Source organism: Pollicipes pollicipes, unplaced genomic scaffold (assembly GCF_011947565.3).
Source record: "Pollicipes pollicipes isolate AB1234 unplaced genomic scaffold, Ppol_2.1 Scaffold_4881;HRSCAF=5763_pilon_pilon_pilon, whole genome shotgun sequence".
Classification (NCBI taxonomy): domain Eukaryota; kingdom Metazoa; phylum Arthropoda; class Thecostraca; order Pollicipedomorpha; family Pollicipedidae; genus Pollicipes; species Pollicipes pollicipes.
The window spans coordinates 687,504-758,907 of record NW_023596576.1 but is presented as its reverse complement, the minus strand read 5'-3'; the positions used below and the strand labels follow the sequence as shown (position 1 = coordinate 758,907).

The following is a 71,404-nucleotide window of genomic DNA, read 5'->3' as shown; positions in this document are numbered from 1 at the left end:
TTGGTTTGGGTGCGGGCCTGGGCCCGATGTATGAGGGTGTCGGTGTCGTTATTGGACGGTAGGTGGGTTAAACATGTGTTAGTGAGCAGCAGCGGGCCTGGACACTGAATGCATTGCAAGAAAAGGTTATGTGTGATATGGTAGAGAGATTCGGCTGTAACCCGCAAGCAGTATACGTCATTCAGTCGTGAGGGTGGCGCATAGTGCTGTTGAAATTGCAGGAACAGCTTGCCTCCATCGCTCACACAGAACAATTTTTACATTCTTTCTAGTATATATTTGTGGAGAACAAAATGTCGTGGGGCTAAAAACAACAAGAAACACCCAAGTTTCAGACACTGCAGGTACTCATTAGCCTCTGACAAACCAGCACAGTTTATGGAAAAAAAATACTTAAACAGGAGTTGGGCGAAGCGATGCATACCAACTGCATCAACTTCTCTCCAGAGCCTATCAAGACCCGAAAGCCTAACGCACTCGCGCTCCAAGGACCAAAATGTTACTTACCCCAAAAGCGATCCTCTGTTTTCGACTTTCATCCTTGCAGGGCTTGAAATAAAAGCTAACAAAAAAAAAACTACTACTACCATATGAAGTAACGGGATCTACTGTGTTCTAAAGGATCAGAGAACATTGTCAGTTTTTGTTTTGTTTTATGTAGTGACTGCTTGTCTCGAGACCGTGGGACCTGAATGCCAGTCCCAGGGCCATGGTTCCCTAGCTACTGGTCCGGCGGACCGTCATCCAGGAATGTAAGCAGGGGGCTAGAATCGCTCTTGAACTAGGGTGGAAGTGAAAAATTCCACCACAAAAGGCCGTGCGGGAGTGAAAAAGCAATTCACCAAAGATGGAACTTATGAGCTCGTGACTGATGCTTCAGCAAGCAAAGACATCTAATTCAAGTTGGCATGGACGTAATATCAGAAACCTGACGAAACTGTTCTGCTTTTTAACATCTTGGGCCATTCAAGCGAAACGGAATACAATACAGCATAGTAATTTCATGACTGTGTAATGGGCATACAAAATTATTTACACCAATAATTTGATGCTGCACTTAAGACTGATACTTCTCTGGCAAAATTGTGTAATCAGCTGATTTGGCTTAAGATCTGTTAACATGAGTGCTTAAATGGTGATATTCATCTTGTAAAGGTAATTTAGAAGACATTTCTTCAATTTTTCTCTCCTGCATTTCGGGAGTGATACAATTTAGTGGCCAAGTTTCTTTGGGAAAAATATGTGGAGTAAAATTCTCTACCAGGCCTTGCTGGTGTTTGCAGCAGACTCTGCTTTCGTGGTGTGGTGGTGAGACCAAAAAAATAGGGGATGCGTGGAAAACCTTGTATTTGGCACACAGCTGCCGATTGTGATGCATTTTGTAAACAACCTAGACTTAAGGCGTGCAAGCGGCTGGAGTCGCTGGGGTTCTTGGGCTTAGAGGTACCTGGCGCACTTGCTCTGTGCATACATAAACATGATTCAAATGTAGGTGAAGCAGGACATAGCCATAGGTGTCCAGGTTCTGTAGAGCCTCGTTTATGCTTGGTGGTTTTAAGTGAGCTCGGTTTTGGATGACATCTGAAAACCTCAGAAAGGGAAATAGGGGTGTGGCATGTGCGATTAGACAATGTCAGGCAGGAGTGAAAAAATGAACATAAAATATGGGGAAAAGGAGTGAAAAATTCCTCCTTATAGGGTGTTACTTTATACCCAAAGTCGGCAATTCTAGGACGCTGAATGTAAGTGCACGGAGAGAATGACGGCTACCGTCCGTCCGTTCTACCGTCTACCGTCCTGGCCCGGCGTGTTAGCATGAAGACACTAGGCACACCATTTCGGCCAGTGTACTATCCGGCCATCGTCAGGTGTTCTGGGGTCCTTCCCACCCACGACTCGGAACTTCGTCCGCGATGCTAATACCTGGTATCAATCCTGTCATAAGCCTATCATGTAAAACTAAGCACAGTTTTGCAAAAGCAAGTGGAAATCGTACAGGACCGTGTCCTCAGCCAAACGACCTTGAGCATCCCCGAAACGGTTTTTGTTCGAGCACGAGTCAGTCTTTTCCGCCAATTAGCAAAATATCAGGATCACGTCATAATTATTAATGTTGCCGACGGTTCAGGGCCGTGGTCTCCCGACTGTCGGTTCCAAAAGGTCGTGGTCTCCTTACCGCCGGTCCCAGGGCCGTGGTCCCTCGGCTGTCGGTTCCAAAAGGTCGTGGTCTCCTTACCGCCGTTCCCAGGGCCGTGGTCCCCCTGTCGCCGGTCCCAGGACCGTGGTCTCTTCACCGCCGGTTCCAGGCCCGTGGTCCCCTCACCGCCGGTCCCAGGGCCGTGGTCCCCTCACCGCCAGTTCCAGGGCCGTGGTCCCCTCACCGCCAGTCCCAGGGCCGTGGTCCCCTCACCGCCGGTCCCAGGGCTGCGGTCCCCTCACCTCCGGTCCCAGGGCCGCGGTCCCCTCACCGCCGGTCCCAGGGCCGTGATCCCCTCACCTCCGGTCCCAGGACCGTTGACCCCTCACCTCCGGTTCCAGGGCCGTGGTCCCCTCACCTCCGGTCCCAGGGCCGTGGTCCCCTCACTGCCGGTCCCAGGGCCGTGGTCCTCTCACCGCCAGTTCCGAGGCCGTGGTCCCCTCACCGCCGGTCCCAGGGCCGTGGTCCCCTTACCGCCGGTCCCAGGGCCGTGGTCCCCTCACCGCCGGTCCCAGGGCCGTGGTCCCCTCACCGCCGGTCCCAGGGCTGTGGTCCCCTCACCGCCAGTTCCGGGACCGAGCTCTCCGACTCCCGGCGCCTGACCTCCTCGGCGCGCGCGGCGACGCCACTGACTCACCGGGCGAGGGGGCCGGCCGAGGCCGACGGCGGCGCCGGCTCCAGTCGTGGTCCGCACGCGAGCGACGCGGGAGACGCGCCGCAGCGCCGACCGGGCGCCAGTGGCCGGCCCGCCCACACTGCAGATCACATGGTGGTCAGACGGGCCGACAGCATGGAGGCCCCGGCGGGCGTCACCATGAGCACGGAGAACGCGTGGGACCTGGACATCCAGGCAGCTCAGCAGTCAGGTGAGGTCGTCTGTTGTGGCTGATCGCGCCGCCCGGAGCTGCCTGCCGACCTTCGTCTGAGCAGACCGATAGACGTGGAGGAATGCTTGCCAAGACCACAGCGCTGTGTAACGTAAATGCGACTTTCCGATGACCATGTCGCTGTTTCTTTATACATTGCAGGGACGGGTCATAGTGATCTTCAGCGGCAAAAAATGGGGAGGGGATATCATGGCCGGTATCTTCCGTAAACAAAGGCTCTTGAAGCTAATGAAGCGTTCCAGTGTTTTTCTTTGACGATTTTTCCTGGTTGTTGCTACACGGTGATGCAAAACTTGACTATCCATACACGTATTTATTGGAAACATCAGCGATGGTAAAGTGAGTATTTTTTATATAAACGTCCATCTGTTAACTCTCTCAGGTACAGGTGAAGTTGGTATGGAGACTAAAACTGAAACGCAATCACGTATCAGACTTACCATCCTAGCATATTGTCATCTATTATATGTTCCATGACAACATACAACACGCCCGTATTCCTGCTTCCTGCATTACTGGGGACTGCAATTAGTCAGAACATGGGCCTCCTCTTAGTTCCGGCAGGGGCATGTTCCCAGCCTGGAACGGGGTCTCCTCTTGATTTGAAGAGGGTTTTTGTGATGAACCCTGTCTTGCGACATGCGACATCGTGACGATGTCCGTCATAATGGGGCCTTCCGCCCCACCACGGCCCCCAACCATCTGATACACACACACGCATATATATATATATATATATATATATATATATATATATATATATATGTGTGTGTGTGTGTGTGTGTGTGTGTGTGTATATTGCCCATAGCAGGGAAAGGTCTTTCTTTCGGTCATGGCAGGTATTTTTGACGCACCTTTACCTCCTTTACACATAATTCCCGTATTATGGGTATCTCTTCTCGTTCAGCAGTGGATCCCCCTTTGACAATCACTGGTTTCCTTAAAGTAGGAGCAATGTCATCTTATCACACAGCGGCTTTAAACCATTGAACTTGCAAGCCGTTGGCTGTCTCCTCGTAGCCTCCTCTTCTCGGTTACGGCTCCTGCCCCCGCCAGATATTGGCTCTTAACCCCCTCGGGTCCTTACATTATTGAAGTGGCCCTCATTCACGGCAGTGTCTCCCGCAGCGTCACCACTCCCAGCCATGCCAGACCCCTTCCCCGACTGGTGCCCCTTCTCGATCGCAATGACACCATGCTGCTGGTCATGACCGTCCCTCCTGACCCCATAGCGCTGCCGGCCATGCCCGTTTGACCTATCGCGGCTGTCGAGGCACCGTCTTAAATGTTGTGGCGGTCAAAAAGAAATGTTCCGATCACCTTGCCCGCTGATAAGGTGGTCTGCTGCCTGCACCTTCGACCCGGCGGGCCCCTCCTGATGTGTGGCTTGCAATGACACCGAAGCTTCCGAAAATGCGCAGTACCAATATGTGTGCGTGCAGCTCCACGACGTCGCTTCGGTGTGGTCATTACAGGTCGCTGTTAGTCCAAAAAAGACTTTTGAAAGAGTGCCATTCTTGAGCACGATAACGACGATTACTCAACACAATGGCAACGCCGAAAAAGAACGTGGGAGATGTAGCACCGTTATGGTCCGTAAGGCACACAAGTGATTCTACAATTCGATGCTTAGCGAGCCAAAATACAAAGCATCCCTGCGACAGTAAATAATCCAGGGTACGGCGTCTTGATGGTGCCAGTATGCCACCTGGGCGCGGAGGAAAAGGCAGGGGTAGGCAAGATCTCAGGCCTCAGAGTTGTCATGAGGTATAGCATTACCAGAGCGCATAGGAGGAGGTGACTCAGAAACAGAGTCCCCTTCGGTATGCTATCTTGACGAGCCAGGACCGATGCAGTTTCACATGCCTCACGTTATGTGGACGTCGTGTGGCCCGATTGTATGATACAATTGTGATGTCTTTTCTAAGCATTGTCGGTAATTAGCGAAACACCATTAGTGCCGTTCAATGCGGCGTTAAAATGACATTACTGAGACCAGCTTTAGCAATGCCATTGTAAAGGTCCAGCATGCTATCTTTGATCTAACAGAACATGGTCCAACTGAATGCTCTACCAGACCGTCTTATAGGTCAAATGTCCGTTTTAATGTTCAGCCCTCCCTTACCGAACATGAAAAGGGAAGCCGTTCGCTGGGCGTCACCGACACGACATGCCAGCGCTTCCCGTCTAACACGGCGGCGGCTCAGAAACGTGGTAAAGCGTCCAAATATGACAGAACGCCGATATGTCTGTCGGAATTCGTCACGAAGTAGTTCTGTACCTATTAAACAGCACCTTGACGAATGCTAAATGTTTCACCGCGTTGTAAGATGCTGTCGCTCAGTGGTCGCCTGTAGGATGAACGCTACGTCAGCCAATCTGAGGGACGGACACTCAACGTCAACCAACACAAATGCCGTCTTTGAACTCTCACATACATGTCGAGGCATGCCAAGGCAAAAACTAGCAGCAACGAACAAATCCCTTCAAGGCGTTCCGTGCTTCCCTTACCCTCATCGGGCATTCAAACATCGCCACATTTGTTTGGATCATCCGCCTGGCTGAGAGCTCTGGGTTCTGAGCACAGCGCGTTGGTCACGTCCGCGCGTGTCCGGCATTGAAGCGCCCATTCTCCGGAGTTTGGGAGTCGCATGGAGGCTGGCTCCCATCGGTGCTGGCCTGCTGAATGCGTGCAGGTAATCAGAGCTATGCCATAGCTCGAAAGTTGGGGAGGCCGCAAAGGTTTTGCGGAGTTTTTCCTTCTCGTGTCAACCCATTGGCGTAGCGGTGGAGTTCTCGAATTGGAAGGGGAGGAAGCATGAGCTGTCCCGTGCCGGTAGCGGAGGCCACACTTTTGCTGTTTTGAGGAAATCCCGCCGATGTCGCTGATATTAGACTCTGCTGTAATTTTGACTGTGTTCCTGCACGATTCAGGCTGCGCTGGGACTAAAACCACTCGGCATACCTTCAGGCTGTCATGGGCGCAAAATGACCAAGTAGTCGGCGCGCCCTAAAATTTCAATAAACAGCAACAGCATACCTGCAGCTTGGCGAATGATGGATCTTGTTCGTGAGCAGACTTTTAGCTGGCGTTTCTTACCTCAATCGGTAAACATTATTTTGCGGCCGACTCTGTGCTTTTTCACCATAGGCGATGTACGATGTTGTCTGTCAAACGAAAACCACCTTGAGATGATCTGCAGTCCCCGAAGACTGGCCACCGGATGGAATGACGTGCACCCCCGCATCGACGGCGTGATCTTGGGGTTAACGATCAGGGACTGTCACGGAATACTCATATAAACCCTTCAGACGCCTGTCATTCGTGCCATATCAAATGTCACTGCACACTACCACACCATGTCGATCACGCGCCGCTCCACTTTCGCTGCGCACGAACCACGTGCCGTCCCACCATTGCTGTGCGCGGCTCACGTGCCGTTCCGCGGTGACGCGACGCACGAGTGACGCGGCGCTGGTGGGTTTCAGCGGATGGGCCGGCGCGCCTCGGCATGGCGCGGGCCCCCGAGCAGCACCACCAGTCGGGCAGCTTCCAGAGGTCAGCTACCATGACTATCTCCCTGGAGGGGGAGCAGGTGAGACTGCGGGCTGATCGTGGGCGGCGCCCTGGCGATGGGACCGCAGTGGGCCCCGGATTCAGCCTCCATGTCTTGTCACGTCGGGTTGTACGGGGATCGCTGTCCTGTCCGTGCCTGCTACTTACGTGCTGCATTACGGAGTTAACGATGTGCCGCACATTGCGAGGAAGGCGTCTACGGGCATTGACCACATCAGAATGTGACGGGATGTAGTCATAGGCTGCTGCAGGATCCAGAATAGAAGGCTCCCCGCACCTCTACACCCAACACGAAGGGTGTTATCTGGCGTTATCCCGCGGGGAGGCGCAGCAGGTCATCACGGGCCTATATAGCGGCTGTTGTTAGTGGCGCGGGGATACGCGGTCACATAGTGACTGACTAGAGCCCGGCATATCTCAGCTGTCACACGGAAGCCGTGATTTCAGCCCATCGCTCGAATGGACAAAGCCCACCGAAACACCGAAGAAATCACGATCCTACATGGCGTTTGTTGTTAGTGCCCCAGAGATACACGATTACGTGGTGGCTGGTTGACGCCCAGCATATTTTAGTTATCATAAGGCAGCGGTAATTTCAGCCGATCGTTCAAGTGGACAGAGCCCGCCGAAACATTACTCTCGCTTGCTTACGTCGAAGGCTGCGGCGTCTTACACCGATCACGTTGACTTTCAGCCGCTTGCGTTTTCGAGCAGCAATGCCTTTACAAAGCCTTGAATTAAATATGAGCCGTAACTGTGTGAGCGAATTACGCTTTAGTGGCAACAGGATTCCAACAGCTCGTGAGAAATCGCACACACATTCGTCATACATCAACGAATACGCAGCCAGACAACGGTTAGAAACAACGCCCCGTGAGCAACCATTCAGCATCTGTGGCGACGGAGTGAGACGCACCCGCAAGATCACGGAGTGAGAGGGTGATAGGGGGACAGACTGGCCTTGTTGTCAGTTCGTCACTCAGTCAGCTGGCCGTTTCCGAAGGCCGCCAGCAGCCATCGCGCAGTGACGTCATTAATAATCGTTTGCAGCACCAGCGCCAGTCGCAAATGGGCTGAGATCCGCGTCAGTGTCAAGCTGCGTTCGCGAGGTGTTTCCCTACGGCGGGGAATAATACTCGTGATGACCCGCTCAGCACGCTGTGATGATCGAAAGACTGACGAACATTCTGATGAGGCGCCCAACTATTTCACGATTAAGGTGGTGGCTCCATCATCCTGGCGTCAGCATGGACACGTCTGCAAGGAGACTACACACATCATCCATCACACCAGCCCACCGAATTTCAAACAATGTCATGAACGTTACACAATTAAGTGGATGTGAGGAATTAATCTCAGTCCTTTCCGGCCAGATGCCGAGTCATTTTGTAGCACTCACCACCCTTGGTTCCACTGCAGCTACGGCGATCGCGTGGGCGAGATGGCAACGAAACTACCCCGGTGATGTTGGACTGCGACGATATTGGCGTGCTGATCTTATGGCGCAATGCTCGATGGGCTGTTGTCGCATTCAAGTTGTACTCCAGTGGTCGTTGAGCTATGTCCCCCGCTGCTGTATTGCGGTGATGGGCAGGCCCTTTCACAGGCTTCGTCACATTGGGGTCACTGATTGTCGAACGCTGGCAGCCGTGGGACCTCTCTGACCACGGCTGCCCCGGTCCCGCGCGCTCCGCGGCAGCATCGGTGCCAGCCTCCACCACGCGCCAACGCCATTGGAGTCAATAGATATGGGATTGGATCCCGAATTGGGGTCGGTCGGCCGGCCCTCATTTGGCGTAATTTGCGGCAGTGCCCTTTGTTGCGGCTGACTGAGGAGCGCTGCGGCCGGCGCACAAGCCCTGGGCCACGATGCGGCAACGCGGCCAGCCAGCCGGTCACGTGACATGATCCAGAACCAACTGGTCATTTCTGCATTGTATGCCATTTTCTGAGTCATTCTGGCCGTGTACGACCGGTTTCGAATTCCTATGGTTGGGTCGGGGGAGGATTCCCTCGCTGTAAAACCATACCATTCACCTTGCATGGGTGCCTCACTGAATGCCAGCACACCCTGTGACAAGGGGAGGCATTTTACAAACTGGCGGAAGCCGGATTGGAGAAAGCATGGGAAAAATCATTGCTATCAAAAGTGCAACAAAGCCGTTCCAGAAATCGTCCTCCGGATAATGCAATAGAAGACAAGCTGGATAAAGGACATAAAACATGTTGGGTGATGGTTTCGGGCTGGCATAGCATATTCCTTATATCTATGTCACCATACATCTGTAGCACATTCTATAACTATATCACCGATCCTTTCATCCCAGCTAGCTGTCGCGGAAGTACTGACGACTCAGCCTGTTTGGTCAAATAATTTGAGCATTCCGCACACTTCACACCAATACATGCGGTCGACGCAAATATGATGTGTGCCATTAACGCTATAATGCAACTAATATCAGCATCACCTAACTGAAAATCTTCACTGGCGTTTAGGTGCCGGTTCAAAGCAACGTTGGATGTTGACGTTCAATGGCCGTTTCACAGCAGCATCGGATATTAAGACTCCGATCAAAGGCGATATCAGAAACACGCACGCACACGCAATAAAAACAGCGAACGTCGCTCGTAGGGGGGCCGTGCATTACGCGTGACCAATGGTATTGGGGCGCGAGGTCATCATCCAGTGTTCAAATGAGGTATGGAGATGTCGGTGCTTCTGCCGGGTAAGCCGGTTGGTACCCAGTTGCAGGACGCCGCCGCTCCCGAGCTACTGTACCTCTTACCAGCCTCAGCTTTGGATGGCGGGACGCGCATCAGACCGTTCTGTCTGGTATTACGTTCGCGCATGACGTTTTATTACGTTTATCCTGTTTAAACGAAAGACAGTCGCTAACAATTTGGGCTCCCAGCTCTCGAGGATCTTATGAGTCAGGCTCACTGTGCAAAAACTAGTGAGGTGCTGGGCTGGCAATCAGTTTCTCTTGCAGATTAGAGATGCGGTCGAGTTTTATGCTGCCGAGAACAGCCCTGGCTCCGAAATTTTAATCGAAATTTTCATTCGAGAGTTCTCATCGAAACTGATGTTCAGGTTTTCGACCTCGTTGCAGGTTTCGAGAGCCATTTTGGATGGAAGCGAAATATGACTAAGTTTTGGAAGGCTGAGCGAACTCGGACGATTGCCAAAATGCACGGAACTTAGTTTTACTAACGGTAATTTTGAGGGCGTTCGCACTGACCATTCGTCCGGAGAGGGAAGTAAATTTTTCATTCTTACAATCGAACTGTGGGACTTGATAACTTTTTTCTCCCAAAGAAACCACTTGGGTGTCCACTTGGGCGCCTGCGAATTAAAGCGCCGGATCATCAGCAAATACGCCAAACAGCAAAGGTCCCAAGTGCGAGCCTTGAAGCACCACCGTGCCGTTCGGGAGTAGTCGCGGGAGCCGCACCACGCCCAAATGCTCAGAGACACGCCCTGTCGTGGCTATGGAGATAGGCAGCAAACCAGCGAGTATCAGCCCCGTGCAGGTACCATTTTCATTACGAATACCATGGTGAATGATAACAAAGCATTTGCGGATGCCTATTTAAGATAAAAGCGGAATTTCCACTCTCGCTTTTTGCCTTCGCTTTTTCTCCTCGCTTATCGCTGGCCGCGAGGACGCGCTTGGCGATGGTCACCAGAGCGAGTTTCGTTGTGCAATGCGAACGGAAACCGCGCTGGCTGGACGAAATGATACTTTTAAAACAGAGCTGGTGACAGAGGTACTGCTGGACGATCATCTTTGCCACTTTGGAAATTATGGGCATGATAGTTATATTGGACGGAAGTTAGATGGGTCAAATGGACCGCCGGATTTCGGTACCGGATGAATAAAGGAAGATTTCCAAGGAGCGCTAGAATCTAAGTGGTTCAGGCAGGTGTTGATTCGGTGCAGGATGACTTCACCAAGAGCAGTGAAACTGGCATGCAAGGCTCGGAAAGAGATGTCATCGGACCGACAGGCAGATGAGTCAAGCATACTGAGGAACATGCATACTGATGTATCGATGTGGACTGGTGAAATCGAAAAGCCGCAAGCGTCGATCCCTGTGAGGCGGCGGTCAACATCGGAAACCGCGTCATGGCAAATGACTTCACCTGCCACCTTTGAGCCAACGAACACAAAGCAATCGTTGAGCTGCTCACCTGACAGCTTGGGCATAACTCTCTCACCCTGCCGTTCGCCACCGAAAAGCTCTGCCTGTTCGGCCCGACTGTGTCCCGCCCGCCGCTCAGCAATCCGAGCCCGGGCACCGACACATGTGTAACGGCGGATGACAGACCGGACATATCGGCGGATGACAGACCGGACATAACGGCGGATGACAGACCGGACATGTCGGTGACGCTGGCGGTGCTCGGGTGAACCCCCCCCCCCCTCCCCCTCCAGGTCTCGCAAGGCACCGCAACAGCGGCCCATGAGCTACCTGGAAAGATCTCGTCATTTTCCTAGTGTGGCCTGAGAGTGAAAGACGTCGCCCCAATCCGTACCGTGCAGATCAAATGGCAGTCGTCCGGTTGGATCTGTTTCCGGCAGCGGTGCTGTGCCGCAGGTGTGCAGCAGGCACAGGCAACGCACACGCGAGCATATAGGGTAATGATGACTAAAATGACAGGGGTGCCTACGGCAGGCCAAGGCAACTTTACGGAATTTAACAATGCAAACATTGAGAAGAATACCAGCGGTGAAGTTTGGCGTGGGTTACAAGCTGACACGACGAGTGAGCAAATTACCCCTTTGCCCCGGCGTTCCACTGTTGCAATGTGTTGGCCGTCGGCCTGTGAAGACATACGACGTGTTGACCATAGGCCTGTGCAGACAATGTGTTGGCCATTGGCCTGTGACGACATACGATGTGTTGGCCACGGGCCTGTGCAGACAATGTGTTGGCCATCGGCCTGTGACGACATACGATGTGTTGACCATTGGCCCGTGCAGACAATGTGTTGGCCATCGGCCTGTGAAGACATACGATGTGTTGACCGTTGGCCCATGCAGACAATGTGTCGGCCATCGGCCATCATTGGCCCGTGCAGACAATGTGTTGGCCGTCGGCCTGTGAAGACATACGGTGTGTTGACCATTGGCTCGTGCAGACAATGTGTTGGCCATCGGCCTGTGAAGACATACGATGTGTTGACCATTGGCCCGTGCAGACGATGTGTTGGCCGTCGGCCCGTGAAGACATACGATGTGTTGACCATTGGCCCGTGCAGACAATGTGTTGGCCATCGGCCTGTGAAGACATACGATGTGTTGGCCACGGGCCTGTGCAGACAATGTGTTGGCCATCGGCCTGTGAAGACATATGATGTGTTGACCATGGGCCTGTGCAAACAATGTGATGGCCATCGGCCTGTGTAGACAGACAATGACATCGTCCCGAAGCAGTCTTGCTGCCGACAACTGAAAAGGGAACAAAGCCAATCAACGGGTAAAACTTGCACAGGAAACTCCTGCACGAAAAGCTTAATGTATAAAGACGGCGACCATCTTCAGCTATGTGGGCTCCAAAGCACCTTACCGATATACGCTCCAATTTATGGCAAACCAGTGCCTCGAGGAAAAACTTTTTCCAGGCGTTGAATTAGAAAAGGACGGTCAGACAATCGTCGCGTGGATGACAGAAACCCTTCTTCCAAGCGCAGTTCGGCACGATTGGCCGAACAAAGGCGTGAGTAGGGAAAGGGAGGTCGAGGAATGAGAGCCGCCTCACGCCAGGCGAAAGGCGGAGCCGTTAACATACACGATTAAAGCGCGGACTTTCGTGCATCCCATCATGCTTCGCGCACTGCCTGAGAGATATCGCTGATCATCCCTACTCGCTGATATGTCAACGACGGAGCAGCGCTTGATGGATGTCCGATCAAAGGTGCTGACGGCTGGCAACAGAGTGCAGCTCCCACCACCGGACCCGCCGTCCAGTCCCCCCACCTAAATGGCGTGTGACCGCGACAGCAAGGCGGAAGGCTGCCGGTTGCAGCGGCGCCACGCCGCTATATATACGCGCTGGCAGCGCGCGGCCGGGCCGCCCGCCCCGGGCCGACTATTGATTCGGCGCCGCCGCCGCCGCCGGCATCACCACTGTCTGCGTGTCCATCTGCCGGACCGCGGCGGCCGTCCCGCCGGCCAGGTCAGCCCCACCGCTGTGCTGGTCCGGCTGCTGGTGTGAGCCTGTGCGTGCGAGGTGCAGCGGCGGTGGGCGGGGCACCGGCGGCGGCCGCGGCGCAGGTCAGGCGGCGGTCCCGGCCTGCAGCGGCGCGCGCACGCCGCCCACCCGGCCAGCTAACAGCTGACGCGGCGTGCGGTGCCCCGGCCGGACGACGCGTGACCTGTGCAGACTGTGGACCGTGTTATCCTGGTGCGTGACCTGCAAGTGGGCTGTGAGCCGTGCCACATTGGTTTTGTATTGTCCGTGAGCGATATCATACTGGAATGCGCATGGGAGTAGGAACGGAGGTCCGTGGGTACCATGGCAGCCCCGCTGCCCGAGGATAATGAAAAGTATACCTATGGCAACGCATGGGAAAAATCGACTTTGACTTGGTCTCTAGCAACCCCACTTTTTTGCGACATTCCTTCACGCGTATGTGGTTTTTGTGGGACTTGCTGACCCATTCACACTGATGTGTTATTCTTGTGTGACCTGTGGACTTTGTCAACAGATTTTTGTCCACAGACCGTGTCACATTGATGTATAACCCGTGTGACCTGTGTTCGACCTGTCCGACCTGTGAACCGCGTCGCCCTGAGTAATGGAATCACGGTCATGGGGCCAGTAATGGGGTATGGCCTTTGGGCTGCGTTACATTTGCCAACAGCCTGCGTATCATCTGTGATCCGCAGGATCCTGCTGTGTGACCTTTGTGCCACCTGCAGACCGTGTGTCACACTGATATGTAACCTGGACCTGTGACTTTTACGTCGACCACGGACCGTTTGGCACTGGCGTTTCCTCTGCGTGCTGACCGTGCACCGTGTCAGATTCCGGTATGCGATGTCGATGACCTGTGAACCATGCACCAACTGATTGTGACCTGTGTGTGGACTGTGGGATCTGTCACACTGGCACTTGATGATTGATATTTGTGGGCAATTGATGCACGAACGGCGTATTCTGCGCCGTGTGGCTCGGCGGCCGGTCGCACCATAGACCTTCCCCATCCCCACCCACCCGCTGGCAGGCGTCTGGTGACCGGTCACACCATATCTCCCCCGCCGGCAGGCGTCTGGTGATCGGTCACACCATAGCTCCCCCGCTGGCAGGCGTCTGGTGATCGGTCACACCATAGCTCCCCCGCTGGCAGGCGTCTGGTGATCGGTCACACCATAGCTCCCCCGCTGGCAGGCGTCTGGTGATCGGTCACACCATATCTCCCCCGCCGGCAGGCGTCTGGTGACCGGTCACACCATATCTCCCCCGCTGGCAGGCGTCTGGTGACCGGTCACACCATATCTCCCCCGCTGGCAGGCGTCTGGCGACCGGTCACACCATATCTTCTCCTGCCGGCAGGCGTCTCTCAGCTGGCGGCCGGGGTCGGCCGAAGGTGCTGTGGCTCTGATAGTGGGCGGCGCGGCGGCCGGTCTCCTGCTCCTGGTCTCGGCCCTGGCCCTGGTCGCCTGGCGGTGCCGTGCCATGAAGCGGCGCAGCGAGAAGATCTACAGTGAGTAGCCCACAGCCGGCCACGGGCGGGCCGCGAAGGGGGCGGCGGTGGACCGGAGGTCGGTGGCCAAGGGCGGGCCTGGCGGGAGGCGGCGGTGGGACCGGAGGTCGGTGGCCACGGGAGGCCCTGGCAGGAGGCGGCGGTGGGACCGGAGGTCGGTGGCCAAGGGCTGGGCAGGCAAGGGACGGCGGGCGGTGGGACCGGAGGTCAGTGGCCGAGGGGCGGGCCTGGCAGGAGGCGGCGGTGGGACCGGAGGTCGGTGGCCACGGGAGGGCCTGGCAGGAGGCGGCGGTGGACCGGAGGTCGGTGGTCCAAGGGCGGGCCTGGCAAAGGACGGCGGGCGGTGAACCGGAGGTCGGTGGCCACGGGTGGGCCTGGCAGGAGGCGGCGGTGGGACCGGAGGTCGGTGGCCACGGGCTGGCCAGGCAAAGGACGGCGGGCGGTGGGACCGAAGGCCGGATCCGGACTGGCGGAGGACCGGGCTCTGTCGGCGAACGTTGGGTACTAATGAGGGATGGGGCTAACTGCCTGACTATTCAGACTATTTGTCGGGAGGCGGCTCTGCTCCTCACGTCCATCACCACGCAAGTGCCAATGCCTGTCTGTGAAGGTGTGGATACATTGGGTGTGTTACAAGAATGTTACATTGAAATCCCGGCGTGTTACGACGAGCATGTGATGGGCTAGGTGATTGAAAAAATATTACGGAAATGATAAAGCACACCCCTTCTACTTTTCCTATGTGAATTTTTCAAGACAAAGCCAACATCGTGTCGGAGTCATCTTGACATTCATAACAACTCCTATCTGTCCGTTCTGTGCGGCCTTGGGATGAAGTTATTCGCCTTATTTCCAGTCAGTGCTTCTCTCGCTCAGAAATACTATGTACTCATTACTCATTTTAACGATTATCACTCCACCATGATCGGTAACCTGCAACCAGTCCTTCTAGCAATCGAAACAAATTGCATCTGACAGCATGTAAACGGTCAGCCTTTTTAGTCGTACAGCCTGAAGGCGTTTTACTCTCTACGCCGCGGGAGGCCTTTGCGGATGTGGCGTTCAACATGTGGGCAGCACGTGCAGGTTTATTTGACGCTGTCACTGATTTCTATACCAACTGATAGGTCGTTCGTTTGCCATCTCGAGCAAAAGGCAATGGTCCGTGCCTCCTTCATGGTCCCGTTTCGACAACGGTGAAGAATCGCTATCGCGGAGCCGTTTGCCAACGCCCAAAGTGCCCGTCGTTATTATGCCGTTGGCGACACGAATTGCGTTGAAGGGAATGCCCCATATTTTAAGGTACTGAGGCCCGCATCAGATATCATGAAAGAAGCTTACACGGCTAGATGCTGCATGTCAATGATCAGACGGAACAGGAGGCCTCGGACATGAGGACCGTCAGTGACCTCGGCAATGGGCGCGACTGAGCTTGTTGTTGTAAGTCACGCTCAATAAGCCCTATCTGCTGCACCATCATGCCCTGGTTCTGAATATTACCAAAGAGTGAAACTTCCTTTAAAATGATTTTTCCACCCATTTTTGATTTATGCTTTTAATTAATGACATCTTATTGTACGATCTACGATACTGGCACCTCGGGATTGAAAATGTGGAGATTCCTACCGTTGAAGAAAATGCTCTACGTTTGAGGATATCAAAGTAAGCATCAGTTATGGTGAAATCAGCTCTCTTCAAGCTATTGGTATACTTGAAGTGGAAAACGCTGCTCACTGTAATACAGTTTTTCTCTTACGTCAATGTTCTCTTCAATACGTTATAGTTTGATTGCGTCATCGTACCTTGAACAACATTGATTAAGAACTTATTGACGTCCGTTATATCTGAGAACTGTGCTCACGAACGCCGGATATGAACGACTCGACAATTATGTTTTTCTTGGCCTTGATTGTCGCATGGCCAGTGAAACGGTAAGATTTGAATGGCGTTAGTATGGCGTCATGGATGCCTGGGTAACCTTGAAATAGTCTCCTCGAAAAAGTCTGCACTTCTTCGTGGGTGTGTAGCCCGTAAACTAGAGGGGTTTAGGTTTTAAGAAAGGAGGGACTGTAAACTGTACCGGATGATTTTCAAGACAGATACGTCATTTCAAGACACAATACAAATGTGAAACACGCCCTGGAAGCAAAAGTGCAATGCTTGACAGTCACCGCTCATATTTCGTGCAAGAATGTCTGTTTTCAACGTTGGGGTGCAAGAAATTGGGTGCTGATGTCTATGACATCCCCATAGTTCACGAAGACAGCATTGCCATTATGGAGCAACAAAAACGGTTCGTCTTCGTGGTCATCACAGTTTCCCATTTTTCGAAGGAAAATGTTGAAGCAATATATATATATATATATATATATATATATATATATATATATATATATATATATATATTATCCTGTTGATCGTAAACAAAGCACCGTAGAGCGACCACATTACCGCAGAACGTTAAAGGTAACGATAACTTCCAACGGCACCAACATTTCGCAGATTCGGTCAACCGTTGACTTTCTAAGTAAAGTCAGAGATCATATTTCTTACTAGCTCTTGGCAACTTCATTATGTTTTCATTCCAGTAGCCCGAACATGTTTTTACATCAATCCACAAGATATTGAAATAGACCTTTCAGTCAATTACAGAGCAACTGTCATCAAACCCAATGCACATTGGTGCTGACGTCACGGGTCAGGCCAAGTTCAGCTGTTATCCATACTTTTGCTCTTGATCGAAACTTTTAACTTCGAAATTTGGGGCTGCACGGGGTAAAAGTGAGCACTCGATTCGGATTATTTTCAGCCATTACTTCTGAAGGACTTGAACATCCAAGAACACCTGATTCACCGGTCACGAGCCAGGTCGGGTCAGGTCAGCATTTTATCTCTATCTTGCACAGCCTGTTAAAAGAGTTCCAAATTTGGGTGGTCCGGAATAGCCCATGAAATCGAATTTATCTACCAAAATTACTTCATAGTAACATTGAAATAGGACGTCTTAAGAAGTCACCTGCGGTCAACTGAGGTCAAGGACCACGCAAGGTCGATTTCACGTCAAAATATGTGCCCTTTTTAGTGCGCTTTACGTTCGTCATTCCATGTGTTATCATCACACAGACTTCGACGAGTTGCCAGGGGAGCATTTGTTGGAGCATGATTTATGGGGATCATGAATAACGTGCAAGGCGGCATCGAGGTGCAAGACAAGAATGCCGAGGTAGGAGCCATGATACCAGACATGTGCCTGGTTCCCAGCATTGGTTCCTGGTTCCCACTGGTTCTTTCGACAAAACAAGATGCTGGATCCTGGTTCTCATAGGTTCTTTCGACAACACAAGACCCTGGATCCTGGTTCCCACTGGTTCTTTCGACAAAACAAGATGCTGGATCTTGGTTCCCACCGGTTCCTTTGATTAATCAAGACCCTGGATCCTGGTTCCCGCTGGATCTTTCAGTAAAGTAAAACCCTCGTCCTTGGTTCCCGCTGGTTCTTTCAACAAAACAAGACCCTGGATCTTGGTTCTCACTAGTACTTTCAATGAAACAAGACCCTGAATCCTGGTTCTTACTGGTTCTTTCGACAAAACAATACCCTGGACCCTGGATCCCAATGGATCTTTTGATAAAGCATTATGCTGCATCCTGGTTCCTATTGGTTCTTATATAAAACGAAACCCCGGATCTTGGTTCCCACTGTTTCTTTCAACAACACAAGACCTGCATCTTGGTTCCCATTAATTATTTTGTAAGCACTGGCTTCAGCTCCTGGTCTCCCTTGTTCTTCCGTCAATCCCAGCCTTAGGTTCCCATAAGTTCTCTGGCAAGCGACAGAAATCACAACATGCCATTAATACATAACACCGTATCTCACAGTTCACACTAGTCGTTTTACCAACACTAGACTCCTGAGGTCAAAATATGGAGTACTATGAGTCTTGAGACCTTGGAAAAATTGACCTAAAAAGGTCACCCTACACATCCCAAATACTTTACCCTAAAAAGCAGATCAGTACATCACAGGCAAGTCAAAATAAACAGCATGCCCTGACTCTGTAACAACAATGCAGCTTTTCCAGAAGCCTGAGCACAAAGCTCAGGCATGTATAGATTCATTATGTGCATGATGAAACAGTATCAATGTGGGACTAGCTTTGGTCCGCAGGTGGGCTGGACATGTGTAAAAAATTATTGCTGAGCTTTGATGGTAACCTGTGGTATTGGGATGGTTTTCTGGTGTATGGTCACCTATCAGCCAAGCAACTTGCTTGCTTCTTGGTAATCCATGTTATAAGTACCTATGGCTGAGCCAGAGCTGACTTACATTCTTTAGCTCCTTTGCCTGCTAATGCCGGGCCCTGGTTCCAAGAACTTTTGACACAACCACAGGCCCCGGTAACATCCAGCCCGGTTCCTGGTTCTCGCAGTTTTTCAGGAAGAACAGTTACGACTCAATAGTTACCTCCCTTTACCGCAGATTTCCCATTTCACACCGACCGCACACTGGCAGTGCGTCGCCGTTCCACGTCAACACATTCTCGAGAATATTTAGTACGTATTCTTGCTAAGAGGAAAAACGGTGTTTAGTACCGATCCGTACTAAAAGTGGCGGGGTTTAGTACGTATGGATACTAAACAGAGCTGCCCAGTAACCCAAGGCTGACCAGAGGAAATGAGGCTGTGTAGAGGTGGACGGCATGAATTTCTTTTCTTTCGATGGGAGTAGAAAACCTTCACCATTTTGGGATCTCAATTCCCATTTGAATGCGAGCTGCTCCTAGTGCGCGGCGAGGTCGGTCGCCTGGTAGTGAGTGGGGGGAGGGGGGGGGGGGTGATGGAAGTGATTGGGAAGCGTGCCTGGAGAAACTCTCGCGTATAATTTACAGAAGAGTGTTATCTACCGGCTGAGTATGATAATGATATATCCTGGACTGCAGGGCATTGGAAAATATATGTCACCCGGGTACTGCAAGTAATGGGATACTAGTCTCGAGATGCGGTTAGCATCAGACTTGGGCTTGACTCGAATGTCTTGAACCAGCTCCGGACTGGCTCACAGATTGTGGAATCTGACTCAGCTCGTGACTCAGCTGTTCCATTTTTCATTTGACTAAGTTCAGACCATATTTACAGTGGAGCACTTGACGCATGACTCATGCAGATTGCAAAATCAAATATCAAGCTCTGGTATGTATATGTATATGCATGTATGTATATGTATATGCATATATATATATATATATATATATATATATATATATATATATAGATAGATAGAGAGAGAGAGATAGAGAGAGAGGAGAGAGATAGAAAGAGAGATAGAGAGAGAGAGGAGAGAGAGAGAGAGAGAGAGAGAGAGAGAGAAGAGAGAGAGCGAGAGAGAGAGAGAGAGAGAGAGAGAGAGAGAGAGAGAGAAGAGAGAGAGAGAGAGAGGAGAGAAGAGAGAGAGAGAGAGAGAGAGAAGAGAGAGAGAGAGAGAGAGAGAGAGAGGAGAGAGAGAGAGGAGAGAGAGAGAGAGAGAGAGAGAGAGAGAGAGAGAGAGAGAGAGAGAGAGAGAGAGAGAGAGAGAGAGGAGAGAGAGAGAGAGAGAGAGAGAGAGAGAGAGAGAGAGAGAGAGAGAGAGAGAGAGAGAGAGAGAGGAGAAGAGAGAGAGAGAGAGAGAGAGAGAGAGAGAGAGAGAGAGAGAGAGAGAGAGGAGAGAGAGAGAGAGAGAGAGAGAGAGAGAGAGAGAGAGAGAGAGAGAGAGAGAGAGAGAGAGAGAGAGAGAGAGAGAGAGAGAGATATATATATATATATTATATATATATATATATATATATTATCTATCTAGCATATACATATACATACATGCATATACATATACATATATCTATCCTCCTCAGGGTCACAGCACAGGAAAATCTTGGGAACCAGGCGCAAGTCTGCATGATACACATGGAAGCATAATTTGTTTCACAAGGAAGCTGACGATTGGAGAGCTATCTGCCATGTGACAAAGTTACGAACCACCGAGAAACCAGCTTCCTCCAGATTGAGAATGCCACGGCTTTTCACGTCGATGGAGAAACAAGCGTATAGGACCGCATAGGGCCCCAAATGCGCGCTTTCACCCTCCCGTCGATTTGAACGCAGCTTGGCTGAGCGAGGAACTCAGAAAATGGAAATGCCACACTATCATATGTGCTACGCGTGGCTCGTGCGTCGACGTTTATTGGTTGTATGTCGACGCAGTCTCGCAATGTCGTTTATGTCCCCAATGACTCACATTAGAATGAAGGATGGCCTTACCGTTCATCAAGGCCTGTATGATGAGAACTCATGAATTGATGAATCTAAGTTCCTGAAAAGGCATGAATGCCGACAGGAAATCGAACTTGTTTGCGTCATGGACCTCAGCTGAACGCGCATGACCCTCGGAGATTTTTTCGGTTGCCACTTTTAGTACTGGAGTAATTTTGCAACTGTCTTCGATTCCAAGGTCCAGTCCGGACTACCTAAGTTTAGCAATTTGAGGCCTATTTGAGAGTTTACAAAATAGGGGCAACACGCTGACTTGACCTGGTGCGCGACCTGTGCATCGTGGGGTTTGAATGTTTGAGTTCAGCAAGGAATTATGCCCATTGCTGGCAGTGGATCCGAAATCGGCGCTCATTTTACCCCATGCTGCCCCAGAATTACGAACTTCTTGATTTCAGCTGTGCAAGTAAAAAAGTAGATATGGCCGTTTATCATAACCTGGGCTGTGAACTTAGCATCGATTTGCATCGTATTGGATGTCAACTGATTGCGATTGAGTGAGGAGTCCATTTTAGTACCTTGTGGATTGATAGATAGGATGCCTAGGACACTGAAAGGAACACATACATGAAGTTACGAAATGGGCAAATATCTGACCTTTGACCTAATCCTGGCAATTCAACAGTTGACCCAAAATGAGAAATGTTGGTGCTGTTGAAAAACATTCAAACGACAAACAAACCTGTAATGTTCTACACTGGCACCATCTCTATGTGGTGTTTTGTTCACGATCAGCAGGTCAACACGTACCATTCTCATCGTGTTTCGAAAGATTTAAAGTTTGATCAACTTGCAAAATTTTTATTTTCTCAAAAATTGCGTACTTCACGTTTTTGGAAAGGTTTAGGAAAATCGGAAAACAGCTTTGCCGAATGTTTTTCATATGAGTGTTTTGGCCGCCCTCACGGCCAAGAGCGAAATTATCGGTGCTCCTCTCCCAGGTCACCACGGTGCCGTACCACGCCGTTTCACTGAAACCTAGCACGAGCAGCATTACACCATGTTAACTCAGTCTGCATTTGATAGTCACAGAAATGCTGCCGTAAAAATTGGGTGTTTCCTCCACCGATCTAACCTGGTATTGCTCCTCTCGGTCCCCATATGCATACTTCTCTCAGACTTAACTTATTGCAAGCAATCCACTACGTTCTTGTATGTTGGCGGCACCCTTAGCTTCAGATCACATGGCGGACCAAGAGCGAAATGTTCCGTGCTTCTCCTTCCGGATCTTTGCAGTGCCATACCGTGTTGTTAGACGAAAACGCGATCTAAGTTACAGTGTACCATGTCATCTCATCACGCTAGAGACTGTTATCTCGTAACCCTGCTTTTAAGGCGGTGGTTTCGTGATCCGGCCTTTTACTTGTAAGGCCAGTGGTTCCCCCTCTTGTCTTCCCGAGTCCCTATGCCCGCCATCAGGTCATCAGTACTGCCGGAAGGTATTGTGCTTTACCGCCGGTTGTGTCTGATATTCTCCCTCCTCGTCTGTATCTTCGTGCGACCCCCGGACGTGACACGAATTGGCCGAGTGTCGCGCCTCTTGTCTCTCTTACTATTAAAACTGGCTTGGTGAAACACAGCTGCCGCATTATCCTTAAGCACCTGATCACCGGGCGACAAAGAGCTATGTAGCCGGTCATGGTGACCATCGTGGCCAGGCCTGTGTCTTGCACCATGACGATGAACTAGACGTTTAACCGGACTTTCCTGCAATCCGTCTTGGGTGGCAGGGAATCGCCACGTCGGAGAGAAAGCACCGATCACAGAGCTTCACGGCTAGGTTTCATACAGCTATTACCTACTGTGCTAAATGGCCGGATTTATCTGAAACACAGACAGATCGGTTTTAATTTTGATCCGTTACCGTTGTCGAAACAAGTCTGCCGTGTTTGACAGTGCCCCCCCCCCCCCCCCCTATACACACACCCGTTACAATCCCCGCGCTCGTTGGGTGCAGTAGTAGGGCATCATGGACTGCGCAGTATGAGCTGCCACAGTAACAGTACATGCCTCACCGTCCTATGAGGTCCAGTGTCTGCGCTAATGAGGCTCTGACGCCAGCACATGCTATTTTGTACGTCAGATTACCCCGAGGCACGCAGTGGTGCAGTCCCACGTTCTGTACTAGATGGTGCTCAGTTAGTGTTGGTGGACAGATATTTGCTCCTCGGCACGAAGTAAACGTGTTTCTGTCGATGTTTTCCTGCATGGCTCAGGGTTGTCCGTCGCCTGTCCTGCGAGTTTCTGTCCCCCATCCCTGCCTCGTGCCGCCTGTTCCACCCAGTCCCGTGTCACGATCTCCTCGGCCGTCTCGGTCGCGCTGCTTCAGTTATAGCAGCCGCGTGCTCTCGACACTAACTGCCGGCATCAGACGCGGCAGCAGCAGCCTGGTGGTGCCTGCCGTCGGCGTCGGCCATCAGTTACGCCGGCGGCCCCGGCACGGCTCCGAGTGGAAGACAAACTCGGGCGGGGCCGCGGGGCTTGCGCTGCAGAGCGCGCGGCTCGCGAGTGAGCTCGAGGCGGATGTTGCCAACCGAGACATGTTTGTCCTTCCAGAACTGAGACAGGAAGAAAAGGATCCGTGGACGGAGAGCTCCCCTGGCAAAAGGTGAGATGGCTTCACGACAAGGCTGGACTTTCACTGAGACTGCCTTTTTCGTCGCAAATGCCATAGCGCGCGGATTTGCAGAATTTTGAGCACTACTGCACTTTTTTAAATTTTGAGCACTATTGCACAACTACCAGCACGTCTTAGCAAGCAACGTGGTAGGATTCTGTCGTCCGCGGTCAAGGATTCGCTTTGTGTGGTTTCGTGCTGAGGTGCACTGGAGAAGTGACGAGGGGACTGGCTCCCTCCCTGCCATACCGAATATGTCTTACTAGTTTACCGGCGGTTTGCGATCGTCTAAGCGATAGTCATAATTTCTCCGAATATCGCCGCCCTCCGACGCCTGCGGCGACCGACGATGCACACACGCACACACACACAACAGCAGCTCTGGTTCTCTTTCAGTTGCTCTAAGCACCAACAGCAGCTCTGGTAGCTGCCAAGTGCCCATCTGGGATGGATCGATGCCAAGTCATTTTGAGTTGTGTAATGTGGTGTCTCGTGTCATCCCGATGAAGCACCGAGTTTGCAGCCACAGATCAGTCCCATGGTCTCGCTTCTCAATGAACACCCTTGTTGGCGCTGATATTAGTGAATGACGGGACTGAATTGTCCCATTTGATCTCACCCCCATATACATGCGGGAAAAGAATGCCTTACTTTCTCGAGGCGTCCCGAGCAAGCCCAAGATTCAGTACCCAGGACAAGCAGCATGCTGGGACGGCCGGCGCTGACAAACTGCAGTGGCACCAGATGATCGAGGCCCAGAAATAGTCGGACGGGTTCTACGCCGATCAGTGAATATCGGAGGCGCGTATAAGAACAGTACGACTCGAGGGCCCTAACGTGCTTGAAGAAAAAAGAAAATAAGGACCCGGAGGTCGCCTAGTCTCACATTGCTCTCTCATAGCGTACCAAAGGAAAACGCAATGTCAGGAGGACCCCGGCCGCATTCAGTACAAGCATGACGAGAGTAGCTACTGCTGCTTAGACAGGCCCGATGAGATCTCGGTCTCTCGATCTGCGGGGCCTGCCTGAAGTCCGGCATCCCGCTCACGAAAATGGTGCTGCTCGCCAGTGCAGACGTGACTTTGATAGGGCCTGTCACTTGGAAAGCCGCGCGACCGTGCCAAAGTCACCTTGTTCTGCGCGTCCCTGAGGGCCTGGCTGACCGCCCCTGCCCAGCCAAGCACGTCCTCCGGCACGCGACGGCCACCGGCGGCACGTCTGGGCGTAGCGGCCCCCGTCCTCCGGCTCCTCGGCGACCTGCTCGAGCCGGCTGTGCTCGCGCCACACGCGAGGGCTGGCGGAGGAGTCTGTGCCGTGTCGTGACACCCGTGCCGTGCGGCCTGCCGAGCAGCACGACCGCCGGCGGTGCTGAATCAGACGGGCGGCCTGCCGCTGGCACGGCTCCGCGGGGGGGGGGGGGGCTGCAGCTCCCCCGCCTGCCGGCCGGCCGGTCGGCGGAGGGGCGTCGATGCAGCTGTTAAGCAGCGCCGTGCACGCCAAGGGACGGGTCGGCGCCGTAGGAGTGCCGCCAGACTGGCGCCGGGCCGATGGCGAGGGGAGTCACACAGTGGCATCGACCATGCGACCGACCCACCCCCACACCTCGTCCTCCCCTTCCTCACACTGCAGCACCCAGCGACCCGACGGCGTTGCACGCATGCTGAATATGCTGAAGTTAATGATAAAATTGTAGGCTGAACGCGAGTGAAAGAACTATAGGGAATGGATTCGTATTGGTTTGATTGCAGTCTCGGTTTTCTTGACAGCATCAGGAGCCTGTCGAATCGCTTGAGTAGTCCAGCCACGTCGAGGTTTCACACTTGTATAAGGTTATCGAATGAAATAATTTGTCACAAGCTGTTGGTAGAAAATAGCCCGGAAGCCACGTCGCCCCACAATCCCTAGAAACTTTGAACATCTCCCGCAGTTGCCGGACCCCTTTTGCCTGGTGCCTTGGCTCTTTGTCAGGGTGTGGTTCGGCCTCAGCTCATCGCGGCGGTCCGTAAGCTGACCTTGCCGGGCAGTCATTCCCCTCTCACCGCTCCGGCCCGGGCAAGCCACGGCGCTGTGTGGGGCCCTGACCATTGGCCGCCAAAAGACCGGCCTTTGTTAAATGCCAGGCAGCTCTCATAAATTGGGAAGTGGGACTCTATTATGGGCGCGCAGAAGGGAGGGAGGGCTTTGCGGGCCGGCTGGGTCGATGCCGCTAGTTCGTTGGAGTTTAGCTTCCAATTCGGCCGCTGCGTGCGACGCCGGTCGAAGTCGGGGCCGTTTGACCTGCCTGCAGCCTGAATCGACGGCATTAACGATTCACGAGTGGGCCTGCCAGGAAACCGTTGCGCCTGAAAGTTAATACCACGCGGCTATTTGTGACGGGTGTATTGATTAATGTTTCGGCTGCGGGGTACCACATGGCTTTCATCATGTTACCAGCCCGGGTACCCTTCCTGCCGAGCCGTCTTGGCGCTGACAGCAGCTGGCAGACACCGCCAGCAGCTGGACACACACAAACACACCCTCCCACCCTCTCACGCACACGCTCAGACGCATGGCTGTAATCAGCCAGCCCGACTGCGCGCGCGATACGGGCCAGACAGCGGCGCCGGCGCCAGCTGCCCACGTGCTGCAGACATGGACGCGGTCTGTGAGCCGTAACGCCAGCGTGACAACGGGACATATGGCTGGCGCACGGGACTGGTGCCTGGGACGCATGCTGTCACGGATACCATGCTGCATTCCAAGCCACACGTGAGTGTCTCATAACGGGCACATATACCTGGTGGTTAGTGTTCAGTGCTGAGGAAGAAGCATTGGATGGGATCGCGACTGCAACACAAACACACACACACACACACACACACACACACACACACACACACACACACACACACACACACACACACACACACACACACACACACACACACACACACACACACACACACACACACGCACACACGCACGCACGCACGCACGCACGCACGCACGCACGCACCACGCACACGCACACGCACTACGCACACGCACACGCGCGCACACACACACACACACACACACACACACACACACACACACACCCACACACACACACACACACACACACACACACACACACACACACACACACACACACACACGCAAGGCAACGAAACAATGTAAGCAACGGGGGATCCGTCGGCATTAATGAACATGCCTGCACGTCAGAGGAAGAACCTACACATTCCATAGTGTCCACGAACAGCACGAGCATCAAACTGAATACCTTGCTATTTCCAGCCCGCCTAGTTGGGCTTCATTTTCAGTTTAACCACCGGCTGTTTCCGGCCACGTTGACATTCATGCGGCGGGTTCTTCCTCCGCGCGACGCCTCGAGCAGCTATTAGCCTTACAGCGACGTGCATTGGGGGCGTGCGTTCCGGACACATTACTCAACATTACCCGCACTGAGATGGGAAACCGTTGTCTTGCCTCCTGTGCACATGAGATTTACAAAGCAATGCCGTGTCAAGCAACCACCGGTTGTGCCCTTTACTCGACGGTTGAAACGCCATCCAATCAACAAAAATATCGCGGCATGATAGCAACGCCCGCGCAAGTATGATGAAATGTTTTAATATATATATATATATATATATATATATATATAATATACATATATATATATATATACGGGTCAACTTTACGGAATTTTTTTCGGCTTGTTTGATCCCTGTGACGATCGCCAGCAATAGCCTCGGGTTTATCTTGGATCGCAAAAATACCTGGCCATGCCTAATGACTAATAAACAGGTGGCCCTGTGAGATCAGCCAAAGAATTCAAAGACGCAGTTGAAACTTGTGTAACAGAGTTTATTTTTGCCATCGATGTTGCTTCAAACAAGTCAACAGAATGTCCTACGGCTATGAACAATCTACAGAAAGTCTTGATCGGCCATTCGAATGAAGTGAAAGAAGGGAATGGTTTCTGGGGTTTGAAGTTTAAAACTACTTACCTCTGAGCTTAGCGTAACATCTGAGCTTATTATTAGCTACCCAGCTGTTTGCCACGTAGCGACTAATCCGGCCAGAAAATATCCAGACGAATCTCCGCTTTTTCCGGCGAAGCGCCCTCATTCTGTTCTCCATTTGTGTTGCGACGGTCATTGCGCATTTCCCACCAATAGAAAAGTTGCCATGCTGCCCACTGGCAGCGTATGGTGCAGACGGCGGGCCCGCGGTGACGTGTTGTGTCCCAGTGCTGTCACACTGTTGTCACGGCCCGCGGTGACGTGTTGTGTCCCAGTACTGTCACACTGTTGTCACGGCCCGCGGTGACGTGTTGTGTCCCGGTACTGTCACACTGTTGTCACGGCCCGCGGTGACGTGTTGTGTCCCAGTACTGTCACACTGTTGTCACGGCCCGCGGTGACGTTGTGTCCCGGTACTGTCACACTGTTGTCACGGCCCCGGTGGCTCGGCTGCACGGAGTAGGCGAGCGGCAGGTGCAGGCGCTGCTGCGTGGCCCAGATAACGCACGAGCTCAGGCTCGCGAGCGACGGCCGCACGCTGGCGTCGGCGTGTGGGACAGGGGGTGGGGATGCAGCGGACGGCGCACGGTCGTCGAGCCACGCACGGTCCACACTGCGCCGCCCACGGCAGACGTCGGACGTGCAGGTGCACCAGCTCCAGTGCGCGGCAGCCTGGCGGGGAAGTGCAGTGGCAGTCAGCCGCCATGTGGCAGCTGGCAACTGACATTAAACGTGGAGCCCGCTCTCTATCGCCGAGCAGTATTGGCCTTCGGCACGACAGCCGTCTGGCAAGCCAACTTCTGGGCGGATTATGCTGCTCAATAGGCTGCAGACTGGCAGAGGGTCCGGGACATCAAACACCGTCACACGCGTCGGTCAAAGCGGCAACGCATCTCGAACGCTCTCGAATGTGAGGGGAGACTGCCGCCAAATGCGAAAGGCCAGCAGGCTCCGCAGTGCATCCGGAAGCTCTGGAAATTCCATTGAGTTTCGATGAGACGTGCGAGCTGGCAACTGCGGTCCAAAATGGCGGTCATAAAGCCAACGGGAGCTTATCGGAGATGGGGGCCTACGCGTAGGCAGTTGAGTCAAATCGCCAGTGGGCGCATCGCTAGTTCAAATACCCTTAAAATATCCTTCAGTCTCCAAAGCCACGAAAAAGGGAATTCGACCGGCATCGTAACCAATCGACCACCAGATCCATCAGATCCATGTCGAACCGTCAGGTGTACGGCATACGAAAACGCATCCATTGTGCGACAGACAAGGACTGCAGGGGCTGTAAGCGTTATAAGTGTTTGAAGTTCACTTCCCTACTATTTTTGAGAAAAAGATTGCACACAATAATCAGGGATTGCAGCGTTCTATTACCGAAAAACCGTAAAGACACCCTTTGATTTTCGCTTTGATGGCTGATGTTTTTTGATGATCCAGTTTGGCCACAAAACTTACAAAGTTTATTTTCCCTCAAAGACATAGAAAAGTTCATGCCGACGGATGGCTTTCAACTTAAGCAAATTCCGAAGACCTGGCATTGAAGACCACGCGCCCTTTGTTGCGTTTTGCTTTCGTCTATAACGCCATCACTAAAACCCTGCATAATAGAGTACACAATGCGACACTCGCCTCTTACAATGCTCTTGCGAAAGAGATTGGGCCGCCTGAAGGATGATTTTACGAGCGAGGCCGGAGGCCGAATGAGTCTGTTGGTAAAGTTTTTAACTTCAATGATCTAGTCCAGACGGCACGCTCCCTAGATGCCAATGTCTTTGCATCCCCTCGGTCGCAGTTTATGCAGCATTCAGCAACAGAAAAGGCAGTTCCTTGAAAGTTGTGCTGCGTGAATTGACAGGCACTCGCACGTGAGCTGCCTGATCACACAGGCCTTTTTTGAAGTGCTGCATTATCGCCAAGATTTTTCCTCCTCGTCCGATGAACATTACAAACGGAGCATCTTCAAATTGAAGAAAAGCTGAACAACTTTGGTGTAAATCCAGTTCGACTTCCGAGAACCCAACATCGCATCGATATCGGACTAAGGGATAATGACGGATGGAAAACGAATAGCCGCATTGGCAAAAGCGTGGTTCGGTGTGTGCAGATGGCTATGCGCTCTCGTGCTCAACCTGAACTCGCCCGTATTGGGGCGTTTTAAGGGGCGCCGTCAACAGTCGTCAGCCAGAGCAGAGAAAGACGTGAATCCTAGTGCACCGCACAGGCGAGTGCAGCAGCTACAGCCCACTAACTGATCCCAAAACTACCCGACCCATTGGTGCGCGAGTGATTGACGGGAAAGTGGCCGATGCCATATCTTTCGAAGCCCAGCTCGAGAACATGACGCTGTAGCCTGAACCGACGATGATTGGGCGATGAGAAATGGGCAGGAGTGTAGCCCCGTGTGTTGTGACCGATGTCCACCCGGAATATGTACTTATTTACCATACTTTGACCGCTCTCACCAAAACAAAGCAAAAAGACTCAGCGATTTCGTCGATTAAACTTGTCCAGTCCGACCAGACTCATAAAGACCCATTCTTCCAGCCACACTCTCTGTGGCATTTGCGCATGACTGCCACATCGGAAGAGCTCCGCCTGTCAAATTATCATGCGAATGAGCTTTCCAGCGCATTTATCACGCCCGTTGGTGTCGGTTGCCTAAGGCGCGCGTTTCTGTTGACTCAGATTTTGACCCCATGTACGTGGCGACAGCTGATAGCTTTCATCTGGAGACCGCCCCTCACAGGTGGAATCTGCCGTCACCTCACTCGTTCCAAGCTGCACGAGGAAGCTTGCTGATTAGTTGAATATGTGAAAAGTTGTGACACACTCCTTCCTCATTGCGTGCCTTTTTTCTAGTAACAGTCCTCTGTGGCGAGAAACTCTGCAAAATGTGGGCGTTGGAACCTGCCCGCAAGAAGTTTCTAATTGTTAGGAGTAGGAAGTTGGGCCACACTTTCTGTATTTAGTGTTTTTTGTGTTGTCTTTTTCTGCTGTCTTTTCTTCTCTTTCATATTACGCTATAATAGCTGTGCCAACATCTTGCCTTGTTGGGAACCCAGTTGGTGACGAATATTACTAGGTGGTATTCTAATTATGGCAGCGTGTAGTCCATGACGTTGGGGCGAAGCGGCGCAGCAGCGATCATTTGAACGGTATTCGTGACTTGCCGGGACTGCAAACTGATTTTGCCACTAGATCGTCTGAACACCGTAGACAAAATGAAGGTAGTTTTGCTGTGATCCAATACCTTGAGAAGGGTCCCACCGGCAGGCTAATGCCAGACACCAGGCACTGGTACTTCCATTATGACAGCATATCAGGCATAGCAGCATTGCACGACTATCGTTGTGCAAAAAGAAAGCCTTCGACAAAAAGATGGACGCCAGATGATTCGGCCGGCGCGCGGTGCGGAGTCAGCGAGCCGCGCGTGGCGGCCGCCCGGCCCCAGCCACCGAGGGGACGAGCCCCTGCCGGGGCGGGACTCAGTCGGGCGCGCTGTCGCCGGGCGGGGGCGCAGCTCGAGGGGCGCGGCGGTCGATACGCCCCGGCCGACACACCAGACGGGCTCGAAAATGACGCACCGAGAGGACGCGGCTAAGAGTCCCACCATCACTCAGGTCACACTGGCGAGCGTTGACCTGAACGCACGGGCAGAGCTTCCCGTAATAGACTGAGGCGTGGAGGCCCGCCCTATCCATGGCCCTTCAGACATTATGTAATAAGCATTGGGGGAAGTCCTAACTTATCCCCCATCAGAAGCTTTAAAAGAAGAAGACCTTCCACACAGAAGGAGACCCTCCATGTCCCCGGGGATGTACAAGATTGTTAGCCGGCCGTTAAGTGAGCCGACCCTAAGAACAGGCACCGGTCTAGGGCGGCCGTCGGTGCTCGCCCGCGCCACAGCTGCCCGCAGCTCATGCAGACAGCAGCTGTCAGGTCTTGACGCCATCGGCCGGGTACTGCTGATGATGGATGAGTAGGTGGCCAAGCTGGACAGGGCCCTGCCAGATATCGTCTGCGCCTTACAACAGTATCGCAAGTCCAAAGTCGAGTGCGACGTTTGCATCGCACTGTTTTCTTGCTTTGTTCCATCAGGTTCATGGCCATGTCCTTTGAGGTGACGGCGGAACAGCTCTGCCTACCACGAATTTAGGCCCTCTTCTCGGGAGCACGTTTCCAGAACTACTCCCAAATGCCATTCGGTCATATGGACGTCCAAGTTTGGCAGATACTTAAACAACTTTACAAGGCTGTCACCTCCCTACTCTCTCAGGAATGGCTCGCAATCACTGGACAGTGGAGAGTGGATACTGGATCAGAGTTCCTGAAAGTGCGCATGAACGGCCAAATCGGCATTTTTACTTGACTGGCATGGAAGGTTTGGCTGGCGCTGTGGTCATGACAAATCGACAAAAAATCGGTCGGACACGACCGGCCGTGTCGTAGCATTGTACGACACGACAGAGATATTTCCGGATGTGGGTCTGTCTGTAAAAAGACCGGAAGCATTCATCCGACGCGCTTTGGAATCGAGTTTGGGTGGTTGGGTCAGTGTATGTGCAATAAGATTCCGTAATGTTGCAGTAAAACCACTTAGAATGAGTTTCTAAAATAACTTCACTAGCCAGAACTCTAATGGGCTGAACACGGCCAGGAAATCTAACGATATTACGGAGTGTCTCAAAATAGATAAAAATGAATGCGCTTAACTGACAAATGACGGATACGGAAATGGATTAAAAGGCAGCCAATGGACCGTCAAGCAAAAGTAAACGAGTCTCATCAATTCGGGTGTTACTTGTTAAGCTGGTGCCCGGAAGCAGTTAGATTTTAAACAGCCATTGAATCTGGAGAAAATGCTGTCGCTAGTTCGCTGGTTGCTCCGCTGGTTTCGTCACGCAGCGAGTGACAGGCGCAGCAACCTGGGCCACAGACACATCAGCAAGAGAGCTCTATTCCCATCTTAGCAGTCGTATTTCTGGGACGAAAACAGGCAAAAGTCTGCACCGCACGGTCACGTCACGACCATGCGCAGCACGTCAACACATCCTCCCTGCTCTTCTACAAAACGTGCACTTGCTTATGATTCATTGTTCCTTTTTTCAACATCACCGGAACTGGAGGCTGAACTGAATCCCTGCAAGCGCCGGACTGTTCATATCATCCTTTGATCGCGTGTTTCATTACGCAGTGTGTCCCCGTTGAGTACAGTAACCCTATACTCTAGAGGGCTGAAGATCCGGCGAAAATTGTAGGCCATCCACTGTCACACGACATGATTTGGCGCTCGCAAAACTGCGCAAGGTGTTGCTTGGTGCTTGCGCTCATGTATTGTCGTCTACCGGTGACCCGTCCGGGGTGAGCCACACGGTCGACGTCGCCAATGTCAGGTCATGTGTGCGCCAGACGTTGCAGTTTTTGGTCGCGTATACCACGATAGTTCACGAACAAAGATTAAGTATTAACCGTAACCGTATGCAGGTCAGATCTGCCATTACGGTTTTACTTGTGTTATCTCTCGTCTCATAGGGTTTATGTGGGGTGCCCAAGTTTGCCTCGTAAAATATCTGGGTCCCGACCACTTTACCGGATGACCGCGCCGGCTCGGCTCCCCCTTGTCAGTCCACCAGCACGAGCTCGCAATAGGCCTGCTGACCATGTGAACATGAGACACGACAGTGCGAGGGCGGGGTGTGATGACATCCAGTGTGGAGAACAGAGCTATTCAGCGGCGGCGGACACTTCCCGCGTCTTTCCCTCTGTCGATCAAATGACTGGATGACGCTCGCCGTGCTGGGAGGGATTGTGCGCGTGTCGACGCTCCGCCGGCTAGCGCTCGCGGACGCACCTGTCCACACATCGCCGAGCCGCCTCCGCCCTTTTTGCGTCCAAATGGAGAGCTCTTTGCGTCCGGGCCAGCCGATATTGCATCAGCGCTGCGTCCCGCCGGAGGCCATTTCACGCGTCCGCGCGATGGCGCACGTTGTCGCCAAATGGTGAAACGGTGTCCTCCGGCCTGACGCGGCCTCTGGAGACACGGGCTGGCCCGAGCTGGGCGGACGAGCTGCGACGCGCGCGCTGGGTGTGGACGCCAGCTGGGCCTGGCGCCGCTGGCTGGCCGCCGGCGGTGGCGGCCGTTCCGGCGCAGCCGGCCACCCCACGCCTGTCGCTCGATGACGCATGATCGAGACGCTGTTGAGCAGAGCGTTCCCCTTGGAACCGTCAATATTGGAATTGATGGAACGGTTCCTCGTTCAAATAAAGTAAAACAAAAACAAAATACTCAAGTTAGTGCGCTTTGAAACCAGCTTTGCATTCAAAGGAGGTAATTATATAATGCTGCACGTTTTGCAAAGGGAACTCAAAATAGCTAATTACATTCACAATCATTTTCATCAGTAGATAAAACTGCGTGAATGGTCACTGGGACGTGCCATCGAAGACCCAGTGGTTTTGAACTTGGGCCACAACGGGTCTGAAACCCAGCATGCGTGTTAGGGCCTACCCAAACAATACTTTTGGAAAAGCGTAGCTCCATAGGGCTGTTCTGGTTCCCCAATTCAAGACGAGGTCGATGGTGCTATCTTTGTCAAAAATTCGTATGTGCCTAGAAGGTCCTAAAAAAGAGCTTAAGGTTTGGTAGTTTTGAGCCGTTATTACCTGAGGGCGTCGGCATTGCGTAATAAAGACATAAACATCGACTTGAGCACTTAAAACAAAGCCCTTACCACTCTCTTATCATGCCATTTCCACATTTCCGATCCTTACATTGACGAAGGCGGGTAGGGTGGAGAGGGAGCAGCAATGCTTAAATATGAGAACATTTTAGTAGCGTTGGTATAGGTGTCAAACAAATCCTTGCATTACTTAATGAATCGGATGTTAAGTGGTGGGAGGCCATTTTACTCCTCTTTAACCCCATCTTACCAATCTTTCACTAATCTATCCTCTGTTTCACCAAGAAAATAGAATAATCGCGTCATGTAGAGTAACAACATGTCTGCAAAACAGGCCTTGGCAGTACATCACTAATGCATCGAAACACTATAATGAACACATCTGGGGTCGTTCGTCCCCGCTCATGTGTATCTAGTGCACGCTTTCTGAAAGTGCCGATCTTCTTCCGGTGAGCTCCCGTCTGCTGCACAAGCCCCGCAGCCGACCGCCGCCGGTTGAAGTGCCTGCGGAGATGTTAATAAGCGATACACCTTTCTCTGCAAAATCACTTGTAACTTTTGCACACCGCCCAAAATCACGATGAAACGGACAGCCGTCGTTGGCTACCAATTCATCGATTGGCATGCCTGGCCGACGGTCGATCCTTGGATCCAACATCGATCCTCTTGAGCTGGAATACCAGCCAGGAGAGGTCTACCAGATCCGACCGTTCCGTATCTTAGGAGACGAACGGTGCAGCACCATCAAAATCCTTCGTTGCTGGTAAAGGCAACAACATCAAAACTATGGCTGCTTTTTCATTAGCGCTGACGTCACCCGAAACCAGACGAACTCGACCATCTGGGGCTTCACATATGTCCAATGGCGGCACATGACGGCTAGCGCTGTTCCAACGAGGAGCCTCTTAACCGTTCGGTAGTGCAGCAGGCTTGGGTACAGCCTCAGGTCCGTTCTAGGGTCGTCAGCGGGCAGTGTATCCGGATGGCTGTCCGCCCCGATGTCCCCTAACGCGCCTAGGCAGGACCTGAAGCCGTGCCAAGACCCACTGCGTTGTCAACAACAACGTGGTTGGAGGAGTGTTGGCCGTGGCGCATCTGCACTTGACCTATTGGAGGTCCGAGACAGTCGCGTTCTGTCTGATGACATCAGCCATGGTTAAAAAATAGCAATAGCTTTGGAGCCTTTCTCCATGCCGGCGGCGAATTAGTCTGAGGATGGTGCGCCATTCGTCAACTCAGAGAGAATTAATTAATCTGGTTTATGGGTCCTGTTGGCTGATATTCCAGCTTATTCAGATCGAAACTAGCTGTTGGCTAATCAAGCCAATTGATGCATTGAAATCCAACAACGACTATCCGTTTTATCTTGATTTTGAGGGGTGTGAAAACGTTACACACGATTTCGCAGGGAGGGTGAGCAAATGATTGAGATCTTGGCAGGCATTGCAGCCGGTGACAGGATCAGCTGCAGTGTCTTCTACGGAGGGTGGAAGCCCGTCGGCAAGACATCAGTGCCTCGATAAGCGTCGTGCCCTGGACCCGCTTCGTTGTGCAGTGACGTATAATATGTGTCCGTAACGACCCTTTTACGTAATGATTATGTGGTGTGAATGTCTCCTTGCTGCATCGATTTTTATTTCACATGGCTTGACACTTTCTGCTCTCCTGGTCGAGGTAAACAAAGGACAAAGGTCAAAATGAGCTCGGATGGGGCTAATAAAAAGGTCAGATGATTTTACACCACATTCGTATGCAACCGTCATGCCACTATCCTTGCGAGGATTCGTTTGGTATCCATTTGGATGCGGTTCAAAATATTGACACCTTTAAGGATTGCTGCCCTCCAAATCTAAGAATCGATCAACTGCGAAAGCTTTTCTATGATGTTTTTAAAAGCTAGGACATTGGCGGTGGGTAGCCTAAGGTTACCTCAAGTTGCCACAGGCATTACGAAGTGGCGCGCTTTAACCTCCACCTACTGAACTCCATGCGGACAAAGGAAAACTAATCAGAGGCGACGAAATGAGAGTCGACGCACTAGACCCAGTCTTACGAATCAACCGCAAGAGTTAACTTGCATTAATGTGCGTTAGATTCAAACTATGCATGAACAGAAAAAGTCGTTAATCGTGAAATATCAGCTAAGAGCACTCCAGCCGCCGATGGCGAAGCTTCGTTCGTTCGACGCGGAAACCAGGTTTCTCTTTTTAAGAAGTTTTTACAAAATCGCTGTTCTGTACCATGCCTTCATTACATTTTTACCAGCTCGTCCGGGCTCTCTTCAAACGTTTGCATGTCTGCTGAGTCGAGCTGTGACTGATGTTGCCTCACGTGGCGGGAGCCTTTGATGCCACAGAATATTGCTTGTTAACGGCCTATGCTCCTGCAAAATATCTATCGAGTGCAGTGTGACAAGGCTAGCATTTATGGAATCTGACATCGGGGTTCCTGATCTTTGTTATTTAGCTTTGTCTGTCTTGTTACATTAGAAATTTCCCGTTTTCCAGTTCGGGATGCCTGAAGCTGTGCACGGAGGGCATTCGTGGCTCAGGGCTGCCGATATATTACCAGCGGGCTGGCCAACCGTCATCGCCCCAACCGCCGCCAGCCGCCGCCGACGTCCACCGTCTGACTCGAACACAGCAGGTAATCCCGCTGGCATCGCAGGCTCTCACCGGATGTCTCGAATGCAGCAGGGAATGTCGCTGGCATCACGGGCCCCCATCGCCTAGTGATGCTCTCTGGCTTGAACGCATCATGTAATGCTGGCATCACATGCTCTTCCCGCTTAGCTCAAACGCGACAGGAAATGCCACTGGAACCACAGGCTTCCACCTCATGGCTCAGACACATAAGGTAAACCCACTGGCGTCCTGTCTCCCACCGCCGGGCTCGAACGCAGCAGAAGCAGCTGTCAACGTCCACCCTCCGCCAGACTCAGCCACGGGAGGAAATCTCAGTACTGTTGCAAGCACCTATGGTCGAAATCGCTGATTTCACAGACATCCACGCGCAGCCTGCATAGGCCTTAGTTATGGTTCGGTCTGAATAAGAGCCGTTTTGGTCAGCCATGACTGACTGGAACCCAGCAGGCGGTCTCACACCCAGGCTGGTTGCGGCTAGCCGGTTTTTAGGTCGCCCAGCCACCGACCCGGCACCATCGGCCAGCCGGCATCCAGATTTTAGGACCATGGCTGACTGATAATGACTAATGCTGATAATACATAATGCCGGGTCTCAGAATTCGTTTTACTTCTGGTGTGGAATACACATGCATCGTCAATTTTCTAGATTTAATCTACCGATAAATTAAGAGCTAGCATTCAAAGATTCCAAGAACAAAGTCCAACATTTCGACAAATTTCCTGCGGTTCGCCAGGTCCTTATGAAACTTCTCATCGTCTTGCCAGACAATGAAGTAGCCGGAGGGCTGCTCGCATAAACATAACCACGCCTGAATATCACTGGTGTCTTTCTCTGTTACGGCGCAATTTAACATAATCAAAACTCAAAAATAGACCAATCAGCATTAAAGTCCCCGGAGTGCGAGTTTCGAACTCACCGCCCTCCGTGATGGTCATCCCCATGGCGATGGACGTAACCCCGCCTTGCGTATTGCCGAGGTCCGTTATGTTTTGATGCCAGTTCCTATGGTCATAGCACGAAAATCGCCAAATCTGCTTGAAAGGTTCTGCAGTCCAGTGTCCAGTCCAGTCCAGTCCAGTCCATCAACCCCAGTGACGGCTATGCCCAGCCGCATGATCGCCTGGGTAGCATTTCGTAACGCTTTGAAATATGTTAATGTAGAAAAATTACCTTCATCACGTAAAGAAATAATCACTTTTCCCCTACACATTCAGTTAGTTTTCCACCAGCCTCGAGTTTTCTCTCGGTTACGTCTAGGGGCTCTCCGATAGGATCAGTGGTAGCGTGTATGTGTTTCAATCATACGAAATCGTTAAATCCTATAATTGCAGTATATGCATAGAAGCGCTAATGGAGTGAGCTTAAGCACGCCACAGATTTTTCAACAGCTCGCCGAACACCCCACGGCCGTCCCCTGCGGCTAGCCCGTCGATCGGCGGAAAGTCCGCTAGCTGGCTACCAACTCAGCTATTAGCTCGAAACCAGCCTCGCTTACTCACATTACAGGTAGCCACACTAAGAGCCCGTCTCCACCGGAATAGATGGCCATTTGCGGTGGAAGGCCTGGCGGATCCCAGGACGTTTGATGTTTGGGATGGAACTTGACGTATATTGAAGGGGCTCTGAGCTCTCACTCAGTGGCCCTGTAGTTCGGTATGGCGCCCATGACCTATGGAGGTTGTGTAGAAAGAATCCCGGTAAAATCCCCAATTACTGCATCATTAAAACCACTTGTCATTGATGTAACCACAAATACAAACTAGACGCTGGTAGCCTCCGCCTTACAACCAATGAACCACATCTCACTTCAGCGTCTGTAACCCGAGAAGACCACGGCCACGTGCCTAATGGCTTATCTCTAGAAGCGCAGACAAGAAATCATGAGCTGCGCTGTCCGAACTGCGTGGTCACTCGATCAAAGGCCAAAAGCTTTTGCAGAGTTGTACAGATGAAAGTGAAAACAGGTGATACAAAAGAAAGGTGGAAATTACAAGAGGATGTTATGCCACATCCTGCCCTGCGTTTCACTTCTCGCTGACTTGGTGCCGGGAGGTTACATCGCCCCTCTGTCGGAACGGCAACGGTCCCGCGGAAACAAATAAAGGCTCCGTCGCTTGGCAACGAATAATCTCACCGGAAAACAAAGCCGAGGGCAAAAACAAGCACTCGCGGTAATGCAGCCAGCGAAGGTGAGTTTACGAAAGAAGTACGGCGCTAACTTGACCGACATAATCATATTACTCTGGGTAAACGCATTACCCAAGTGGCCTTGGTGCTGGCAATTCCTCTTCGGTGGCGTTCGTGTAGCTAATCGGAAAGCGTTCAGCCTGGATACTTTTTACGTTCCACCAGCCCTTTGCCCCATATGGCAGCCGGGCGAGAGGCGGATGGCTTATCTCTTTGTTGGCGCTCGTCACAGTGCTGCCAAAGTTGCTTCGTTGGCGCGTAAATCGATAGATGGCGCGGCGCGGCCTGTACTCTCATCCGGAATATGAGGGCAGAGGTCAGTTTGCCGCGCCCGCTGCTCTGCATTGCCCACGGTTATGAAGGGCACATACGGGACTGGACACCCATTGTCATGCGTTGGAGCCATGTCTTGCGTTTATTGCATAACATGATTAGCGTAGGTACTGTTCCCAGTCGCACATTTTGGCCCCGCATTAATCCCATTTAAAGGTTCCAGGTAAAGAGCAGAGGTCAAAAAGCGCGCTGGGCTGTCTACCAACAGCTGTTTTCGGGCCCACAGCATCTCTTGCCAGCCCATTCAAGAAGACTGGCTCTTCAGATTAACTTCTGAACATTTTTAGAGTTTAATTATATTCTATACGCATGAGCACAAAAACCAATAATAAGCATTCTTAACTTTCATTACAAACAACCGGAAAATGAAGGTATTCTTGGTGTTAGCCAAACCTGTCTTCGCAATCATTTTTCATCAACCATTTTGCGGCATCCATGCTTACCATCTTCTTCCCGCTCCCAAACCATAGTTTGTGAACAAAGCAAGGCTTGAGCCATGATTGCTGACGGTTTACCTATTGAGTTTTGTTTTTGGCATACCCTCGAAGAGACACACATCATATTCACCCCTTAACTTTTCGACGTGATGGGTATGACATCCTGGGCTCATGCGTCTGGGCCTTCCACTCGCGCGATGCGAGGTCAAGAAAACCTGGGCCTAACCGTTAATGAACAAACAAGGGCGGGTGGACAAGGTCTTCTAAACCCCACTCCGATGCCCCAGCCAAACGCTCCGGACTTCCCAGCAGTGCCCGTCACGCAACGACCTTTTTCATTGCATTGTGTGATGCGTGCAGCATCGGAACAAAACGGGTAGATTTTTCTTCATCCACACACTTACGGGCTGTTTAAAACTTTGATTGATAGCTCTTCTTCCAAAGAGCATTTATTTGAAATTGATGTCATAAGATATCGTCGCGTTATTACTCCCCCCCCCAAAAAAAAACAAAAAAATGATACCGGGTGCAAATTTCGCATGGGTGATACCCCGGCCGAACACCATTGCAAGTTGACCATTCCACATTAAGTCCCTTGCGAACCCTGCTCCTGTTCCGTCCGGGTGCTCCTGGTCCTGTCTCCTCCAATCCTCTGCCCCGATACAACCTTCGCCACGCCGAGGGGAGGGGACAGAAGGAGAAGCGGGGCAGAACCAGTGGAATGTGCACGGGGACCCGACTGTCTGACTGTTTCCGGAGGGGGAAGGGGAGGACATGTAAATCGGGTAAATACGGGAAAGGCACGGGCGGTGAATAGCGCTGGGTGATCGGGCCAGCTGAGCGTGCCGTCCCCTCGGTACCCAGAGGGTTGACAGCTCGGTCACGAGAGAGAGAGAGAGAGAGAGAGAGAGAGAGAGAGAGAGAGAGAGAGAGAGGAGAAGAGAGGAGAGAGAGAGAGAGAAGAGATAGAGGAGAGAGAGAAGAGAGAGAGAAGAGAGAGAGAGAGAGAATCTCAGATAGAGGAGAGAGAGAGAGAGAGAGACTAAGAAAGAGAGGAGAGAGAATTAGTCTAAATTTCTACTCGAGGAGAGAGAGAGAGAGAGGAGAAGAGAGAGAGAGACTCTCTCCTTTTCTCTTCTAGAGATGAGAGAGAGAGAGAGAGAGAGAGGAGAGAGACTGCGCCGCCGCATACGCGTGTGTGCGGTGGCGCAGTGATAGTGGAGCCACCACTGCTCTCACTGGAGCCAGCGGAGCAAACTTAGTTGTGTTTTCTGCAGATGCGTGGTTTGCGTCACTTCAAATATTATGCTCCCCACTAATTACCAGCTATCACGAAATACATTATTGCGTTCTGTAGTACCTGCATTTGATCCGCACCATTTGGAGCGTAAGAAACTTAATGCGAGGTTTGCACGGTTCGAGTGCGAGAGGATCACGATTTATAGATGAGAAGATACAGGCATGTATATTTGCAAGTTGCAACGATTTTTCTCGCATTTGTTCTCTCGGTAAGTAGCATAACATGCCATTATTGGAACCCAAATATGATAGTTTTTATTGCTAAAATTGGGCTTAAGAATAGTGTCCCACTGCTGCAATCTGAGCACATGCTTTCATCGAAGGCCAAGCGAGCAGTATGCCCATTCAAGCAAACCTGTGTGCCATACAGATGCAGCTCCCGTTAAAGATCACGCTACCGGCCCAGCGTCACAAATGTCACGTAATGATGGCGTGGGCTGAACGCTTGGTCGCAGTGAAAAAAGGTCGTGTAATATCCTCAACTGGTCAGCACAAATCTGCAGCTTTGGTCGTACCCACTTTAGTGAAGCATTCGACACCAATGCTATCTTGCGTGCATCAGATGTGGTGTGTGAATGGATGTTAGCCATCTACTGCATTTCCTTATAGAACAGCAATAAGAATTAAAATATGTGGGCTCAACATGTAGTCCTAGGCTGGTGAGCTATGCCCTTTTATTGCAATGGGGAAACGAAAAAACACCTGCTAGCCTAATAACAACCCTGTGTGTAATCTACATCATAAACGTAACTTTAGAAGGGTTATACGACATCTATTCAGGGAAAATAGGACCAAAAGCTTCCAAAAATAGTAATGTAAGCAGACATGTTGCGATTTTTTGGGGACATCTATTCATTGCTGGACCAAAACAACCCATTTTGTTTACGAAGTAAAACATTCCTTGCAGCACAAACGTTGAATAACCATATCTTCAGAAATAGGTGGCATCCTTTTGAAAAAGACTGCGATGCAACCCCAGATATTTCCCATTGACTACCATTGCGATGCGGTGCTTGTTCCTTCCCAGAAAAATCGACTGGGTTTCGCGATGCAATCATCTTTGCAATGCCTTTGATCTGCACCGAAACAACGCTAACCAGAAAAACTGGTCCACTGTAACAGATCGGACTGCGAAATCAGAACATTCTGCAACCCAATGTGATATCTATTCCGCACCTCATTAAATGAATTGCCAATCATTCTGCAGGCCTCATACAAGAAATGCAATTAAGATTCTGCAATGTTGCAGTTTAGCCCTGTGCATCCCTGCACGCCGCACGGTCATGATGGGGCAGACGCGCAGGACCGCCGATGTCTGGCTCCACGTGACCGGAGCTCCGGGTCCGCACAATCTCTTAGCCAGCTCTATTCTTGGGTGTGGTACCCAATGTGTTTGTGGCACATCCCCACGTCCCCGTGGCGTATTTGGCTCCACAGAGTAAGCGTTCGAGCGACGCAGACGTGGTGTGATCGTGACGCAGGGCTCGGTACCGTGGGGCGGCTTCACTCCCAGAAGACCTCCCAGCGGCCTGGCCATACAGACCGTGGGGCGGCTTCACTTCCAGAAGACCTCCCAGCGGCCTGGCCATACAGACCGTGGGGCGGCTTCACTTCCAGAAGACCTCCCAGCGGCCTGGCCATACAGACCGTGGGGCGGCTTCACTTCCAGAAGACCTCCCAGCGGCCTGGCCATACAGACCGTGGGGCGGCTTCACTCCCAGAAGACCTCCCAGCGGCCTGGCCATACAGACCGTGGGGCGGCTTCACTCCCAGAAGACCTCCCAGCGGCGCGGCCATACAGACCGTGGGGCGGCTTCACTCCCAGAAGACCTCCCAGCGGCCTGGCCATACAGACCGTGGGGCGGCTTCACTTCCAGAAGACCTCCCAGCGGCCTGGCCATACAGACCGTGGGGCGGCTTCACTCCCAGAAGACCTCCCAGCGGCCTGGCCATACAGACCGTGGGGCGGCTTCACTCCCAGAAGACCTCCCAGCGGCCTGGCCATACAGACCGTGGGGCGGCTTCACTCCCAGAAGACCTCCCAGCGGCCTGGCCATACAGACCGTGGGGCGGCTTCACTCCCAGAAGACCTCCCAGCGGCGTGGCCATACAGACCGTGGGGCGGCTTCACTCCCAGAAGACCTCCCAGCGGCCTGGCCATACAGTCAGTCAGTCGAACTATGTCGGTGGGCCGGACGGTGTGGCATTGGAACACTTTACTTCTGCTGCAACGCACACGTTCCGTGATAAGTTTTGCTCAAAGCGAGCGCCAGCGATTGGCTGGTTCCGAGGCCGTAGGACTTCGTTTCTAGGATTTACGCCAGTTTCAACATCCAATATTAATAAATGGGGCGCGTCGACTGCAGCGGTCCTTTAAGGCCGCTTGATGTTGCAGAGTTGAGACAAGTGTGATGCTGCCTCTCGTCACATTCATCTTGGTTTGCCCTTATTTCACTATAACCGAGCTTCTCAAAGTGTGCCTTCCGCCCGCCCTTGCAGGACGGAAACATTACCCCTAGATCATCACTGTCCAGGATATCCTCTACCTGCGTAAGTGCTGTTGCGTCGCTGACATGCATCAATCGATATCATCATCTGATGAAAATAAGTAGTAATACAAGACCCTGCGCCTTTGGACACCTACGAAATTACTTGGCCATCACAGTGTTGGTCGCTGCATCCCTGCAGTTGCTTGTTTGTTCTGTTAGCTTGTTAGTTGTATTATTTCGTGGTACACTTAAACATGGAAGCTTGCGTAAAACTAAGAACGGCATGCTTGTACAAATGTATAGACATTTTGATTTTGCAATAATAAGCCATGCAACGTGAAGTAACGTGCAACGTTATGCAACGGTAAGTTAGTCCATATCCGACGTGCATATATTACGCACCTTTGTACAGTGTAGGTTCTCCACGACATCCCAGCGTATATGTCGATGTAATGTCCTTCAGTTCAGTCAGTGCTTATATATAACCGCACATAATGTGCATTTCATATACAATTTGGCAATTCAGCCAGCCGTACCACGCCCAAATGTAAGTTTTCGTTCATATTAGGTGACGGAGCACCGGATTTCCGCGTCAGCGCTGTTAGCTCATATCGAACGTCGTTGCTGATACCCGAAGCGACAGCTCAATTTGGCCACTTTCGTGAACCCAAACCAATTAGTCGTTTTTAGAGCATGTTTGTGTACATATGCGGCTGTAGCAGAAAATAAAAAGTCGCTTTCCAGTATCTTGCACATCCTGCGAGCTGCTACAAGGACATCGAGCGTGTCCGTAGGACAAAGTTTTTGGGACCGTATGCTTTTAGCACCAACTCCTAACTCCACAGGTGCTCGCCAACCATGCGTGCCCTTCTGCGGCTGAATTTCCCTGCCGTTTCGTCCCATTAGGCAGCCATGATGAATGCATGACCTTAGTCCGAGCCCGAGTCAACTCAGCGCGGACCAAATTAGTCTCGTAAGCGTCGTATTTGCATCGCCGTCCACAGGGCCCAGTTCTGCAGTCTTCTCTCCACTAAGCCCCACAGTTCTGCCGCAATCTTCCCAATAGCTGACTGTGGCACTTTGTCCCGCCTCGCCTCGCAGTCGCATTGGGACCAGTTATAAACGTGCTCACTGCCTTCGTCGCACTGCGTCTGACCCCTTGCTTCCTCGGCAGCCGCCGGTGGCGCCGCCTAGCGGCAAGTGTCGCATCCCACCGCCGCTGGAGTCGAGTGTCGGCCACGAGGGCCAGCGCTGGACCGACAACGTCGTCTACATCTCGGGCTACAGTCCAACGCTGGAGCGGCGCCGTCAGCCGGGCGCGCCGCCGGCGGTGGCCGCCGAGGCGCAAGACGCCACCGCGTACCGCACGCTGCCGTCAAAGCAGAAGCGCCTGCAGCAGTTCTACGCGGCGGCGAGCAGCGCCGAAGTGGGGCCGTGCGCACCGAGCGCAGGTCAGCCCCCCCTCCCCCTTGCCACCCGGTGTCTGCCTCGCGGCTGGACTCAGCGGCGCCGGCCCCGCCCGGTTGTCGGGGTGGCACGGTGTCGCGCTGCAGCAGAGCGTGCGCTTGACCCCCCTGCTAGAGCTTTCGTCCTATCGTGCTCTGGGTACGACATACTGGATATTTGCACGCCTTCTGCGAGCGGATTGCAACGCAGCCAGGTGCTGTCAGACGACTGTTCCGAGCCCCCTCGGTTTCGAGTCCCGCAAGAGCAGCCGCAAGGCCTCGTCTTCTGTACTGACGGGCTTTCCTCAGTTATACGGCATTGGATGTGGCTACCACTTGGCGGCCGAATGACTGCACTTTTCGTTACTTTTCTTCTAAAACTTAAGTTAAAGAAATTGTTTGCAGAGGCCAGAAAACTTTGCCCCGCCAGACCAACGTCATGGGGGCCTGCAGATTTAGCGGTCATTTTTCCAGGAGCCATGTTTGATGTTTGCAGTTCGTGTTTGCAGTGCCTCCATAGGAGTCCAATAGAGTTCGACGAACTGTTGCTACTTTCAACAGAGAGATAGCCTAGCCGCTAGAGAACGATATCCAGAGCGTGCTGAAATCTAGCCTGCACACATGAGATATTGGTGTCAGCAGGCGAGGTCAGTCCCGAGCGTGTCGACCTCATGCTGCTGGACGAGGAGATGCGCACTCGCAGCCTGCCCTCTTGGATGAGAAACAAGAACAGGGGCAAGCTCCAGGACGCCAGCCAGCATCCTGTAAGCTCCATTGTCTTGTGTGTGGTGCAAGTAACGAACCTATCGGTAAAATCATTTCGTACTGTTTTAAAAGGTGGATCTTGCCCGGCTATGCTACCGTCACCTCTTATACGCTACATTATTGCGTAAGGAAGTTATAAACATGTAATGTGTATAAACAGTGTTTTTTTCTCATTAAGGAGCGTTAAAAGTTAAAGACTGTGTTAATTCTGCTGATCTTTCTAGCCATTTCAAACGTGCCCGTAACGTAATAATCGGAATCTGTCGGGTCTGTCGAAGGGATAAAAGCCTGCCGTTTCTGCACCCAGCTGAGCTTCAGTCACAAGCAGCGCAACCGGATGGGCAACGACGCGGCGTCGGTGATCGCACGCGCCCGGACGCATTACCCGAGCCGCTCCGGTCAGGAGCCCACCATCGTTTACGACGTGCGGACGGCGCTATAGCGGAGCCCCGGCCGGCCCGGCGGCGGCTCCGCCCGAGGTCTGCGGACGACGCTATAGCGGAGCCCTGGCCGGCCCGGCGGCGGCTCCGCCCGAGGTCTGTGGACGGCACTACAGCGGAGCCCCGGCCGGCCGGCGGCGGCTCCGCCTGAGGTCCCCTGCTCAGGCCGAACCCCCCTCAGAGGCGACTGGCGCGCGCCTACGACGTCACAGCAGCGCCCGGAGGTGGCAGATCGAGCGAGAGAGGACAGTGAGGTTGTGTGCTGGCACACCTGTGACGTCAGAATAGATTCGAGATGACACGCGCCTTCGGTGAGACTGGGGTGAGATGTGAGCAGGTGGCGAGCAGGTGAGTGTGAGCGATCTGACTCGGGAGCGCGGACGGTCGCGGTGGGAGACTATTGCAATGTATGCAGTCATATCGAGGTCTGATGTGTGTTGATTGTCTCGAGTCACGCAGTCTGGCACCAGGCACGGGTCCAAGCTATGCCACCGGTCTTCACTCAGCTCATAGCGTTGTGTGACGTCCCTCCTCCGGCTCCATGTTCCTGCTCCCTATCGTTGTCTGCGCCTGTCGCCGACCACCACTGGCCGGCGACCACCACCTGACACTCCCCCGGCCGGCACCCCCTGCCCTGTCAAACCCGTCACCACGGGGCCAGAATTGGCGCCTCACTTATGTTGAGCAACCCAGACTCGACCCGTCCAGCTCTGCCGGTGGACCGAGCCTGGGGCCCGCCCCGGCCCCCGTGCGCCCCCAAACAAAAGCCCGCCCCGACAGCCCGGCAAGCCCGGTCCGAGCCGGTCCGGTCGATCGGATCAGGCTGAGCCCTTCAGAAGGCGGCGTCACCAGCAGGCCTGTCTTCGTCACGTCCATCCAGCGCCCGTTACGGGCTCGTTGTACGCCCCGCCGCGAGGAATCGCGCGCAGCACAGACCGTCCCTCGCGCATCCCGCCCATTGCGCCGCATTGGTCGTCACACTTCGCCGACCTGGGACGGGCCTGGGTGAGCCCGCCGGCTGGGCTGCGGTCCAGATGGGCCGAAGCGCCGCTTTTCACTGCCCTTGAGCCCGTGTGGGAATGAGGGGCGGCGCAGCAGTGGCGTCTGTGACGCTCGTCGGGGTGCTCTGCGTGGGCTGGGTCTTATCTGGTGCGGCCTATACGGACCTTAAGCGTACACTCAGAGTTCAGTTGCGGTCGCCGACTTTCGGGAGGGGCAGGGGGTGTGGGGGTGGGGGTTGTCACTCACACCCGTATCAGACATTCCGCGCGGTGTTTGCTGGTGTCTGGGCTCTCGGGCCTAACAGGATGACTGGCGAGGCAGCGGCGGCGTGCAGCCTGTGATCAACTCGAAGTATGTGGACGGGAACAACGACATGACATCCATACCGTTCTCCAATCCAAACGAAACGCAGCGCCTGAGTATCAGACGCGAGCAGTCTTGTCCAGGCACGTCAGCAGGTCCAGTCAGCAGTCTTGTCCAGGCACGCAGCATGTGGTGCTGCCGCTTGCCAGTCGGGGTACGAACAAAAATACACAGGCGCGCACCGAATCTGAGCACTTGTCGATCCGCAGCTCCGTGGAGCCAGCTTCCGCCGCTGTCTGGTGATACGTGCAATGAAGCCGGACCGGGTATGGGCGGCCTGGGACTCCGCGATTGTGGTGAGACAGTATTGCCGCGTTGATCGGATGACGTCGGATGTTTGAATGATTGTTGTCTACCGAGCACAATGTCAAGTGCTTGTTCATGGCTTGTTTATACCTGCGGTTCTAGCTTTGCTGTATATGTTGATATGCATGTGTGCGCCCTGTTTCACATCACTTGTCGAATAAAACGCGCATTGAAAGTAACATCCATCATGCCGACTCGCCTTTGTAAAATGTCCCGCCACGTTTTCATATTACTTCGTCATTGGATGGTCAGAACAACGCTTTACCAATAAATGTGATCTTTGGACCCAGTATTTTCATGATGGAATATTTGCATCACGCGCCTCTGTTCGCTCGTCGTTTGGGGGTCATTGACCTGCCAACGCACGTATTGACCTGAGGGCTGAAGCAAGAAAGAACAGCCGCAGGCTGGGTTTCTCAGCGCAGGCAAGCACATCAGCGGAGAGGGGCCACATGCCGGCGAACCAGCGCCCCGGCTGATCACCGCATATCAGGGCGCGGGGAAGCATCCAGCTAAAAGGAACGTTTAAGTAGTAAACAAGGTGTAGGGCAACGAAGCCACAGCGGACGACACAAAGCATACTGGTATAACTGGCATAATAATTATGTCTTGCCCAAAACGACAGATAATATTCGCTGCGTAAGAAGATATGACGAAAAAACACCGCAAAGCAGAGCATCAAAATATTGCATGACAATAGATCTTTTGTTTCGCCGTTGTCTTGCGGCACATTTCGCTGAGACAAGGAACTGTCAAACCTTATTTGTGCCACTGTGAAATGCTCTCTGAACACGGCAGTTTAAATACAGCTTATACATTTTTCCCGTTCAGTCACACGTCTGGTGGCGGGTGGACACAGACCAGTGACGCGCTGCCGGTACTGTGCCCCTGCGGCGACACCCGGCAGATTGAGTCACACGTCTGGTGGCGGGTGGACACAGACCAGTGACGCGCTGCCGGTACTGTGCCCCTGCGGCGACACCCGGCAGATTCAGTCACACGCCTGGTGGCGGGTGGACACAGACCAGTGACGCGCTGCCGGTACTGTGCCCCTGCGGCGACACCCGGCGGGGCTAAAGTGGTGATCTGCACCGTTTCAGGCTATGAGCAAAGTCGATGATATTCTGAGTTATCGGTGATCCACCTTAGCTTTCGTCTTCTGACGGAAACTGAGATCAGAACCGTGTCTGAGTGTTCCCTTTCTCCGAAGCCTCCAGTGCATGCTATGCTGCCACATCAGACCGTCACCAGATGCTTCATGTCATGTTCATGGCCTTCATGACCGACTACCTGCAGCGTGCTTATGTACAACATATGGCCATGGGTGTTCCCTTCACCGCAGGTATCCTCAGCCCCACGCCAGACATTATCGCCGTTGAGGTTACGATGGGCAAGTTACGCTAGTTAGTTTACGGCATGGTACAGCAATATGTCGGACATTCCAAGCCGTTGACAGCGAAAGCGTTTGTCAGAGTGAAGCGACAATACGCCTGAAACAGTTGCTGCGGGCGAGGACAGGGGCGATAGTGAGCGAGCGGCCTGCCAAAGGCGGTTCCAACAAGACACATGGCGCTGCAAACCGAACCCACCCCCAGCCTACTTAGCCGGGCTCTTTTGGTGACGCCCGGCCAACAGAGCCACCCAGGGAGAACTGAGGAGTGTACGGAAGCAAATCCGGATAATCCTGCATATCCTCCGGGTACCTCGACCGCCAAGAGGGCATGCTATCGCTTTAGAAATTATGCACACAGTCCCGCTAAGTCAAATATTATTTGAATCATGCTTTTTGCTTGTGAAATGTGAGTCCGCCGTATGCTTCATTCGCATATTGCACAGCACCAGGTGCTCATTCCAGAGCTGCTGAGAACGAAACCGGAGCCTGCAGTTCTGCCTACGGAAGAGCAGGAAGAAATAGCCGTCTCTCACCTTGAGCAGTGCGGGCCCGGCAGACCGAGCGGTCGCAGCGGCTCTCACCTTGAGCAGTGCAGGCCCGGCGGACCGCGCTGTCGGAGCGGCTCTCACATAGAGCAGTACGGGCCCGGCAGACCGCGCTGTCGGGGCGGCTCTCACATGGAGCAGTACGGGCCCGGCAGACCGCGCTGTCGGAGCGGCTCTCCATGGAGCAGTAGGCCCGGCAGACGCGCTGTCGGGGCGGCTCTCACATGGAGCAGTACGGGCCGGCAGACCGCGCTGTGGAGCGGCTCCACCTTGCGCAGTGCAGGCACAGACCGCGCTGTCGGAGCGGCTCTCACCTGGAGCAGTACGGGCCCGGCAGACCGCGCTGTCGGAGCGGCTCTCACCTTGCGCGGTGCGGGCCCGGCAGACCGCGCTGTCGGAGCGGCTCTCACCTTGAGCAGTACGGGCCCGGCAGACCGCGCTGTCGGAGCGGCTCTCACCTTGCGCGGTGCGGGCCCGGCAGATCGCGCTGTCGAAGCGGCTCTCACCTTGAGCAGTACAGGCCCGGCAGACCGCGCTGTCGGAGCGGCTCTCACCTTGAGCAGTGCGGGCCCGGCAGACCGCGCTGTCGGAGCGGCTCTCACCTTGAGCAGTGCGGGCCCGGCAGACCGCGCTGTCGGGGCGGCTCTCACCTTGAGCAGTGGGCCCGACAGACCGCGCTGTCGGAGCGGCTCTCACCTTGAGCAGTGCGGGCCCGGCAGACCGCGCTGTCGGAGCGGCTCTCATGAGCAGTACGGGCCCGGCAGACCGCGCTGTCGGAGCGGCTCTCACCTTGAGCAGTGCGGGCCCGGCAGACCGCGCTGTCGGAGCGGGAGCGGCTCTCACCTTGAGCAGTGCGGGCCCGGCAGACCGCGCTGTCGGAGCGGCTCTCACCTTGAGCGGTGCGGGCCCGCAGACCGCGCTGTCGGGCGGCTCTCACTTGAGCAGTGCGGGCCCGGCAGACCGCGCTGTCGGAGCGGCTCTCACCTTGAGCAGTGCGGGCCCGGCAGACCGCGCTGTCGGGGCGGCTCTCACCTTGAGCAGTGCGGGCCCGGCAGACCGCGCTGTCGGAGCGGCTCTCACCTTGAGCAGTGCGGGCCCGGCAGACCGCGCTGTCGGAGCGGACTGGCCACCCGAAGCCGCGACAAAACGCCTACTGACTTTCACATATATTACAAATGGATGGCTCAGATCCCCGTCAATGGTACATCATTGCAAAACACTGATCAAAGGTTGCAAAATATTGCTGATTACTGGCTATGTCCTTTCAAATTCATCCAACCCGTACTTCCGGACACCAGACCGCAAACACAAACGCATACATAGCCCGGTACAGTACTTACAATGCAGCAGCGGCATGGTTCATTCCACACGGCAAATGACAGAAAAAACGAGTCACAGCGCCACGGCGCAAGGCCAATCACAACGTAGGAACACAACCGGGGGGAAAGACATGATGTGGACAGGGAAGGTAACCCACATTAGCGCGCTTCATCAACCAACGGCAAGACACGAGCCCGCATCCCAACACATAGAGTTCGTGCCCCAGCGTTTCTCGACAGCTGTACCTGACCCTGCTACACGGCGGGAAGGCGCGGCTTCCGCTCCCTCTGACTCTCCCTCAGCATGCGCTCTCGCCAGCCCCGGTCCGACGTCAGCTGACTCGTGACTTCCGGTCCTACGTCAGCTGACTCGTGACTCCCGGTCCGACGCCAGCTGACTCGTGACTCCCGGCCCGATGTCAGCTGACCTGTGACTCCCGGCCACTGACCGCCACGCGTATTTATTCCTGTATATATAAAAACGCCACTTATCGCCAAAAATCTGCTGCAAAGCTACCAAGTTTTCCGGCTGTGCTCCCTGACAGCTCCTGCTGTTAACACAAAATTGACCGGCATAATAAATATGGATTAAACACGGAAGTGGTATGCATGAAGAAGTAGGTGGTTTCGGCATATAACCAAAACCGAACGGAACAAGAACGAGCCAGGGAGCCGAAAATAAAACAAAAGCTAACAGGCATTGAGAAACATGTTTGTACTAACGTACTGCAGAATGATTTTGGATTTATTGGGCATGAGCGTAATCAAGACTGAGAGATCGCGGGAACCATGAAGACTAGAGAGGCGAGACTGGAATCTGGAGGCGACAACCTGAACAGAAAGTGACAGTTTGAGCCGGAATATTTACAAAAAGCAAGTGTTCTACAGGCAAAATGGGGGAAATAAAATCATACAACAGCACCGTGCTCCCTTGAATGTGAAACGGTGGTCTATGGTCGGCGCGGGCGATGGGCGGCAATCTACGATACAAGGCCCTATAATAACAGCGCTGTTGCGCTGTTATTATAGGGCACTGGTCGCCGCTCCGTCGCGCACCCACAGCGGTGCATGATGTATACGTTTGGTATTTTGCGGACCTGGCAGCCCAGTGAGAGGGTTTTTCTAAATTGGTAGCTTTGCAGCAGATTTTCTTCATCACTGACGTTTTTGTTTGTATCTACCGGAATAAGTTCGCGACTGCCACCTCAATAAGCTCGACCATGTTCTTACGCGACTTGACGAACACGGAGACCAAGTGGTCGGAGAAGCCGAGGGCCACGCCCTCGATGGCATTGAAGCCGAGGGAGATGACGCAGACCGGCGCTGTCAGCTTGACGTCCGAGACGCAGCTGCGGTCGGGCTCGCGCAGCCCCGGCACGCCGCGGTCACGCACGCCGGAGTGGAAGAACAGCAGCTTACCCGACTGCGTGCCGGCGACGACGAGCGAGCGGCGCGCGCACAAGCAGAGAATGTTCTCGTTAAATGCGGGCGCGGCCCGCACCAGCGGCTGGCAGACGCGGCCCTGGAGCCAGTAGGTGAAGTCGCGGTCCTGGTGCCAGTAGCCCATGAGCTGGCGCTGCACCAGCGTGGAGCAGAGCACGGTGTCGCGCACCACCCAGGCGGGGTTCTCGTACCGCAGTTCGGTGTAGGCGTCCGGGTGGCGGTGCCAGGCGGCCGCCGCCTGGTCCCACACGCAGAGCTCGCCCGAGCGCAGGAAGCAGACCAGCTGGTCGCGCCACAGGCTCCACTGGAACGCAGCGTGCGGGCAGTGCACGTCGTAGAGCGGCTCAAGACGCGTCCAGCGTTCGTCCACCGACATCCGGTAGACGGTGATGCAGGTGCGCTGATAGACGTCTTTCATGGTGGCCAGCTGGTCGCCGTGGACGCTGACGCGCCGCTGGCCCGACATGTTCTCCGTGCACATGAGGAGGCGCGGCGGCGCGCCGTCCAGGATGAAGTGTGTGTCGGCGCCGGTCACCACCAGCAGCCGCAGCCGCCACACGGGCACGATCTGGTTGATGTGCCCATCGTGCAGGTAGAGCCGGTGACTGGGGTTTAGGTCGAGCCTACCCTTCATGTTCTGCACGGTAAGCACGCCCTCCGAGTCGGCCGCGAACAGGCGAGAGCCGTCGGCGAACATCGCCAGCACCGTGAACGGAAAGTAGTGTGTGTTCCTGACGCGCCACGGCCGCTGGCAGCGCAGCTGCGACTGCATCCAGCGCCGGTACAGCTCGGTCCACCGGCCGTCGGCGTCCGGCTGCTCCCCGGCAAGCTCGTCAGCCGCCGGCGTAAGCTCGGTGCGCAGCTCCTCCAGCACATCATCTGGCACCTGGTTCTGCACCGATCTGCGGCAGAAGCCCTCAGACAGCTGGTGCCACAGCTGGCAGACCTGGCTGGCTGACATCAGGTCCAGGTCATGCAGGTAGCCCAGGATCTTCTCATGGAGCTCCACTGGTAGATTGAAGAGCATCATTTTGTTGGCCAGCTCAACTTGATGCAGCCAGAGGGTGTTCTGATCCACATGTGACCTGAGGATAAAAGGCAAATTGGATTCCTACCACCAAGACATGCACCTGCATCCCTAGAGTGGATTCAGAATCCCATAGGTCTTCATATTAATTGGTTCCTGGGTCCCAGGGTCCCAATTAAAGAGATCCTGGGGTATTTTTGTGCTGCAGACACATTTCTGCAACAAACACTAAATTATAAAGAGATCAGGTAGACCATCAGTAATCACCAGACATACTAAATAATGTCCACGATAAGCATTAACTGCTTTGCAATACACCAAAACATGGGATATGTGCAGTCCAATAGCAAATCAGTTTATTGAACTATCACTGAAGTATTGGCAGACCAAGGAGGAAATAAATTAATCTCCCATAATGTTGCTTTAGCAGAAGTCATAGCTTTGCTCACAAGATATCATCCAGGAGCCAGGACACTGAGTTATGCATTCTAAATTGCATGCAAATTACTGCTACTTGTTTCCTTGTGGAACTCTCATGAATAACCAAGGATGCCAAGGAGCACACAAAAAAAAAACAGGAAAAGATATGAGGCTATAAGTGTCTTTGGTTCTTGAACTTGCTAGTTTTAGAGTGTCTTTTTATCACTTTTCCTGATGGCAAAACATACTAGTGACTAGGCCACAGTCTGCTATTTGAGTAAAGCTGTTGTTAAAGCAGGAGAAATGTTAAGTCATGACATTTTATACTGTATTCTCAATATCAAGCACTAATCACCTGACTGAATAAAATGCATAGTGTGCAAAGGGCACCATAGACACCAAAAGCAATAGAACAGCAGAACTAAAAAGAGCACCAGCAAAGGTGACATTAACTTCCCTGTACTGCCCTACATACAAACTGACAACAAAACCAAAAATACAACAGTTTCCACCATTCATGTACTGATAATGCCTTAAACAGTCTACAATCACACCAGCAGAACCAAAGGTACCAGGGGTAACTTCAACCAAACTTGGGAAAATGTCAAACCATTGACAATTTAGCATACTTAACATTGTGCCATCTGTACCAATAACCAACCATAAAAACACACAAGTTCAGAAGGGGGCAGGGAGCAGCATAGACAACCGGAGCGATCGAACAACAGAGGTTGGAAGACCAAGGTCTCTGCCATCAGACGGAATCGGTTGCCTTCTAACCCACCCCCCTCACACACAACACACACGCAAAACACGGCTGACACACAGACCGAAAACGACCTCGGTGTTCTTTACCTTCCGGCCGACAATGTTTGCGGAGGGAAGAGCGTCGGCTTAACAGACCTAAGCCGACGCTCTTCCCTCCGCAAACATTGTCGGCCGGAAGGTAAAGAACACCAACGACCTCCGCTTCCACCAACCACTAGCTGATAATACCTGACACAGCCTGCTACCACACGAGCGGAACCTAAGGCAGCTGAGGCAACATAGGACCTCGCGCCCTGATTGGGCCTTGCTTTCTGGAATTCAAGAACCGATACCGCGACAACACACACCCAACCGTCGACGAACAACGTGTGGTGAGGGAAAGGGTTGCCAGGATACGAGCAAGCATGGCTATAAACCCAGACCCCTCTAAACTTATATGGAAGCCTAAGACTGCGCCATAGGCACGGAATGTTCTTCACCCGTTAATTCACCATGGGAAAACAGCCTTATCCAGAACATCTAATGCAGTGCGGCAGACAGAAATTCAAGTTTGCAGTGGGTAAATCGGCTTCAAGCAAGATAAAACAATTTTCATTGCTATGCACAACGATATATCTAGACAAATAGGCAGTGAGGAATGAATCCGCATTATTACATCACTGCCTGAACGATCAAGACCAGAGATGAATAGGAACAAGGCTTGATATTGTACCATATTTGAAATAATCTCCATTCCAGCCACCCTGACCCGTTGACAAAGACTTGATTGGCAAGATTTCTATCAATGAAATAGCCATTTGCCGTAGTGTATAAAACAAAACTACCTACCACAAACGTGGTGTTAAATTTTGTTACCGTACGAGGCCTCCAAGAAAACTACCACATTTCGCTTGATATACCCCATGAATCGGCTAATGTGACTCGTAGTCTTCCCACGTTACGAAACACTTCTTCTTTAGTGACGACATTGGGATAATCGTTGGGCGCCTCCACATTGCAAAGGCGGCCTTTGTGCATAGGCCATTAACACATACAAGGACAGCAAAGGTAGATGAACTTCCTGTCATAATTGGAAATCAGTTTCACTTAACACTTAGCTTTGTATGAAAATAACAATGTTAACGTCATATCTGTCACGCATTTCTGACCGGCGATCACCCGACGGCGAGCACAGGTGCAGGATTATACCATAAAGCGGTAACGCAAAAATTCTTTCAGAACTTCTTCAGAAAAATGTTTTTCACACACCACCATAGGGCTAATCTCATACCACCAGTGGAAGTGGCAAGACCATGGCCCTCCGTACACGGCAAGAGAGTAATTTTGCAAAATGAATATAGGGCTGATAGGTTAAAAATGACGTGCCCTGCCCGCCAAATATACCCGAAATGTTTTTCTTTAAAAGTCTGACACACTTGTTCCTTTAAAGGTGGGGCGCTGAAGCTCATGTGGGGGGGGGGGGGCAGGGAGGTTAGATTCCTTACTGAATTATTGTGATCGTGATACTCAATGATTACAATCTGCGGAGGTAGACTGCTACCCAATGACATAATACAGACTGCATTTGGTAGCAATACATTTCCGATTGATGTCTACGGCAACCGCACCGATGTGTGGCCGAGCAGACAAACATGGATGAACCAATGGCACCTCCCGCTGGTTCCCACCGACAAATTGGTAAGTCTGGTCGATTTTCTCACGTTGTGTCAGCGTTTTCGGGGAGATACACAGGCTTAAAAGTATTATGGTTTTGTGTGGATGCCTGTCACGGTCGCATATGTTTTGCATAGGGTGACGAAAGTGCGCAACTCATTGGCGGCATTGCTGGCGCATCTTGCTTCATGAGCTATGGGCCCCGTGTTCCCTATTTGGCTGGTAATTTTTTCGTTAAGACATGTTCTTTTGTGTGTCAGGGTGCAGTCAGCCAGCGGAGGATTTAAGAGAATTATCTGAAATGCCGGAAACTTTTTAGTATCTGCACTCTGCACTGCAACTATGGCAGATAATCTGTGCCAAGGAGAGAATGTGGTGTAATTTTCAGCATGTGACCAACACTTAAATTTTTCAATCCCAGCTATGGCTGCTGTTAACACAAGATGCATATGATAGAAAATCAGAGGTTATCTTTCATACTTGTCAAACACAAATGGAAAATGTCGGTTGATGGCTAGTTTGAGGTAATAACTTCCTGCTTAATTTTCCCTGTGTGGAATGCACCACCAGCTAAATGTAGCTCCTACTTGTGTACTCACCATGCTATGTATATTGAGTCATTAGGAAGATTCAGTGACATTGTTTGATAACATTTGCTGTTTAAACTAAATTAGCCAAATAAGTTATTTCTGATGTTTCTTCAGGTGGCTGACCATGCATCTGTGATGTCACTGGAATGGGATGGTCCTCTATAACTTTTAGTGGTATGCTTTTTGCATTGTAAAGTAAATATATTGTTATTAGGTCCTGTATTGTTCTTTTCTCCATAGAAGAAATGTAGCCATTATGTTAATACCAGAATAGTGAGATGCACCAGGTTTTACTAGTTTTTCCTTGCCTTTCTACCAAGCAGACATTCTGCACAATACATATGGTTCAATGCCCCTTGCAGTGCTGCTTTACCCAGACTGGTGGCATGCTGTTATAGGTTAAGATGTCAAATGTCAAATAGGTAGCAATATGAATTGTCATTCTTATAACTGTAAAACTTAAGGTCTTGAATAGGACCTATTTAGATTCTGTCTGAATTTGTTTTTCTTGCACATCTATGTCAGATAAGGCTGACATATGATAAATAAAGTGACAAAATTTTGATTTAGCAGCACTGGACGTGACCTGGAAAAGTACAATGCACACCTTAAATGGATGTTTAGAGTTGTGTGGAATGCTGGATGGGTGAGGGATAAAGTGTTTGATTTATGCAATGTGCATATTGGTGGAACAACCATCAAAATTTTCCCTACCTAGAATGCCCTTGACTAGTTTTGCTCAAGCCTGGCATTGCAGAATGTATTTATTTAGGTGCATAATTCACTTAAAGAATGTTTCAAGGCTGCTTGTTCACAATCAGGTCAGGCCCCCCAGCCTCAATAACTATAGTGCACCATGCACACCTATGAATATGGATGGGACGAGTATGGAGTGTAGGTCAGTGCTGGGCTGTGAACCATGTGTATGGATGCCATTTTTTTGACCAACTTCAATATATTAGGTGTGTAGTTTCCTATGCAGTGGCAGGGGGCTCTACAAGTTGGCTTCAAGCTCTGCCTCCAAGGTTTTGAAAGAACATGGGGCATAGGAAGCCCATTTGTGAACAACTTTTGTGATACATTTTGGTATTTCCTACTAAGCAGTCCTCCCTGAAGACATGTTTTGAAATTGAATGTTGTCATTTTATATATATATATATATATATATATATATATATATATATATATATATGTATGGATATGTGTTGTATGAGTTAGTAATGGTGATAAATAAGTGACAAGCACTGCCAACAAACATTTGGGTTTTGTAGTATGCAAGCTGCCATGTTGTGCTGTCTGCAGAAGACGCATCAGCAAGCATCTGAGCCCAGACACTGGCATTCAGGAATTGTAATAAGGTTGGCTCTTGGCCAGTATGCTAGCCGCTGATCGCTGGACGAACTGGCCGTCGTGAGGTTGGGAAGTTGTGTAAAAATAGGCTTGCCGGATTCAAATTGTGAATTTGGGATGGATGAATTGGGGATATGCCGGAATCAGGTTTTCTCGCATGCCTTGCTGGTTACACATGAAAACAAATGCAGGGCACATGACCTGGGATACTGTTTCTAGCCTTCGCATGGGTGTGTTTATAATTTTTGGGTACAGTGATACAGAACATCACCAAGCTTCAACTATTTTTGCAAGCCTTACATCAGTTCAATGATCATTTTCCAGACGAATAATGCGCAATAAGCATGCAGCCACAGAGCAGATACTCAAAGCTCAATAAGCTTCTACACTCTTTCTGTACCAAGTTAACAAATCACTAGTTCCGTGGCTGTATTAAGGGTGGGGAGGGATTGGTATTACTAGTCGCTGTGGCTCGGTGTTAGTTGCTTGAGTTGTTTCTGTTGTATGTTGCTGATCGGCGTAATGTCTTTGATGTACGTTGTTTCACGTGTGTTGATGCGCCTATGGTCTGTACTAAGCGCTATGGTGGCGTTAGTGATGGTGTTATATGACTAACGTGTTTCTTGCGAGTGTGGCGTTGTGTGTACGCGCATGTGTCCTCGGTGCCTCCTTCCGTAAGTGCATGGTTGGACATTGTCTGAGACTAGCAGTCACGCCAGTGTAGTTTATTTTGTGGGGGTGACGCTCTCCGACAGTATATTTCTGCTTTTGTTGAGGGTGTTCTTCGTTGCCATGGAAGATGTTTTGCATTTTTGTAGCCTGCCACAAACCGTAGTTTCTCCGTTCATGAGTGGGGCGCAGTGTTATGAGGTCAGTGTCACATATTACTCTAATCGGTCTTTCAAGATCCCACGCATGCAAGACAACGTTGTATCGCCAGGTGATGGAAACCATGAGTGACAATCGCGCGTGGTTTCTACCAGTCTTGCGAGGGAGGCAATGCAAACATTGTCCTCTTCCTGACGACGTTTCCCGCTCATTCACAATATATCGTCTCCCACATTGGTGTATTTTATTTTGCTCTTCTAGCATCTGTGGGAAATATGTTCCTGCCATTGGGTAGCAGATTCAACATATCTCACCACTGCCTTGATGTTTTTGAAAATCAACCAATACCTAATGGTCCTCAATATTTTTCGAAGAACGCGAACATCCGCTGTTCACCGTACAGTAAATATGATGTATCCCCAGCTATTTCTGTGTGGGTACAGTAGCGGGGGCGGTGGGCAGTGATCACGAGGCCTGCAGTAGGGGCAGCGGTGTGGAGCTGGACGCGGCCACCGCAAGAGTGTGAGGCTGGACACGGCCACCGTAACAGTGTGGGGGCTGGACACGGCCACGGCAACATTGTGGGGCTGGACACGGCCACCGTAACAATGAGGGGCTGGACACGGCCGCCGTAACAGTGTGGGGCTGGACACGGACACGGCAGCAGTGTGGGGCTGGACACGGCCACCACAACAGTGTGGGGCTGGACGCGGCCACGGCAGCGCTGCGATGCGGTGTGGGGTGCGGGTCGGCCGGCAGCTGTTGGTGGCGTCACCTCGCGCGCCCCGATCGATCTGCCGACGCCCGTCACAGCGTCGGCAGCGCCGGTGCCGGGGAGACGGCGACGCCCGTCACAGCGTCGGCAGCGCCGGTGCCGAGGAGACGGCGACGCCCGACACCGTCTCTGGTGCGTCGCAGCCCACCGTCCGTGGCATCTGACCTGCTGGGCTTGTGTTTTGACATATCCGCAGTCGCTCACCTCGAACTTTGCTGTGTAGGCCTCAGCGCTTGTAGCTGTGGCCAGTATGATCGGCTGTTAGGATGAAGGAGGACGCGCCTCCACGAGTCGGCTGGCACGAGGCATGGGCTGCTCCCTTTGATGATCAGCTGATCCGCGGTTGTGCCGCCACCTCTGGTGGTCCCGCGGCGTCGGCCACCACCGCTTCACCGCGACCGCCGTCGGTGTCGCGGCGAGGCGCGGCGCACCGGTGCGGGCCGCCGCCGCCGTCGCCGCTGTCAGTCGGTGTCGGAGCGGGCGGGCGGCCGGTGGTGATGCCGTGCTCGGCGCCTCTGACGAGCGCGGACGGGCCCGAGACCGAGACCGGGACCGGGGCCGGGGCCGGGACGGGCGCCGAGCAGTGCTGCCCCTGGCTGGCCGGAGCGGACGGTTAGTGACCTCGCCGGCCCTCTGACGCTGGTTCGTGTGGGGCACCGTGCCGATGCCCCCAGCGCGCTTTGTTTTGGATACTTTGAAGGGCCACGGTCTCAGTACCGGTTGCGCCTTTGGTGGAAGTCGGCGACATTTTGTGTCCGCACGAAGACAGGCGGTGTTTCCTTTCATGAACGTAAATACGTGAATGTAAATTAAACGTAGCGTATGACACGTAAATTAGAAACGATTTTCTAAGAATTGGAATCTAACTGGCGTCGTCTGTTATAAGCATCGCGCTCTGCGGCCGCGCGCGCGCGCCTCGTGATATTGGGCAGCATTAGTGGGTAGTTGGTTAGTTGCATTGGGACGAGGTCCGGAGTTCGGCTCCATGATCAAGTGCACGTTTTCAGAGCCTATCGGAGTAATAATTTCGTCTGCCAACAAAGCTGCAGCACAATGGAGTCCTTCACAGCCTTAGTATGGGAGAAAACAACATGATATTCTAACATCCCAACTATAAATTGAAACAGTGAGGATATCTCATGATATCCACTATCTTTAACAAAATTGATGTTGTATTCGTTGCATGGAAATGAAATATTGGGTAGAATGCACCTCGCTATGCTACCTTCCGCCCGCTCATCCCGCGTGCGCCTTCTGGACTGACGTGAGGTTTCGCCCCTCTTGGCAACATAAATGGTTTGGTTTGTTCGACACTAAGCACACCCTATATGCTGGAACAAAAGCATAAAAAGATGGCCATCACGAGTGTTGATTTGTATTCTTTTGTGAGGGCCCTGGCCGCTCAATGTTGGGTTGCCCCCCCCCCCCCCCCAATGTTGGCTTGGCCCGCCCAATGTTTTCGGCTGGAATATTACAAAAAAGTGAGTGAAAGGTGGTCATAGCACAAATGCTATTTTCTTTGATCTGTCTGCGAGGTGGCGTCTCGTACCACTCGCATAACACAAAATCATGGTTACTGTCACCACGATATACAAATCGTAAGAGTTGAACGGATAAACGATGCAGTAAACTTCACATACCTAGTGCCATAAGACACGCAATGGTTTGTGAGGTTAAAAGTGAAAAGCTCTGGAATATGGGGATGGCCTAAGTCCTGCATGGCTAACCCCGGCCCGTCCCCCACGACCAAAATGCGTGTCGCTTCCCATGACCGCCATAGAAGAGCGCCATCGGCGCCCTTAGGTGGCATGTAAAGGGGCGCCTTCACGTGCCGATCAGAAGAGACGCGTGTGTTCAGTGCCTGCGCCCTAGATCCAACCTTGTATGACTCCTACACTGCATAAATTAAAGACTTTTAGAAATTATGCAACGGTTAAAAACTTGTATTGCGTTTTATCGAGGTAAAATAGGGTAAATCCAATGGGAAAAATGTGGAGGGGGTGGGTTGTCGGACCTTCGGCTCGGCCCCCAAAAGTTTGCAAAAATTGACACCCCTGGTGATCATGCATATGATCCACAGCTTGTGTGCGGCCATTTCAGGTGACCCCCCATGGTTCGCCCATCAGGTCGGGTTGAACGGGGTCAAGGCACATGTTCGTTGTCTGTACAGTCCTCGGCATCTCGTAGAGTGGAGCTGGCTCATTTCCAAGGTCCACGATTGTTTTTGGAGAGGATGGTGTGAAGTCAGAAAACATTATTCCCGGACTCGCCATGACATTGGTTTTGGGTGCACCGTTTCTTGCGAGACAAACGGGGTCAGTATTAAAAGTGTTGTTATATTTCATCTGTCTGACTTGAGAACGATGTCATAGCACCGTGACTTGTCAAGGTAAGAGGCTGAAGCTCTGAGGCCACACCATAACAGGTCAGAAACCTACCCAGCCGAAAGCCAATTATATCACACTAAGTGTTTCGGGAGAAGCATTAGAAACCGTCTCCCAGCCGGATAGGGCTTGCGTAGGAAATTGGTTGCATTTTGGCACAGTTGTGTGCCATTGAATTGTCTGCCTGCGTGCAGTCAGTGCTAGACCCCTCGCGAGAACTGCCCATCAACCATATGAGTTTCGTAGCTAGGCCACAGTTCCAAACAAACAGCTCCGTGCTATCTGTCGGTACTGGAGATCCCTGAGGTCATCCTGATATAGTCGGCCGGATATGTTTACTTGCACGACCCGTGCTGGGTCAGATGCGCGGGAATGTGCCGGGTCTGGGACGCAATTTCCCCAAGTTAAACGTGAGAAGATGTCACGAACGACGCTCGGGTGACGTCTATACGGACATGAGTAATTGTTAGGGGCGGACCGATGCCTCCAGCGCCTCCGGCGGTGGAGCGGCGTATTCTCTCACGCCGATGGACGCCAGGCCGGTGGTCGGGTTCGAAGCCACGACCGTGCGCGCAAGGTCGTGGGCGGACGCGCCACCACCTATGCCGGGCCGTCCCCTCTGGACGGACTGGCCAGACGCCTGCCTCTGGGTGGACTGCCGGGGCGATGACGCGGAGGCGGATGCCCGTCTGCCCACGCCAACGGGCCGGGTGTTGGCCTTACCAGGCCGGGCCGTGGCCAGGGCCGTGCGCCGCCTCAGCCAGCCCGGCTCGCCCACGCGCACCGGCCACTCGGCCCGGTCACCGTCTGCGGCGACGGGTGTTGACCTTGGTGCCGCCTTGCTTGGCCTCTGCTCCCGCCCTGTGCCACCTCCGTCCGGCCGCTGGGACGGGCCCCGACTGGCGCCTCGCCGCGATTGATTCCGGCCACGTGTCTGAGCGCTGCCGACCTCGATGGCGGCCGGCGCCGGCTGGCCGCGTCACCGGCCCACTCTGCCGTCTCACGGCTGCACGGCCGGTCCCGGGGCACCATTTGCGCCGGCCCGGCTCCAACGGCCGTCTGCGCGGCACCGCCCGCCGTGATCAGGCTGGGACCTCTCCCGCCCGGCCGAGGACGTGGGGCGCACCCGCCGACCCATGCCGGCGCGCTGTGGCATCGCTGCGGCCGGTCGCGTGGTCAGCGCTCTGGGAATGGCCGCCGGCTGCGGCGAGCGACGGCTGGGGAACCGACGGACGTGGGCTCCGAATGGTGGCTGCGACCGGTCTGTGACTTGGGGTCTCAGCGCGAGGTACGCCGGCCTGACCGTAGCGGGTCAGTCAGACGGGCCCGCTCGGAGGTCAGGCGGCGCTGACCTGACTGCGGGCGGCGCTGCGGCCGGTCCCGTCAGCCCGCGCCCGTCACGCCCCTGCCCGGCGGACTGGGCTCTGCGACCGGGGCCGGGGCCGCGGTGCCGCCGCGTCTGTTGTGCCGCAGGTGGCGAGCGGCGGCCGTCGACCCCCGGCCGCGACCGCGTAACCGTCCGATAACGGCAGTGTCTGCCACCGACGCCCGACGCGGCGAGTGCAGGCGCGCCGGCTGCCGCCTAACGCAGGGGCGAGCGGGCGCTCGCGGATTCCGAGTCTCCAGACCGGGTCCGGAAGCCGCTTTCGGGTGCAGCCACTCCCTATTCAAAGCTGGGCTGAAGCTCAGTGTCCTGGACAGGCCATCGCTGTCGAGAGTCAGGCCGCGAGTGTGGCGTCCGTGGGACGCAGTCCTCAGGCGTGGGCGCAGAGCCCAGCTCCTGTGACGTGCACTCGGTCGGGGATCACTCCAGAGCTTGGTGTCTCAGGCGACCCCATCTGAAGCGTCGGCTCGGAGCGCGGCCGTCGGCCGGTGCGTCCTCTCTCTTCCTCGCCTCAGGCGCTCGCCGGCAGCGTGCCACTGCGGCAAGGTCACGCCAGGGCCGACGGCCGACTGCGGCGGCGGCGACGGCGGCGCGCGCGCGCGTGACGCCGCCGCGTCAGCGTCACTGCCGGCGGCCCAGATGAGCAGGCGGCCATCGATTAGACGGCGGCCGGAGCAGCGGCGGCGGCGGCGGCGGCCGGCCAGCTGGACCGCCAGCGGCGGCGGCAGCGCCGGCACGGCTCAGTGCACCACCCACGGGCGCCGTGTGCACTGGCCGCCGCGCCGTTAACGGAGCCGGTCCGGGTGCTAACGGGCTTGACGTGGCCGATTAATGAGTCTGCGACGATGTGAGGCAGTGGCTGCGGCCGTCCAGTGGTCACAAGATAGGACAACTGGTGACTAGTGAGGCCGGCCGGGACGTAGCGCCGTCCGACTTCACCTGTCGCCCCCCGGACCTGGTGCGGCGGCGGCGCCGCGCCGTACCCGGCTGCCTCTTGTTACCCGTCGCCGCCGGTCGGCCCGACCGCCGCGGCACCACACAACAGCGGCGGCCACCCGACATCGATTCTCGGCGGCCGTCCGGCCGGCGTGACCGGACAGGCTGTTTTCCGCTGGCGGCGGCGACGGCGGCATGTTGACACCGGCACAACCGATCCATGGCGGATGCGGCGGTGAGCGGAGCCGCCCTGCCCTGTCCTGCCTGTCCTGATCGGCTCCAAGTCGTCATGGTCCGGTCCGGTCCGTGTCGGGCCGGGCTCAGCCGAGTCGGGCGCGCGACAGCGTGTCGTGCCGGGCGCTGCAGGCCGGGGCGGCAGCTTCGCACCGAGCAGCCGCGGGTGCGGGCCGCAGTTGCCTGTCGCCCCGCCGCTGCGACGCCGCCCACCCTCGATGCACCTCTTCCCCGGTGAACCCAGGCGTACGCGCAGGAAACGCGCGAATTTCACAGGTGGGGCGGCGCGCCCCCGCTCCAGCTTCGTTTGGGGTCGGCGGCGGCCAGCGGTCCGGCGGCGGATTGGGAGACTCACGCCGCCTTGCTTTCCAGACGAGAAGCTCCGTGTCGCACTCGGCGATGCTGATCGCTGGAGCTGTTAGGACGGGCGTCGGTGCGCGAGACCTCGTGTCTGTAGGTTGGGCGACGGGTCGCGCCTCCGATTCACGGACCGGTGCGAAGTAGCGCGGCAGTCACGCGTGGCGCATGTGACATCCGTGCTCGACACTAATTGATAAATTAGCGGAACCGGCACTGTGAAATGGCGTCGCATGACCTTGAGGACGACCTGTTCATTTCCGTCGTAATTCTGTTGGATTTCGGCCGTGTGCGACTGTACCCGCCGGTAGCCTGGCTGGCATCCCACCAACTCCCACGCGCTGCATTATCGGAGACCTCTCAACGAACGCCATCACGCCGGACATGCATAATGTACGCGCCTGGGAGCGAGCGGGTTGGTGACTCACGCCGTGTTTGTTCGCGTTGTGGTGTGCTGGCTGCACAATCGATGCCCCCGAAGCGGAAACACGCCCGCTACTGACATCGAGCGCCGGCCCGAGCGGCGCAGGTATCAGCAGCCGCTGGCGGGGCGTCCGGGGCGTGGAGCGCCGGCCCACCGCTGACCGGCCCGCTGCTGACCGGCCCGCTGCTGTCCGGAGTCCCGCCGCTGACCGGCCCGCTGCTGACCGACCCGCCGCTGTTCGCAGGGAGCGGAGAGGTGCCAGCGCCGCGGCCGCAGCCAGCCGTCACCAGCTCCGTCTACACCCGGCACAGAGGTGGGTGCGCGGCTGAGGCTGTGGTGCGGCCACTGAGCGCCGCCACAGTGGGCCAGCCGGCGCCCGGTCGTGCCGGGTCTCCCTCACCGCGCGGCCGCGCCGACACAGGCCGGCGGTGGCGTGCAGCCTCGACCCGCGCCCGGCCGGAGGGCGCGGACGCGGCCGCGTGACGGGATCTTCGGCCTGGGCGTTCCTCGCCCCGTGTTAGCCCTCTCGCTGGCCACCGCAGAGTGTCTGCCGTAGTCGCTGCGGGTGCTTATCGTGAGCCCGCTGTGCTGTGGTACGGCGAGTCGGCCGCCGCGTTCTGTACTGGTCGCGCAATCAACTGGCGCGTCCGCACACGGGAAGCGCCATTGCGTGTGCCGCCCGCGCGCGTCCCAACGCGCGGTCTGTTCAGCCGGTAGTGCAGGGTCGTCTGTCCGTCTGCAGCCGACAGCGAGCGGCGCGGGAGCGAGTGCACCGGCGACCGTAGGCCGACCGGCTCCAGCCCGTCTATCGAGCGCCGGTCTGTGCGGTTGAGGGCGAGCTCGGCTAGGCCGTCTGTCACCTGGCGATGGGCGGCGTGGCGCTTGCGCAGGGAAGGGGGGGGGGGAGGAGGCCTTCAGCTGCCCGCCACCAGAGGGCGCGGTCGAGCTCGGAGCTGGTGACCGGCCGCAGCCGACTGGGGGCCATTCCGTTCTGTACGTCGTCCTGTTTTTCGCTGTTCACGGCTGTGATGTGCAGAAGCATTGGTCGCAAACTAGAGCGGCTGTTACCACTTGTTGTTTCATTTGTGGTGACATGGGTAGTCTTGAGTCGTTACGGTGGAACGCGGCCGCGCCGGAGGCGATGGGTTGGGGCTGGGGATGGGGCGTACCTTCGGTGCGGTGATGGGGGCTCACCCATTACGGCTAACCCCGGTCGGGAATGCGGTCAGCGTGATGAGAGCAAGGGTCTCGGAGACCGCTGTCTGCAGCCTCCATGACGCCAGCGGGCCGCGCCTCATTGTGCTCCGTGGGCACCGATCATATCGGGTCGTGACTTGTTGCGCCGTTTTGTTTGGGAAGGGTCGAAAGTCAGCGGAAAGCTGCGCGAGTTGTGGGAAAGTTTTCGGCTATTTGGGTCTGCACTGAGGCGGCGGTGGTGCCGGTCATTGGATCCGGTCGATGTGCCCGACGGGTGTCATGGTGCGCGGCCGGTCGATGTGCCCAACGGGTGTTATGGTGCGCAATGATCCAAGTCTTGTGAACACGTGACCACTTGTGTTGTCTTAGTTCATGCTGCCACGTAGAACGGCACGTCGGTTAGTGGAGATGCATTGTACAGCAAAACAGGGCAACGAATGCGCTTTTACGCAAGCAAGTCTCACTAAGGCTGTTCAGTAGGCTGGCTGGGAGCGGACGTCAGTTCTTCCATTTGGTTGGTGCGTCGAAATGGCTGGAGTACGGGATACTGGATTGCCACTGGCAGCCGGGCGACCTTTGGCCCAGGCAGCGGCGCCCAGCACCTGCTTAGGCTGTATTGATTCGGGCAAGCTCCGTGGACGGGGTAGCCTAGGTTCAATGGGTTCAATGGGCTCGTTTTAAAAAGGTGCTGTGGATCTGCCGTTCGGACAGCAGGCCTCTCCGGTGGTTACCTCCGCCCCCTGGCAGGACAGGAATTAGCCGTTATGTGATGTTGGCGGCGGTGACTGTGCCTGGCTGGGGTGTCGCATCAATTGTTAATCAGGTGCGACGCGCGGGCCTGGCTGGGGTGTCGCATCAGTTGTTAATCGGGTGCGATGCGCGGGCTCGGCTGACGATGCGGGGACGGCGGGTGCCACCAACGGAGCGCAGCTGCGTGCAACGTGTGCGCGCCGGAAGTCGGGAGGCCAGAGTCGACGGTGGGGTGGCCTTTTAGTGTTGCCAGGTAGTGGCGCCGCGGTGCGAGCGTGCGGGGGCGTTTGCGTGTACGGTGTAGTCGTATGCACCGCATTCTGGGCTGATCCGGGGGCAGTCTGGCTCGGGTGGGGAGGGGGGGGGGGCAGTCTGGCCGGGGGTGGGGGTGGGGGGGGGGGGGGGGGATGCGAGAACAGTTCTTGCCTAGAAGCGCCGCTGTCGCGTACGTGTCCACGGCTGCCAGTACCGGTGCGTGTCGCGCCTGTCGGCAGACCAGCCATACCACCAGCAGTCGAGTCGCAACGTGCAGGAAGCGCTGCACCAATGGCCGGCTGAGGCTGAGGCCCAGGTGGAGGAGGAGGGGCCCCCGGCCGCCGCCTCCGCAGGTACCGCGTGTCGGCCGTTTGCCTGCCCGGCTGCCCGGCGGCTCGTCGTGATAAGTACCGTTACTGACAAACACCGCGTGTGGCGCTTCGTCGCCGGGCACAGCTACCGGCGACGAGTCAGTAGCTGCCCATAACCCAACGTTCGCCTGTACCGCCAGCTGGACCGCGGTGGCATCAGCTGTTTTGATGAGTCATCCCGTAGCCGACGAGTGCTGTGGCGTACCGGCATTTGTCCGCATGGCTCTCTGCTTGCCTTAATCTCGCGTACACGATGGCATGTAAAACGATCATTTGGCAATGGGGGCGACCGCTGGCCACCCGGTAACGCACGTAGGAGTGCCCCCATGCGATGGCATTCCGATGACTTCCCTGACGCGCCGACTAACACTTGTCTGGTCTTCTGTTTGTGGAGTTGACTAACAAGCCGGCGTCGTACCGGAGCGGTCGCGACCCGTCACGGCGCCCTGTCAACGGGGCTGAGCCGGCCCGATGGAGCGCGCTCAGTAGCTGGACGTGTGTGTGTGTGTGTGTGTGTGTGTGTGTGTGTGTGTGTGTGTGTGTGTGTGTGTGTGTGTGTGTGTGTGTGTGTGTGTGTGTGTGTGTGTGTGTTGCGTGCGTGCGTGCGTGCGTGCGTGCGTGCGTGCGTGCGTGCGTGCGTGCGTGCGTGCGTGCGTGCGTGCGTGCGTGCGTGCGTGCGTGCGTGCGTGCGTGCGTGCGTGCGTGCGTGCGTGCGTGCGTGCGTGCGTGCGTGCGTGCGTGCGTGCGTGCGTGCGTGCGTGCGTGAACTTGGCAGGTTGCGGGCGGACCAAATCCGTTCGGCGTGACATGTGAAACGCTGGTCCCGCATAAGTCGGTTAGTATTGGTGATAAGCCAGACCCGGTCAGGTTGGGGCGGGCGGCTTAGCAGACTGATTTGGCGACGTCCTGGCCTCTGTTGACGGGATATGGGGGAGGGGGAGGGTCGTGCAGCTCTGTCGTTTGGCCACATGTGCTCAGCGTGCATCACTTTAATCACCTCTCATCTTAAAGCTCAGTTGTGCACACCTCGGGCCCCCCCGGGCCGCCCCCACCTGTCGTCCTGCTCACAGCCAACTGCAGGCGAGTGCGGTGTCGCGCCGGCCCGTGCCGGGTCGTGCGGGCGGCGGGGCGGGCGTCTCGGCCGGCGAGTGGCCCGACCGGCCGTCTGGCGACGGTGACTGTGGGGTCCGTGGGCGGCGGCCGACCGTGCAGCGGGCCCGCCTCGCCGCGATGGAGTGTGGGAGTGCGGGCAGGCAGGTACCAGCCGCCCTGACGCCGGTGATCCTCGGACTGCCGGCAGATGGCGCCGACTCGACTGGCCTCTCCCACAAGGAGAGGGAGGAACGAGTCCGCCTGTTCAAACAGCTGCAGCTGGAGGAGGTGCAGCGCAAGAAAGAGATCCTCGCGCGCCAGGTGAGCGTCGCCGCCGGCCGTCGCTCTGCGGTTACGTCCGCTCCTGCGTCCCGCTGGCTGTGTGTTGTGTCTCCCACGCGCTGGAGCGCGCTCGTGCAGCCGTGCGTGTCGCTGGTCGCCGTTCGTCCGACACGCGGAAGGGTTTGAGCTGAGAACTGCGGTGAGCGCCGCTGTCTCAGCCGGCCGCTGTCTCAGCCGGCCGCGTCGTCACCGTCGCTCCCACGGGACGAGCCCTGGTGTGTGTGGTGTTGTCGCTTCACTGTGGCCGTCAGAACTAACACGCCGCCCGTGCGTGAGGCGCCACGTGGTCCGTTCGCCCGCCAGCCGCTGCTTCGTCCCCCCCCCCCCGCCGTCGCCGCCTGGCTTGCGCCGCCCCTGCCGCCGCTTGACCCGCCTCTGCGCTGCCAGGACGAGCAGGCTGTCCGACAGCGTGAGCAGGCGGAGCGCGAGCGGCGGCGCCGGTACGACGAGTTGCGGCTAAAGGAGCAGGAGCGCCGATCTCAGGTAGGGTCCGCTCTCCCCCTCCCTTCTGCCGCCGTGACAGGTGTCGGTGCCGGCGCGGGACCGCCGGCGGTGCGCGCGTATGCGCACGACCTAGTTGGGGAAGCGCTGGCTTCTGCGTTTGCAGTTATTCAAGGCATGATCTATCGTTAAGGTCTGTACTGTATTGTATGGTCAAATGTGCTTGAACAAAAGCAATAGCCGTTTTGTTTCATGTGACGTGTCGCCAGTACACGAGATTGGGCTTTCCATCGTCTTGGCTGTTTGCCGCGCTTTTGGTGCACACCGGGACGGGGTCAGGCCGACGCGCTGGTGTGGTACCTCAGTCAAGTACATTGGCACACTTAGCGGCCGCAGGAGCCAGCATGGTAGTGTGTGCATGGCCGCCAATGTAGTGCATGGCCGCATGGTAGTGTGTGCATGGTCGCTTGAGTTCGATGGCTCAGCCTACGGTCCAGCTGATGGTCCAGCTGGTCGTTCGGTGATCAGCTGATGATCCAGCGGATGGTTCGGTGGTCCAGCTGACGGTCCAGCTGATGCCGCTGCAGCCGGCGCCAGCTGCCGAGTGCTGACGGGCCGCGACCGGCGCCGGCAGGTGGAGGACCGGCGCCGGCAGCTGGAACAGCTGGACGCCGAGCGGCGCGCCGGCATCATGCGCCGTAACCTGGAGCGCGAGGCCATGCTGGAGACGCGCCGCCGCCACCGCGACAGTCAGATCCTGCTGGGATTCGGCAGCTCGACGCCGCGTTGGGAGCCAGAGCCCGACATGGGCAAGAGGTCAGCACCGCGGAGCTCTGCCCGCTGTGGCAAAGGAGCGGACACGCTCCGAGGAGGCGGCTGTGGACAGGAGCCCGACTGTTGGTCAGCAGAGCGCGCATGCGCATGCTGTGGGTGGTGATTGGTGCGCGCATAAGCACCGTATTTCGTGGCGACCCATGCCGTCGCGGTGGGATGCGATTTACTGGGTTATAACCATTCGGGTGGAAACCAACTGTGGCCTGTTTTATTATGATCGATGCTGTTCTGTTAGTGCGTGCGTGTTCCGTTTGGTCGTCCGAAGTGGGCAACACGTATAGAGAGAGCCTGCAGCCACATGGGACGGCCTCTGTGCGCCGGGCTCAGCCGTGCCCAGTGTCGCCGCTGGTCCGTCCCCGCGGCCTGGCTGACGCCGCCCCGTCGGCAGGTCGACATCGACAACACAGGTGGACGGCGCCGGCGACGCGGCGGCGCGGCCAGACGGCAGGCGGCCGCTGTCTGCGGCGCCGGCGGCCGCCGCCCGCCTTCGGGGCGACGGTGAGCACCGGCCGAGCGGGTCTCGCACGCGGCGCCGGCCGGGGAGTGCCGTGCCTTGCCGCCGGCGCACTGTCGCCGGCTGGGGCTGGGGCGCGCCACTGTCGCAAGC

At 54.3% G+C, this 71,404-nt stretch overlaps 2 protein-coding genes across 2 annotated transcripts; one reads left to right on the top strand and one right to left on the bottom strand.

Moving 5' to 3' along the window:
• The first annotated feature begins 14,252 nt into the window (after positions 1–14,252).
• Positions 14,253–46,016, top strand: LOC119101075 (uncharacterized). The gene is made up of 6 exons (XM_037224329.1): positions 14,253–14,372; positions 23,229–23,280; positions 36,481–36,619; positions 44,539–44,815; positions 45,452–45,573; positions 45,882–46,016. Exons 1-6 carry the CDS (start codon positions 14,345–14,347, stop codon positions 46,014–46,016), a joined length of 753 nt encoding a protein of 250 aa, XP_037080224.1. The 5' UTR covers positions 14,253–14,344.
• A 4,767-nt stretch (positions 46,017–50,783) lies between these two features.
• Positions 50,784–54,957, bottom strand: LOC119101669 (uncharacterized). Its single transcript, XM_037225082.1, has 2 exons — positions 54,829–54,957; positions 50,784–53,470 (listed from the first exon to the last, which is right to left on the bottom strand). The coding sequence occupies exon 2, from the start codon at positions 53,413–53,415 to the stop codon at positions 52,120–52,122; it is 1,296 nt and encodes a 431-aa protein (XP_037080977.1). The 5' UTR covers positions 53,416–53,470; positions 54,829–54,957; the 3' UTR covers positions 50,784–52,119.
• Between the last annotated feature and the right edge of the window lie 16,447 nt (positions 54,958–71,404).

Bases quoted from the DNA above. Each gene is read 5' to 3' on its own strand.
- LOC119101669 (XM_037225082.1), bottom strand. From the start codon at position 53,415: ATGATGCTCTTCAATCTACCAGTGGAGCTCCATGAGAAGATCCTGGGC.
- LOC119101075 (XM_037224329.1), top strand. From the start codon at position 14,345: ATGAAGCGGCGCAGCGAGAAGATCTACA. The intron at 14,373-23,228 runs GTGAGTAGCCCA...TTGTCCTTCCAG, and splicing joins GCGCAGCGAGAAGATCTACA to AACTGAGACAGGAAGAAAAG. The intron at 23,281-36,480 runs GTGAGATGGCTT...CCCGTTTTCCAG, and splicing joins GAGAGCTCCCCTGGCAAAAG to TTCGGGATGCCTGAAGCTGT.